This window comes from Myxocyprinus asiaticus, chromosome 19 (assembly GCF_019703515.2).
Source record: "Myxocyprinus asiaticus isolate MX2 ecotype Aquarium Trade chromosome 19, UBuf_Myxa_2, whole genome shotgun sequence".
Lineage (NCBI taxonomy): Eukaryota > Metazoa > Chordata > Actinopteri > Cypriniformes > Catostomidae > Myxocyprinus > Myxocyprinus asiaticus.
The window spans coordinates 35,568,382-35,640,470 of NC_059362.1; the positions used below are offsets into that span (position 1 = coordinate 35,568,382).

At 40.0% G+C, this 72,089-nt stretch overlaps 1 protein-coding gene across 1 annotated transcript; it reads right to left on the minus strand.

The window, feature by feature from the left end:
* Window positions 1-2,336: 2,336 nt before the first annotated feature.
* On the minus strand, window positions 2,337-42,420 carry LOC127456758 (patched domain-containing protein 1-like). Its single transcript, XM_051725329.1, has 3 exons — window positions 41,780-42,420; window positions 39,347-39,827; window positions 2,337-4,000 (listed from the first exon to the last, which is right to left on the minus strand). The coding sequence occupies exons 1-3, from the start codon at window positions 42,215-42,217 to the stop codon at window positions 2,337-2,339; spliced, it is 2,583 nt and encodes an 860-aa protein (XP_051581289.1). The 5' UTR covers window positions 42,218-42,420.
* Window positions 42,421-72,089: the final 29,669 nt, after the last annotated feature.

Consider the following 72,089-nt stretch of genomic DNA (forward strand, 5'->3'; position numbering starts at 1 on the left):
TGTAAAGCCTATGTTAACATCATTTTAGTGTGATAAAATCACTTACTAATCTTATCTGTGTAAAGTTATATCCAATACTGAAATTACAAGGTTTTGTTGTCTTGACAACGAAGTTGTAATACTGGATATAATTTTATACATATAAGGTTAGTAAGCTATTTTATCACACCAAAATAATGTTAACACATATAATGTTTACATCTTGTAGCTTTACTTTAGAAACAAAGTGTATTTTAGCATTTATGGACTAGCCCCATTTATTTCCATTACTTCCATGTGCCTTACTGTAATAGAAATATATATTAGTTGAATTTTTTTGTTTTGTTGTTGTAATCAACATTATGCCACACATGCTGTCAATTGAGCTTAACTTATAGTGAATCCTTTAAAAGTATAGTTCACACAAAGATGAAAATTCTGTCTTCATTTCACTTTATAACTCATTTAGCTGTGCAAGTTTATTCAAGACATTTTCAACATTACCTTTTGAGTTCTGTTTCTTTAGAGAACTGGTTTTGAGTGGTGCTATATGTCCAATTGCTGCATTAACAGAGCTACTTTTCAGAATATTTATGACGTAAAATAACCCATACAGTATATCAGCACTGCGTACATTGGCTATTATGCTAAAACACAACATTACGTATTGTGATGTCATGACACTTGGCATTAAAATGCTCTTCATCTTTAGACAGTATCTGCATAGTCTTTAGTTATCCACTCCAATCACTGAAAATATTTATTAATGCAAGGTGTAAAGGTAGCCTATTATGCCTGTGAATGCTTCTAACATTTTCATACAGACTCTTTCCACCAGATTGTACCTTGACAGTAACACCTTTATACTGATTTGTGCAAAATATTTCTTCATCATGAACACAGTGTATATCATCTGCATTACTTATCCCTGCAAACACACACAAATATAGACAAAACACATGCTACATTAAAAAAAAAAACAACAAAAAAAAAACAATACCTACTCATATAATTTTATACCTATATTTTTAGACATCAGCCTTCAGTGAATCTGCATTTTTCCTTACTGTGCAAAATAACAAAACAATCATATGAAAAGTGACACTTTTTAATTTCTTTGTTATTTAGTTGTTTTCCCCCCTAACTACATAACCAGGTTTGATTTTGTAACAAACAAACATACAAGCAAGTGAACAAACAAACTAAAAACAAAAACCATACCAACGCAGCGTTAAAACATGCTACAAGTCTCTTTTCTCATGAATGTGAAGCTTGGGTATTTTAGAAAATCTTTTAAAATGGTATATCCTGTTTAATATTGTATACAAAACATCTTTATTATTTTCATATCAGTGGTCTCTACACAAAAAGCACCTCTTTTCAGCTCAACACTATTAGTTTTCCCTGAAGAGAAAAATAAAAATTACAGTCTCAATATTAGCAGAATGTCAGATTTCAATAAACATTTAAAGGAGAAAAATGGCCTTTCAAATTCGTAATAACTCCATTAATGATTTGCTTGTTGGAGAATATGTTCCAGGTATAAGGTTTTTAATTTTAGTCAGTTAATCTATTTTTCAGTAATTGCTACTAGAGAAATTCCAAACATACTATTAGATTTGATACAGGACATTTGTATTCAATGCATCCCAGCTGTTATTTGTTGGAGAGTGTTGCATAATTTGATGGACACTAAAAATTGCTACTTCCATTTGATACTATTCTTCCAATAGTAATTTTTAAACAGAATTGATCTTGATTAATTATGTAAGCACAGGGCTTGGAGAACGTGAGGTGCATAACACTTAGAAAAAAACACGAACTGAACAAAAGGAGTCGTGTTGGTGCTGAACGAGAGCACAAGTATTTCTGGTTGTGATATTCTGCTCTTACAAAATATATAGTATGAAAACCCTTGGGAATACCGCTAGAGATATGCATATCACACTTGCATATCAAAAACGCATCTAGATCTAGAAATAAGAATTTCTTGATTCATGTGGCAAACAACCTGCTTAGAGTCATGCTAAAGTTAATGTTTTTGGAGGGAAAAATCTTAACATAGGTCTTCATTTTAGGTATTTTTAAGTATTTTAATATGTAGACAACCTTCTGAGGAAAGGTTAAGGTAGCAGCTGCAGATGTTATACACTGTTCTGGATGAAGGGTGCACAAGAGACAAGTGAGAAGGTTTGTTACTCTGGACAGCACTGCTGTTGATTACTGGGGCTGAGAGTGTCGTCCCAGTGGAGAGAGTGCCTCATCTTAGACACTTCTGGACCTGTGAAGTGCTGCATCAGTTGTCCCCTAGTGGACAGGACCTGCTTTCTTACCACCTCCGTGCACACACATGCCTTTCAAACATTGGTCACGTGATCAGGGTTTTCCCTGACTTCGATGCACTCGATTTCCTCTCTCTCCCTCTCCCGTTCCCTCTCCCTTTCCCGCTCTTTCCGCTTGGCCCGTTTCTTTTTCTTGTGCCGCTTTTTAGAGGGTGGGAAGAAAGTCAAAAACACTGGTAGGATGACAAAACAGTGTAGCACTGTGCAGCCGGCGGTGAGAAGAGAGCACTTGAACAGTGTATAGGTCAAGTTTGAAGGCACAAAGAGAAGGGGCATTATTCCAATCACAAAACATGAGGTGTTCTGCAGAATGGCGGCCCCATGATCCTCCAATGAGATCTTGATGCACTGAGTCCGCGTGTGCTCAGTGGCCAGTACAAAAGTGTAGAGGTGGGGGGCACAGTGATCCATGGCAAAGTTGAGAGTATAAATAAGGCACAGGATAGAGATGCTGTCCATGTCTACATTCCAGAGCGTCATGAGACCCAGGACGCCCAGCTCCACGGAGGTGACGGTCAAAATCAACCAGAAGTTCCCCAGTGGTTTAATGACGAGAAAGAAGGTGAGGATGAGAATTGTCAATATGCTAAAGCCTGATGTCAGGATAGGGGAGATGATGGAGGAACTGTAGCGATCCATGAACACAAAAGTTGGGTTGAAAACAATGAACTTGATACTGTTGATGAGGGAGAGAGGTCGAAGTCTTTCTAGCAGCTCTACAACTTCCTCCCTGGTTTTCTCAGTTGTTCTGGCTACCAAGTACATCTTGGATGCGATAATGTCATACTCATCTCCATTCTTGGAGAAAATAATGTCGTCGACAAAGTGTTGGTACTCTGGGCTCCTAAGAAAAGAAGTCTTTAGAATGTTAATAAAATCACTTTTTGTTGACGCGCTGATATTCACGACCCTCAAATAGTGAAAGTAATTATCAATCCATGAAATCTTATTAAAGCCCTGCCCTAGCGTCTTGAGGTGCTCCTGAACTGTCGAGTTCCAATATTCGATGGGTTCGTAGATGTAAAACCCAATCACTGGACTGTAGTTGCTGAAGTACTTCTGTTGGGTCAGGGCGAATGACACACTGGGCGAATTACTAGCTAGCAGATTAATTATATTTGAGCCGTCTCTGATTTGTAAACATCCCATGAAAGAAAAGGAGGCATAAATCAGGTAGAGGATCACCACAAAAGGCTTGACATAGGTGTTGGTAATCCATTCGGTGTAATGCTCCCTCAGAAAGTGCTGAATGAAGTGGTTCTGGTATGGAGCACTATCGTGGTGCGTAGAGAGGTCATGGCCATCGCTCATCATGGTCTTAAACCAAGTGGGCTGGCGGTCGAGATACTCCACTGAGGGTATCTTGCAGCAGAAGACGCTGTGATAGCGGTTTTGCTCTAGCTGCCCAGCAAACACCAGACAGGAGCCGTAGAATGAGAACACATAGAAGTAGTTCACCAGGATTGCTACACACATACTCTGGCAAAAGACCTTCACTGATTCAATGTTGGTGAAAGGGCTGGCGCCCATGCCGAAAGTGATGATATAGAGGGAGCTGGTCATGGTGTAGCACACCATCACATCGGCAAATGCATCTGCTACTCGTTCTTTGAAGGGTAAACTCTCTCTGGTTCTTCTCCAGCCTGCCAGAAGCTCGAACACACCCTTTGTTCCATGCCCTGAAAAGATAGATTACACAGCATGAACAATCTCAGCATGAATACAATCTAGTATAATTCACGGTAAAAAGTGAGAATGTGCAGTTGTTACTTTATGGAGCTATTTCACAGCATCATCATAGAAATACATCATCATTGTCATTTGCAGGGTCTACAAACAGTTGTTGATGTATTTTACACAGAGTTGTCAACTATATAAGAAAGTTCAGACTGTCTTGATTTCATGTGAACGTTTTTACGTGGGAGGTGTAAATAGTAATTTAAAGATAGATACATCTGTGTAAAAATATCATAAAAGGAAGCAAGTAAAACGTGATATAATACACATACAACTACCATATTTGGTACATACCTGTCTATTGATGATACATTAATATGATTGCTCTGACTTATATAAATCATGCTCACAGGACAAATAAACAAATAAGTGTATCAATTGTGACCAATGGAAAACACAGAGTCTCATTTTTGAACAGGCTATTGGTTGACACCCATTATAAAATTGCAGATTTCAAAGTATTGTTACAAAAAATGAAACAAAGTAAAATTCAAAAGAAATATGCAATTATTCTTGGTATATAATTTCCATCCCCCCCAACCCACACACAACTGCAACTTAGTAAACAATATAAAATTATGTTATTTTATTGTTTGCAATTTCCTATTGGGTCTTATTAAGAAAAGTGCAAAATTTGACTTGGTAGTTTCCCACCAGTTATAACTGTGACTAAGAAAAAAATCAAGTGTAGCTCAAAGCGCTTCACACACAAATAAAAGTATTAAAAATATACTAAATTAAAAATACTGTATAAATTGAATGAAAAATTAAAACAACAGCAATAAAGAGTAAAACTTCACACAAACATTTAAGTGTAAAAAAGTGCATTCAATTTAAGAAATTTTGTGTAAATCACATCAGCCATCATTTAATTGTTTTATACTACCTGTATATCAACATTATATTGCCACTCTGCTTACTATACATTGGTATTGAAAAACTTGAAAAGAAAACTTATGAGCTGATCATTAAGCATTAGTTAACAGTTGTAATCTAAACTGCAATTCAGATTAGTCTTCTACCATCCACCTAATGCATATTCTGAGCACTCAAGCTGATACAACAGATCCAGTCTGTGTGCACACTTTTGACTTTGAACATATTAATACATTTTACATTCATCCATCTACTAAATATTTTACTCGGCATCAAGGACATCATCATGGCTCATCTCTACACACCCTCTCCCGCTGTCAAGAATGTCACAAAAGCTACTCCCTTACCTCTTTCTACAAAATCATACATTTACATTGACCTGACAGAGACGGAGAAAAACCTAATTAAACACAAAGGATTACACCAATGTAATGAGTTAGATGGACTGGCTTTCCCTGATTTTAGCTTTATGAAGAGGCAGAACAAGTCCATTAGCGTGTGTGAATTCATCTGCAAGATGAAGATGGTACGTGGCTTTAAGTTTAACCTGCTAATACAAAGAATATAAAGCTCAATCCCAAATACTTAGCAGAGAGGTACTGACATCACAATTTTGCTTTTTTATCATCAAGTACACTAAGCTAGGCACTTAGTCCCAGGTTGCTCTGAAAGGGCTGTTCTTGATATTACATGAAGCTGACCTGAATAAACATCAGCAGCTAAATGGCAATTAAAACCAAAATGACAATTTACAAAGTTTGGTACAAACAAAATTTTCAGGAAAATTGCACAAAGCGCGAACATGGGTCACTACTTTCGAATTAATAGATCACCATAAAATGTCACTAAACAATTACATTTGTGATAAGTAACTGACCCTGCAATCTCACGAATAACACTCTCACTCCTTGAGCAATTCTTAAATCCATAATGTGAGTGCCATTTATTGTTTGCACCATCTGCACAGAATTTTAAGAGTGCTTCTGTTGTAATGACACAGAAAAACTCTGCCCATTAATTTTTCCTTCTCTCACAATGAATTATGGGGAAGATATAAAAGTGAGGTGGGAACCTGTGAAGGGAGGAGTGGTAGTATGGAGTGAAAGCTGCGCGACAGGTGTGTGAAAGTCAGGACCCGGCACCCAGAGTAGAGGCCACGAAAGGTATGGTAATCAAAGTTTCACTTTATTTAATCTGCACTGGCTAAATGGACATGGAATCACACAGTGTATTCACTCCAAGCAATATTTACTCAGACAGAAGCCAATTAATCTAATTGACCATCAGATTGTCCAGAGGTGCAGCTAATGCCTCAAGATCCTTTTGGGCTCAGTTTCAAAGATCTCATCCATTGAGGGCTGGTGCACATTACCTCGTGCAATGAATTGCTGAATTACCACAACCAGCCAAGACTGTAATATTATCCTATTAGGCTTGTTCATAACATTCTTCATAAAGTAAATTATTTGGTAAATATTTGATGATAGTTTTATTTAATTGCTCAACTTTTGTCTCTTTGAGCATTGCATTTGGCTGTTTTTTGATGTTATCACCTTCCAGGTGCTAATATAAAACTAAAGTGTGCATTTTTGCTCAATGTTAAAACACGTTTTCCTAATCAGTTTATTATGCAGAGACAACTATAATTATAAGCTATTTGTATTTTTATTTTGTGTTCCCTGAAAAATGTAAACACTTTGGCTCTATCAAAGCATCCGTACTAGCACGACATAAAAACATTGGCTCCATGTGGTGGGACAATCTTTTTGTCCAACCAATGGCAGACAGGGGGAATTGTTCATCATTATTATTTTAATGAATCAGAATTTACACACTTCATCTTTAACATAGCATTCATTAAACTATGATAGAAGAGGTATTACCTTGTTTTGGAGAGATGAGAGATACTGGAATGGTAGTTTTGAATTGAATATACTTAACTTACATCCTTTTCAGAATGACATGCCAATTTCTTCAGTGTGGGCAGAGAATAAATCACTACTATAACACGTCAGAGTGCTGGTCAAGGGCACAAGAAAATGTGCTCAATTCTAAAGTTCTCTAATGAAACAGGACTGAGAGAGGAGACATTAATAAACTACTGCACGACAAGCTAACTTATATATATATATATATATATATATATATATATATATATATATATATATATATACACACAGGTGGCCAAATGTTTAGAATAATGTACAGATTTTGCTCTTATGGAAAGAAATTGGTACTTTTATTCACCAAAGTGGCATTCAACTGATCACAGAGTATAGTCAGGACATTAATAACATCATGGTTACAGATGGAGGGAACGAGACGTTGTGTCGATGTAGTGACACTAGGGGTCACTCTTGGGAGCCCTAAACACCTCTGCTTTTTTGAAAAAAGGCCAATGGGAATTGGGGAGTGGAATTTGCATGCCACTCCCCCGGATATATGGGTATAAAAGGAGCTGGTATGCAACCACTCATTCAGGTTTTGTGCTGAGGAGCCAAGACCAGGTCCCGGCCATTTCAGCGGGTAGTTCAGCATTGTGGCAAGAGAGACACAGTGTCTTGTTCCCTCCATCAGGGAACGGAGGTTACAAAAGTAACCATGACATTTTCTATCTGTCACTCACTCGATGTTGTGTCAATGTAGTAACACTAGGGGTCCCTATACAAATCGCCACAACTATCTGAACTGTGTTACGTGAACTGCCGGTGTGTGACGGCCAGACCGCTGTGTGCCTCGTAGCCAGTGCACCAGGCCACCACGTAACCTCCCCCAATGCTCTTATGAGCGTCGAACGGTCCTTCAGGAACAAGTCGACTGCCCAACAATAGGGACAGTCTAGCCAAGCCGAGGTCCTCTTTCCTCTTTTTTTCTCCCCAAAAAGAGTGGAATTTGTTAACCGACTGGGAGCCATAAGTGTCTACCGCGGAGACCACACCCCACCCAAAGGGGGGGGTATTTTGAGTGGAATACGTCACATGGTCTTACCGAGTCTTGTCGGAAGTATGTCATGTGGAGAGGTCCCATGGTAGGTCCTACCCGAAGGGGGAGGAGTTTCTACAAAGCATGGTGACCGGGGCAGAGGGGCCTCTGCCCAAGGAAGACGCAGTTCACTGACAGGGAAATGATTTTGCGGAAGATATCACATGGGGCCACCTTCAGGGAACCAGCACATGTGGAGCACCTACCTCAGTACAGGGCCTCATTAGCACACATACTGTGCCGGCAGTGAGTTTCTCCGCAAACTCAATTGCCAGAGGGCTAAGGAGGAAAGTCATCCAGGGATCACAGTCTGTGAACATGACTGGGAGTCAAGAGCGCACGTCTTCACCTCAAGGGAAGGGAAAGGCGCTATGCGCAAGTGGTACACCCGGCTAGCTGTCCCGGAACTTACCTGCTCGTGCCTGCCATTACACAGGACGAGACCTGCTCAACCCGGAGATTGTAGAACCTTGAAAATGTGTTGGGTGCTGCCCAGCCCACTGCTCGGCAGATTTCTGCCAAAGAGGCGCCACTGGCCAGGGCCCAGGAGGCTGCCACACTCCTGGTAGAGTGGGCTTGTAACCCCGCAGAGGGTAGCACATCCTGAGCCTGATATGCTATCATGATGGCGTCAATGACCCAGTGGGCGATCCTCTGTTTGGAGATAGCGCTTCCTTTCCACTGTCCACCAAAGCAGACAAAGAGCTGCTCAGAACTTCTAAAGCTCTGCGTGCGATCCAAATAGATGCGTAAAGCTCGCGCCGGACACAGCAACACCAAGGCTGGGTCTGCCTCCTCCTGGGGCAGCGCTTGCAGGTTCACCACCTGATCCCTATAAGGGGTCGTGGGAACCTTGGGCACATAGCCCGGTCGGGGTCTCAGGATCACTTGAGAGTAACCCGGACCAAAATCCAGGCACGATTCACTGACAGAGAACGCCTGCAGGTCCTCTACCCTCTTGATGGAAGTGAGCGCAGTCAGGAGGGTAGTCTTTCTGAGCTGGGCGCACAGGGGCAGGGGGTCCACTGCTGGAGCACCATACCTGCAAAAATGGGACGGTGGAAGGTGGTCATGACGATGGCCATGCACACCGGACATGTGACTCATGAAACGAGAAAACCACTCTTTTGAGGGAGAGGGAGGACATGACCCATCCATGAACGATGTCTCTGTGTGGGCAGCGCCCAGACACGTAAGACAGTGATCGTGGCTGTCTGAAGCGGAGAGATAAAGACCACAACCAGGAATAACACACAAAAGGAAAGGCATCTTTAAAAAGGCGTTCCGTGTGAGCCGCTCTTATTGTGAATGAAAATATACTCTTTTAGACTATACTCTCTTTTTTTTTCCGCTCTGCCGAAGCGCCCAGGGGCGTTCTCTGCACTCCACAGGTGCAGAGGGGGAGAAGACGCTGAAATACACCGTAAATCCAGTAGTTTTGAGGTGCGTCTTTGGAGGAAATTGAATTCAGGGCACTGAATACAACCGCTCGGCTCCGAAGAGAAAATCTGAATGAGTGGTTGCATACCAGCTCCTTTTATACCCGTATGTCATCGAGTGAGTGACAGATAGGGAATGACTATTACAATTTGAAAAAAATTAAAAATTAAACTACTTCAAAGAGTTTTCGTCAAAAAATCCTCCACGTTCAGCAATGACAGCTTTGCAGATCCTTGGCATTCTAGCTACCAGTTTGTCCAGATACCCAGGTGACATTTCACGCCACACTTCCTGTAGCACTTGCTATAGATGTGGCTGTCTTGTCGGGCACTTCTCACGTACCTTACAGTCTTGCTTTTCCCACAAAAGCTCAATGGGATTAAGATCCATAACACTCTTTTCTATTTATCTATTGTCCAATGTCTGTGTTTCTTTTCCCACTCTAACCTTTTCTTTTTGTTTTTCTGTTTCAAAAGTGGCTTTTTCTTTGCAATTCTTCCCATAAGGCCTTCACCCCTGAGTCTTTTCTTTACTGTTGTACATAAAACTGGTGTTGAGTGGGTAGAATTCAATGAAGCTGTCAGCTGAGGACATGTGAGGCGTCTATTTCTCAAACTAGAGACTCTGATGTACTTATCCTCTTGTTTAGTTGTACATCTGGCCTTTCACATCTCTTTCTGTCCTTGTTAGAGCCAGTTGTCCTTTGTCTTTGAAGACTGTAGTGTATACCTTTGTATGAAATCTTCAGTTTTTCAGCAATTTCAAGCATTGTATAGCCTTCATTCCTCAAAACAATGATTGACTGATGAGTTTCTAGAGAAAGCAGTTTCTTTTTTGCCATTTTTGACCTAATATTGACCTTAAGACATGCCAGCCTATTGCATACTGTGGCAACTCAAAAACAAACACAAAGACAATGTTAATCTTCATTTAACACACCAAATAGCTTTCAGCAGTGTTTGATATAATGGCAAGTGATTTTCTAGTACCAAATTAGCAATTTAGCATGATTACTCAAGGATAAGGTGTTGGAGTGATGGCTGCTGGAAATGAGGCCTCAAAAATGACTTTTTTCAAATAGTGATGGTGCTGTTTTTTTACATCAGTAATGTCCTGACTATACTTTGGTGAATTAAAGTAACAATTTCCTTCCGAAACAGCAAAAATCTGTACATTACTCCAAGTTTTTGGCTGCCAGTGTATGTGTATATATACTGTATATATGTTTACAGTATATATAAACTCACTGAGAACTTTATTAGGAACACCTGTACACCTACTTATTCATGCGATTCTCTAATCAGCCTGTAAAAAGAGGATAATTTTCTGTCCGTTCCAGAGTGGAACTTCAATAAATTGCCCTTGAAGGTCTCTGCATTGTTCTGTCTTTTCTGAGCGCTGAAGTAAAGCAATTATTGTTAATTCACACATTTGATTCCGTTATTCACTTTATCTGACTCCAATTTTATATTAACCTGACTCCAATTTTAAGTTGACCTCTAATTTATATTTAAGCTCTAATTAATTTCTGATCATTCTTTTAATTTAACATTTTTAGGTTATTGATTACTCTAAATCCTCTTCTATTCATTGTCCTTTCGATCTTTGGAGACTTACACCAGCCGTTATTAAATTACGTAAACCTCCCGAAAATGGATCGCCAGTTCCGTTCTTAGTCAGCGGTTGTAGGGTTAACTAATATCGTCTGGTTTGGCTTGTCTCATAACCAGACGATATTGCTGCTTAGTCACGTACATACAACTTGCTAAGACGGGCGGTGAGCAGTGACTGAGAGTCTTTAAATGGCTTTCTCCTACCCGGTTGTCCTGAGTGGTTTCTCCTATATTAAAGCTCCAGTATGGTCTACCCTGGTCTAATGAAATTCAAATCCTACCCGGCTGTCCTAGGTGGTTGTCCTACCTGGTTGTCCTGAGTGGTTCAAATTCAAACTAAGAGTCTTTAGATGGCTTCCTCCTATATTAAAGCTCCAGTAATGATTTCAGAGGAATTCAGAATAAATCCAATAATAACAATTTATTTGTCAGGTAGGATATAAAACATTGTTGCAGAAATTCAAATCAAAGCCAATTTCACATGATCAGAATAAACAAGCATTACTAAAAATAAAAGACAAGTCAAAGAAACATACCTGACAAAACTACATGCAGCAGTACAGCATGGAAGATCTGCTTACAGATCCCCAGCGCTTCCTGCCAACTTTCCTTAAATATCTAGACAGAATAAACACTGTGTACCAAATGGTATTATCCTTTAAACAATGAGAATTTGGGGGTGAATGGGTTCTTGACGTCCTGGGGTTTAACCTTGTTAACATATAGGAGATCATTTCAATTGTAGGTCAAGGAGGGGGATAGACCTCCAGAATTATGCAGTATTTGGCAAAGATCTTATAACTTTGTTACCATAAGTTTTATCAACATGGGAAAGAGACCACTATACCAGTCGCACAGAGACCTCTTAAATGCTATCAAACACATACAGTTGCATTCTTTGTTTTCATGGTATTTGTTATATTTTTACATATAAATCTTGTGTCTTTGTGTTGGTTCAGAGCTGTTGAAGGGGAGATGGGGGAGAGAGAAGGGGGGGCAGCAAGGTGATTTGCAATTTATCACACTGTGGTGATATTCAGGTGAAGATTTCAGCAAAAGGCGATTTGCAATTTATCACACGTGGTGATATTCAGGTGTAGATTTCAGCTTTTGTGAGAGAGTTCTTTGACGTTGATTCTCGCAGAGTTCTTTGACTTTTACCGTAAATGGCGCCTTTTGGTTGTAGACATTCTGGTGCCAGCCTTACAAGCCAATCATGTTGCAGCAGTGCAATACATTAAATCATGTAGATAGAGATCAAGAGCTACAGTTAATCTTCACATCAACCATCAGAAAGGGGAAAAATGAGATCTCAGTGATTTTGACCGTGGCATGATTGTTGGTGCCAGACGGGCTGGATTGAGTATTTCTGTAACTGCTGATCTCGTGGGATTTTCACGCACAACAGTCTCTAGAGTTTACTCAGAATGGTGGCAAAAACAAAACAAATACAATTCAGTGAATGGCAATTCTGCGGACAGAAATGCCTTGTTGATGAAAGTAGTGAACTGACAATTTCCATGATGGTTCGAGCTGACAGAAAGGTTACGATAACTCAGATAACCACTATGTACAACTGTAGTGAGCATAATAGCATATCAGAATGCACAACATGTCGAACCTTAAGCCGGATGGGCTACAACAGCAGAGGACCACGTCGGGTACTTTATTATGACCATAGTGTTCCTAATAAATTGCTCAGTGAGTGCATATATAAATACACTACCAGAAGCCAGTTCCTTAATGACATCATCCTGCAGGAAGTGTCATCATTTTTGATGGGAAAACAACATCAGTGAGTGTTAGCAATGGATTTTATGAATTATGTTTTGTAGTATTACTTTTCTCACTCTAAAATATTACATCCTGTTAGATAAAATTACAGATTTTGTTAAGATGATATCAACATTTCAAAAGATGTTTAAAGGAATAGATCATGTACAAGGTTTCTGTTTTGACTGTTAAAATGTCCTAATGTCGGACAAATTCAAACATGGTCCGACACAATGTCCAGTAAAAATATTTACATGAAGCATCAGCAAACCCTTTAGTTGATGCCACAAATGCACAGCCTGACACCATCCCAATGATTTGAGTGCTTCGCTGCCACGGAGGTTTAAACTTTCCTGACGTGGCATATACCACAGTATAGTAATGAAAAAAAATAATTTAAAAAATGATTTATATATTAAATAACCATATTGTAAAGCCTATTTTTGGATAATCCAGGAAGTGAATTAAATACTTCCTCTTATATAATTTTCTCTTTATTTGGAACTCGACAATAGTCAAAGAAAAAAAAAAAAAAACTCAACATGGTAATAAATCATTACCATAATGCAAAATTTTACATTATGCCACATTTCAGTCTGGACCTCGTTTCCCAAAAGCATCGTAAATCTAAGTAGATTGTAGAATCCAATTTACGATTAATCTTAGTTTTGCACCCAGTTTCCCAAAAGCATTGTAACTTAAGTAGCTCTTGAAAATGCTGGTAGATTTCCAAGTGCTCTGGAGTAATCGTACAGTGCTAAGAGCATCGTTAGCACATACAGCAGACTTATGCAGACACCTGCAGGACAGTCGGGAAATTACACTTCATACAATTTAAATACCAATAGGTACACTTTATGCTGAGACTTTAATATCAGGATATATGTGTTTTATTTATTTTTATTTGAACAGACAAGTCTAATAATAATAATAATAATAATAATAATAATAATAATAATAATGATAATAATGAAATGCATAAAATAGATATTAATTAGTAAACAAATAAAGTTACTTGTGTGGACTAGTTGGTAACAACAAAGTGGTGGCATGATTGATGCAGACAACTATATAAATTAATATTAGAGAGCGAAGAAAAAAGTAATTAACTTGCTACCGTGCATGAAAATTGTCCGTATATATTGGCTCATCATCCTTGATTTACATTTATTCATTTGGCAGATACTTTCATCCTCATCTCCTCTTCCTTTATGACACCAAAGGCTCTCTAGCCAGCACTACAAGTTGTGTAGCACCACACCTGCAGCATTGTTGTCACCATTATCACTTTTGGGAGCAAAAAGCAGACCTCCAATTTATTGGTGAATGTCCCTAAGCGCATCTCCCAAACATCTCCTTTTTTGCGCTCCGCGATAACACATTGAACCTCATAATATTAAATGAATGCTTGTAATAAGAAGGATCATACACAGGGCCTCCACTGTCTTCACTAATCCTGTAAGCTTTTATTCAGACAGGAATGTGTGAAAACGAAATATTACAAATCCACACCTGATTATGGAAGCAGATTGTGTAAAATAAATTGATTGTTCTGCACAAAATTATTGTAAAACAATATGTAAACATGTAGTTAATTAGGTCAAATATTTACGAAAATATTTTTAACTTCATGGTGACGCCATGTGAGTGACTAGCTCTGCGCACTTTGCTAGTTTTTTTTTTATATTTTCATGTCATAATCCGGTGAGATTTACCAGTTACATATTTGCTCTTTGAGGTAAACATGGCAAAGAAGTAAAAATCCTCAGACTCTGGAGACATTAAAAGACACTTATGTGTTCAAGCTGAGGCCTTTGATGGGACTGTGAGCTGGGGACTCGATTTGGAAGGCACGTCAGGAGAAGAAATTCAGCGTCAACTGTCCAACATCTCGGTGATGCTGACGAAGGTTGTTGCTGACTTGGAGGATCTTGCTGTAATATGTCGATCGATTACGGTGATGGAAACAAAATTCTCTGAGTTAGTCACAAGAGTGGCAGATGTTGAGAAATGGATCGATTATCTGGAGTCATTGGAAAGGGAATTATCCGCTAATCCGCCCGCATCCAAAACAGACTTGGAATGCATTTTGGAAAAACTGGAATATTTCAAAAATATGAGCTAAAGGAATAACATACGGATTGTTGGAATTCCTGAACATGAAGAGGGCAGAGATATGGTGAAATTCCTTGATGAGCTCTTCTCGAGTCTGCTCGACATAACAGGCCATAAACTGGAAATCAAGCGAGCTCACAGAGTCCCTGCTTGCAGATCTGCTGAGAGAGCAGATCAATTCTGGCCAAATTTCTGAGACCATCCAATAAAGATCTTGTGTTGCGCCAGGCGAGGAGCAAAGGAAAGCTTTCTTGGAGGAGTCACAATATTTTCTTGTTCCCGGACTTTGTGAGTTCGAAGAGAGAAACGCGATCGGTTCAAGGAATGTAAGAAACTCTTACATCAACGGAAGATCGCTTTTGCAATGATGTTTCCGGCCAAACTGAGAATACACACCAGGGACGACAGCAAAGTATTTACATGTCCCAAACAGGCACTCGCCTTCCTAAATACATTGTGAATAAGCCATTTGATGTTTCTTATATTAGTGGACTGACTCATTGTTCAGTGACTCGATTGTCTGAGGAAGCTTGGCGCCATTTTTGTTTCTTTTTGTGTTGGCTCCGCCTAGCGGCTGAAGTTTGTTTTGTGGAATGACACTTCCTTCAAGAAACTTTTGCATTGACAGACGATAGTTTTTACACTGAAATTCCCAGCCAGATTGAGAATGGACACTATCGATGACCACAAAATATCTACATGCTTACATAATGACGTCTTTGTGTTGACAGGCTGAGTAAGTCGTGATTTGTTTTGTTTTTTTTCGCGGCCTCCGAGTGAATTTGGCTCTTGATCATCCGAGGAACTGGGATGCCTGTTTTGTTTCTTTTTGTGCTGGTTCCTCCCAGCATCTGGAGCTTGTTTTGTGGAATAACATTGCTTCAGGACAATTGTGGATGAATCTGTTCATTCTTAGTGCTTATGCCTCCTGTTGGCCGGAGTTTTGGCCGAGACATTGGAATGATTTTGTCATCTGCTGCACTCATAAAAGCCGGCTCACTGAACAATTGTCTGTCTGAGGAAACTGAACGGCTTTATATCAGCTGGAGTTTGTTTTGTGGAGGAACACACCTTCGAGTTCTGTGAATGAATCTACATGTTCTTTTGTTTATTCTGCCTGTTGGCTGGGGTCTGTTTTACAAAGTATTTTCTGTTATGTAATTGTGCTACACAAAATTTGTGCAGAAGCACCGGACTTGAGCAATCTGATGGCAAAGTTGTCGCAGGGGTTCTCGTAGGCGTAAATGGACCTTTTGAGTTTAGAGGGATTGACGCCGGTTGGAGCTGTCGTGCGCTGGGTTAATGCGCACGTTTTTCTTTTTTCTGTTTGTTTTGTTTGGGGGGAAGTTTGGGGTTTTATTGATGCTCTATTGGGGAATGTGGTCTTTATAATCTTGTTTTTGAAACACAATTTATTTTTTCTATTATATCAATATGTCAATTGTTAATATGAGTGGATTATCTCTCTCCACATGGAATGTGAATGGGTTGGGGCACCCCATAAAAAGAAGGAAGGTTATTTCTTTTCTTAAGTGTAAGAAATATGATATAGTGTTTCTTCAAGAAACACATCTTTCCCCACAAGAAGCTGAAAAATTTAGGAAGATATGGGGTGGACATGTTTTCTTTAGTGCTGGCTCAAGTAAGAGTAGAGGAATCATTATACTGATAAATAAACACCTACAATTCAAATGTCTCAAACAGAGTAAAGATAAATTAGGAAGAGTCATTATTGTTTTAGGAGAAATTCAGGGGCAAAGGTTGATTTTGGCTAATATTTATGCACCTAACGCTGATGATCAAAGCTTATTTATAGATCATGAAGGGATGTTGCAAGCTGCTGGCACCCCTCATGATATAATATTGGGAGGAGACTTTAATCTTTTGATGGATTCAGTCCTTGATCATAGTGAAGCAAAAGTGTGTAAGCCCCCTAGAGCAACATTGACGCTTCACAGGATGTGTAAAAATCTTGGTCTTACAGATATTTGGAGACTTTTGAACGCATCTGGTAGGGACTATACATTTTTTTCATCAGTCCATAAGATTTATTCTAGAATAGATTTTTTTTATTTTTTATATCTAAGTCCCTCATTTCATCTGTTGTTGACTGCTCAACTGGAAATATGTTAGTCTCAGATCACGCCCTTGTAAGTTTAGAAGTGTTGCCAAATACGGAGAAAAAGAAATCATATAGTTGGCTCTTCAGTGTATCTCTTTTGCAAAATCCTGATTTTCAACAAATGTTAAAGACTGAAATCAATGTTTATATGGAGACCAACTGGTCCTCAGTATCCTCTGTGGGCGTGGCTTGGGAGGCACTTAAGATGGTTCTTAGGGGTTGGATCATGCAGTATGCCTCATTCAACAAAAAATCCAAAGCAAGAGAACTCGTGGAGTTGGAAGGGAATATTAAAAGTACAGAGGCAGAGCTGAAGCGCCAAATGTCGTCTGATGGCCTCAGAGAACTGACCCGTTTGAAATACAGATATAATACTATTTTGTTGCGGAAAGTGGAGTTTTGGTTATTCAGGGCAAGACAGTCATACTTTGAGTTGGGGGACAAAGCAGGGAAGCTTTTGGCTAGATATATAAAGCAGAGAGAGTCTTTTTCAACCATTCCCTCAGTGAAATCTGGTGGTGGTGAAATATTTACCTCGGCCATTGATATTAATAATGCTTTTAAAGAATTCTGTCTTGATCTTTATAGTTCCACGTCTTCGTCTACTGATGAAGGAATTAGAAATTAGAAACTCTCTAAACTGACGACTAAGCAAAAAAATTCTCTTGATTCTGAGATTACCTTGGAGGAGCTTGGCGAGGTAATTAATGCCCTGCCTACTGGCAAGGCTCCGGGGCCAGATGGCTTTGCCGCTGAATTTTTTAGATCTTATACTACAGGAATCATTAAAGAATGGAAAGCTTCCGCCAACCATGACACAAGCCCGGATCAGTCTGATTCTTAAAAAGGACAAAGATCCAAGCGAGTGTAAAAGTTACTGTCCAATTTCCCTGATCCAGCTAGATGTAAACATTTTGGCAAAAATTCTGGCTAACCGATTAAGTAAAGTTATGACATCTCTTATACATATAGATCAGGTGGGGTTTATTAGGGGCCGCAGCTCTTCTGACAACATTAGGTGTTTCATTAATATCATGTGGTCAGTGGCGAATGATCAGGCTCCATCAGGCTGCCATCTCACTTGATGCCAAAAAGGCATTTGATGTGGTAAAATGGGATTATCTTTTTAAGATTTTGGAAATATATGGGTTCGAAAATACTTTTATTGGATGGATTAAGTTACTTTATAGACACCCTGTAGTGGCGGTACAAACAAATGGATTAATTTAAGATTATTTTACTCTGGATAGGGGCACTTGGCAGGGTTGCCCTCTTTCCCCATTATTGTTCTGTCTTGCCCTGGAACCTTTAGCAGCCATGATAGAAAGGAGGATGATTTTCCAGTGGTGATGGCGGGAGGTGTGGAGCATAAGCTTTTACTTTACGCAGATGATATTTTATTATTTGTTTCCAACCCCACTAGATCTAAGCCTAGCCTCCACAGGATTATCAACTCCTTTTCTAAATTTTCAGGATACAGAGTTAATTGGTCTGAATCCGAAGCTTTAACTCTGACTGCGTACTGCCCAGTAACGGCTTTTCAACCAGGCGCCTTTCAATGGCCCAAACAGGGCATTAAGTATTTGGGCATTTTATTCCCAGCAAATGTATTTGATTTAGTCAGAGTTAATTTTGGTCCTTTAATAAAATGGTTTTCGAGCGATGTGGGTAGGTGGGCTTCATTACATTTATCGATAATTTGGAAGGTTAATGTTATTAAAGTGAATTGTATTCCAAAATTAATCTACCTACTACCATCTCTCCCTGTAGATGTCCCCCTCTCTTACTTAAAGCGAAGTCCTTCATTTTGAATGGAAAACGTCCCAGGTTACATTTCAACAAGTTACATAGGCCGATTGACAAAGGTGGGCTAGGCCTACCTAAGATTTTGTTTTATTATTATGCATTCGGTCTCAGACATTTGGCTCATTGGTCGCTTCCACCTGAGAGAGCCCTGGTTTTGTATTGAAAAGGACGTTCTTGACCCTATCTCGCCACTGCAAAGCCCTTCTATCAAACTACTTGGAGAAGTTAAGTCACACTCCGTTATTCACATTTACACTCGATATGGACAAAGGTGTCCAGAGTGTTTAACTCGGATATTTATTTAAATGTAGCCTCAAGCATATGGCTGAATCCTAAACTATGTATTAATAAGTCCCCTTTCTGTTGGTCAGATTGGATTGTGAGGGGGGTTAATACACTTGGTGACCTATATGAGAGTGGAGTATTAAAATCTTTTGAAAATTTGATTCAACATTTTGGGATTCCCAGATCTCAATTTTATAAGTATTTACAGCTGCACCACCTGCTCTACACTGTTTTTGGGAGTAGCACGCACCCCCCTAGAGTGGCAGATACTCTGGGAGTTGTGATTGCTGCTTTTGGGAAGGGTGATGAGGCATCAGTGTATTACTCCTTGTTAATTCAGAGTCTGGGGGACGGAGCTTTAAATTCTCTCAAAAGATTATGGGAGGAAGATTTAAATTTGTTATTGGAGGAGGGAGTGTGGACTAGGATTCTAAAAAATGTCAAGTCTGCATCTAGAGATGCAAGAGTTCGCCTTCTTTGTGTTAATTTATGAATCAATAAAAATGTTAATAACAAAAGAAAATATTGTTTATTTTTTTTAGCAAGTTAAATTACAAATGATTGTAAAACTCCGCACAAATATAATGAAGCTACAATGACGAATAGCACTATATGGTCACATTTCAGCACTTCACATTGGACAGCAACTATCTTAAGCAGCACTTAAAGTGCATCCTCGCACGTTCATGTTAAGTGCAGTTTTGGGAAACACATGTAAAAAATAATGAACGTTTGTAAAATTTGCTCGTAGAAAATGCTCTTAACCGCTAAAATTGATCGTTATTGGGAAACGGGGCCCAGATATGTTGATGACCATTATTATTTTTATTATTATAATAATTTTAATAATTATTATTAAAGAAATTCAAGATCTTCCCAAAGCAATGGAACATAGAAAATAATAAGCAACATTAGTTTATCCTATAAAAAAACTAAATTAAACTCTTCTTGCAGAAAATAAATATCAAATAATTATAAACCCTTCTTGCAAAAACATATATGACCGAAATCATGCAGAGTGCATCTTTTGGCCTTTTATTCTTTTGCATGCTTCATTTGATGTCAAGATGTCAAACATGTTTTAATAGCAAGCTCTGCTTTCCTGTAAATTTGGGGAAGCCTGCTGGAATCACCCACACTTGCATGCTCCAGAGAAAGCGCACCCAACACTCACATGAAACACAGATGTGTGTGTCAGATAAGAAGCATATTATTCATATCGCATAGACCTAGACATAACCTAACGATTTTTGTTATTTTAATATTTCTTTGTAAACGGAAGGACATGTGGCAAATTTAGCTTAGTTTTTTTTGCTTTGCCTACTTTTGTTCCCTGTTGAATGTTTTTGTTTTTTTAATTAGATGCTAATTCAACATCAGCCGTTTTTTTAAATTAGACTCTAATTCCATGACAGCTGTTTTTCTTTTCTTTTTTAAATAACGTTTACCGTTCATTTTGTGTCATTATTATATCACATTATTATGCATAGTCCATTGCATTACAGTGCAAAATAAACACCGAAATGAGATGACCAGATTTTTTTCCAATTTGTCCTGCAAACTTTGTAATTCCCAGACACATTTGCCAGTACCAAAATTTCTTAGCGGAAACTCTGGTACACGTGCCAAGGAGACATCAAGATTTATAGTGTAAAAGGAGATCATTTTTGGTCTGTTTCTCTCCCAAAACTGAACATATGGCTTCAGAAGACATGAATTAAACCACTCGAGTCATAAGGTTTACCTTTATGCTAAGTTTGAAAGTTTTGGACCCCATTGACTAGCACTGTATGGTTAAACACATCATACTGTGAAAATATGTTTGTTTCTGTTCTGCAGAAGAATGAAAGTCATACGAGTTTGAGACAGCATAAGGTGAGAAAATAATAAGATAATTATCATATTTGGGTGAACTTTTCCTTTAAAAAAAATAAAAAATACATTTGTTGACACCCTCATGTTAGCTAACTTTTAATCCCTCACTGAGCAATGGCTCACTTTAGCTCTATTTCCATCCTGTTTGGTTCCATCTTGTTAGGCATTCTGTTCATTTTCTTGTCCTTGTGTAAATAATCAAGTGATGATTAATAAAGTTTAAGTGCCTGAGCTTATTCAGAGCATATTTCTATAAAACATAACCATTTTCATGTTTTAAAAGCTTGAAAGGAGTTTGTAAGGTACTGTATAAAAGGAATGATAATATTATAAATTCTTCATAATTCTATTTATTAATATTCTCTATTATTTGTATTTTCTTTCTGTTACCCCTTTGAAGAATATTTTAATTCCCCATTTTTGTGACAAGATTTATTTTTGCAAATCCTAAAGAAAGCTTTATCTTAAAATGGTATGTACAGTATGATTGTTTTTCAAACATGCTCTGTCAAAAGGGTTCCATCCATTCAAGGGTGTAAATTAAAATGGGACCATTGGGGGAGTGCATGTTTTTATTAATGCAAGAAAACTGACATCTTGAAACAAGATGTCATGTTCTGCAGCAGCAGTGGGAAATGTTAAGGAGTTCAGCAGCAAACAGAGTGCATTTAAACTGAAAGCACAAAGCTGAGAGCTGGCACAAGGGAGGCCTCCTCCTGGCAGTTATAAATCAAAGGCTATGACAGAGATTATTGAGGCATTAAAAATAAAACCTCTTCAACAACATCTAAGATAATTTTACTGGACCAGACGCTTGTTTAATGGGGCCACAGGGACCATGAATGCACAGAGAGGTTGACCCATGGCCGACCCATGACCCATACTAAAGGGGGAGGACAAAAATCTAGTGTATACATTATCAGAATGAATTATAACTGAGAACATCTAGAGTATGTTTCTGAATTTTCTTTGGTTAAGTGAATGCAATCAAATTGTCCCATTCAGACAACAGCTTACTGGAGCAGCTCGAACAATGTCTGTTGAACGAATAAATGAAGTCAAGCCCCTTTTCTATTTCTGTAATATCCATAAATAATGATATTGACAGTGAGGAAAGTAAATAATAAAAAAAGAAATTAAATAACAAAGATGCCACCTTCAATAATACCAGAAAGTCACATTTGACACAATGTTATGTAATAAACAAGTCCAATCAAGGTGCATACTGTACTTATTCATCAAATCTTAATTAACTGGCAGTGGCTTCAATATAATTTTTTTTAGTATCATAGTATCATAGAGTGCAGCATTTGGGTCAGGCCAGGACCACAAAACTGATTGGAGCAGCTAAAATGTAAAACTTGTTTAATTTTTTTCTATTTTTCTTACCCCATAGGCAAATATTATTTTAATTTTATTATATTATTTATTTTTTATTTTTTTGATTTCTCTGAAAACAACATTTAATACATTATGTCCTTTCACTTCTTAAAGGGATAGTTCACCCAAAAATGATCATTCTCTCATTATTTACTCACCCTTATGCTTTCTTTTGAAGAACACAAAGAGTTTTTGAGAGATGTACAGTATGATGTGTTTCTGTCTGTGCAATGTAAGTTAATGGGGTCCAAAACTTTCAAGCTCCAAAAAGGAAATAAAAGCAGCATAAAAGTAATCCATACGGCTCAAGTGGTTTAATACATGTCTTCTGAAGCAATACGATCGCTTTTAATATGATACAATCACCAAACTGTAAGTCCTTTTTCCCTATGAATCTTGACATCTGGCCTGACTGGAATAATCGTATGCAAAAGTGCAGGCTTCAAGACGGTGATGTTTGGCACTGCACGTGATAGCCAGATCCTCAGTCCCAGTATTATTACACATCAATAACATACGTCCTTGAAAATATCAGCGTTTGAGTTCTGCAGAAGAAAGTCATAGTAGTTTGAGACAGCATGAGGGTGAGTAAATAATGAAAATTATAATTTTTAAGTGAACTATCCCTTTAAATGTGTCTTGTTATAAGAATGTTCACAGAAAAATAAAACAAAATACTAATTAAGAGAAAGATGCAATGTAGCACTCTTAAACAGGACTGACATTTGTATTCTACAGCTGTGTGAATGTAGCCTTTGAAGGAACTCTCCCAGGGAAATGAACAGCAGTGTTTCCTGCAAGTCTCTCAAGAGGCTAAGGCGGCAAATAAAGGGCAGTACCTAATGTCTCTGAGAGCTGACGGACAGGTACAGCACTCCAGATAGCTTAAGAGGGCAGTTTGTCACAGGCCTCCCATGGACAGTTCCAGCCGGCACAGGCTGGAGGAAAGCTACTGTGAGGCCATGGCTTCAGTATAGAGCGCTGCATCACCTCTCTCGCTGCAGTGCAGTGAGTCATTAAACAATATTACTGCTTTAAAACTTCAGTAGCATGCAGCTGCAAACCCATCCATCACCTACAGGAAAACACCCTGTGGACGGACCCTGCGTACACCTCTCATAAAGCATGTCCAGTTGTGACAGAAGATCGGAAAATATTACCTACATTTCCATGTTGTGTAAGTCTTTCTGTGCTGCTTTGATAAGACGTATACAAAATACATCCTCTGAACTATTTTTTATTTAATTAGGGATTTTTGCCTTTAGTGATTTTGATTTTACATGGCAAAAGTACCATGGTATTACCATGACAATATCATGGGTTTTAGACATGTACCATGCTAATACCATGGTATACTTTGAAATACATTTTTAACTTAACTTATATAGCACCTTTTAGCAATATAGCACAAAGTGCTCCACAAAATATAAAATCAAAACACACTTTTTTTTTTTTTTAAAAGGTAACACTTTACAATAAAGTTCCATTTGTTAACATTAGTAAATGCATTAGTTACACTATATGGCCAGAGGTTTGTGGACACCATATGTGCTTGATGAACCTTCATGAAGCTTGATGAACCCCCTTTGGTGCAATAACAACTTCAACTCTTCTAGGAAGGCTTTCCACTATACTGTATGTGACATGGCTGCAGGGATTTGCTCCCATTCAGACACAAGTGCATCACTGAGGTCCGGCACTGATATTGGGCAATGGGGCCTGGCTTTCAGTTGACCATTATTATAATTATCATTATTATTATTATTATTATTATAAACTTTGCTCAAGAAACTTTAGATCTTCTCAAAACAATGCCACAAAGAAAATAAAACATATGTAAAAAAAAAAATGTAAATAAAAAACAACATAAATAAACACATCTTGAAGAAAATAAATATCAAATAAATATCACTTCTTGCCAAATAAATAAATGACCGAATTAATGCGGCGTTCTTCATTTTGAGGAGGTGAAACAGATTACTTGAATTAAGAGTGATTATTGTTGTGCGAACCACAGATGTTGCACCTGTTTTAATAACAAGCTCCTCTTCTATTTCTTGACCTGTTTGGGAGTCGTCCCATTCTGTGGAGATTTCGTTCTCCATTTGAGGTTTTCCTAGGTCAAAAATGATTGAGTAGCTCTGAGCTCACCTGTCTCTGGAGCACAAATATTGGTAAGCCTGCTGGATTCGCATGCACTTCAGAACTCCAGAGACAGCGCCCACCACAGTCACATGAAACATTCGCATGTCAGATGAGAAGAATATTTTGTGCTTTTAAAGCACCAAACACATGATGAAGGTCATTAAATTTGCTTGCGTGGCAGCAAAAAAAATTTCAATGCCGAAAAACCCTGTCTATATAAAATTCTCTCAGTCTCTTGTGAAGCCCTGCCCACTGAGAGAAAAGCCCATGCTGTGCACATGGATATTTACATATTGCGATATACACGATAGAGCAAAATCTTATCGGTTGACACTTTATATTGTCGCCACGATATATATATTGTCATACTGCCCAGCCCTAGCACCAACCCATGTAATGCCTTATATGTAATTAATAAAATCTTAAAATCAACCCTAAAATGAATTGGTAAACAATGCAAAGAAGCTAAAACTGGAGTAATATGATTAATAGACCTAGTTCATGTCAAAAGTCTAGCAGCAGCATTTTGCACTGATTGTAGACATGCTAAAGTGCATTGAATTAAAGTTGAAAACAGTGCATTACAATAATCTAGGTGAGACAAAATAAAAGCATGAATAAGCATCCCTAAATTCTCAGAACATGTCTCACCTTGGAAATGTTCCTTAAATGATAAAAACAAGACTGAACTAACTTCCTGATGTGATATTCAAAATTTAAATTTGTGTCAAAATAGACACCCAAATTTATCACCACCTGCTGAATAATCGGGACCACCTGATTAAGAGCTGACTCAATCTGATTCTTTTTAAAACCATGACCGATTATGACAACCTCTGTTTTATCTGAATTTAACTGTAGAAAATATGTGCCATCCATTTTTTTTATATCTACTATACTCTCTTGAAGAACATTTAAATTAGTTAGATCATTGGGATTCAATGACTAATATAACTGTAGGCCATCTGCATAGCAATGCAAATTAATGTTGATTTTTCGAATCACAGAACCAAGAGGTAACATATATAGAGAAAATAAAATTGGCCTTAACAAATATCCTTGCGGAACACCACAATTTATAGTTGAAGAGGAGGACATGTCATCTCCAACAGACAATACAAATTTCCTATTTGACAAATAGCAAACAAACCAGTCTAAAGCCACCCCAGATATTCCCACCCATCTCTTTAATGTATCAATTAAAACTGACTAATCAAACGCTGCAGTTAAATCAAGCAACACTAAAATGAAGCACTCTCCAGCATCCTCTGCCATCAGTAAGTCATTGGTAACCCTAAGAAGGGCAATTTCTGTACTGTGAAATACATGAATATCATTCAGCAGGGGGTCTGTGGTGATATTGCAGGGTGTCTGCCCATTATTGTTTGATCTTAAACAAATTTGTGTGAAAAAAATGTAAGTATCAGTATTATTATTATTTCAATGTAGTAATAGTTCAACAAAAAGTTTCATTATCCTTCCCAAATTAAAATGTATTAAGTACAATAAAACATTTAATGTACAAGTATATGACTTCACATTCATTATGTAAATAATTATTTTAATGGCTTTGCAATGTAAGCATATGGAAAATGCATGTTTTTATAGGCCAGGTTTAAAATGCATCACTCAAGTTTTATACAGTATGTAACAGGGGTCTCTGCTCCGTCTCTCTATCCACCAAGGGGTCCTTGACTCACAAAAGGTTGAAGATGCTATGGTAATTGAGTACAGTAATCTTTTAGTACCATCATATGGTATTTTCATCTGATACCATCGCTGTAACCTGGCAACACTACAATTATTATTATTTTTTTATTTTATTTTTTGTAAAGGCAATAATGATGACAATTTGCTTCTGAATATTTCCATTTTGCATTTATACATAATCGTTTAAGAAACCACACATTTCAGAATAGTGCATTTTTTAACATATGCCATCATTTTGTTGCATGACATTATAAGCATAAAGTGAGGCAGGACTGCTCATTTAGAGAGAGAGAGAGAGAGAGAGAGAGAGAGAGAGAGAGAGAGAGAGAGAGAAAAGTCACTGCTGTTACAAAAGTGCCTAAATGTAGCATCTTCTTTTACAGTGAACATACCCTTATCATAACACGGCACACATCACAACACACCATTAATCCCACTGCAAAGGATTAGGCATGCAATGTGCATAAAACCCTGCACAACACATATGTGCATATGCAGAAAGCTGAATGCTTTACAGACCCAGTCAAATTATGGGTGTCAGAAGATGGAGAGAGGTGTGACACTTCTGGTGTAGTGCGAATCTCCGTATTGAATGGCTGCTGCTTCATGTGGCACCTCACATCTGCAAGTGTTATTGAAAAAGCTCCTGCAAAAGCACCGAATGTAAATCTAGTCTCAGTAGAGGCTTTGAGTTACTCGCAAGTAATTTCATTGGAGTAGACCTCATCAATCCAGCTGGTGACTCTACAACAATTCTAGAGAGGTGTTTGGTGTAAAATGTGAAAGTTTTCAACCCATTTATCGAGGCTGATCACATTTGACCATAGAGGAGTCATGTTTACACGCACATCGTTTTCTATTTAAGGTCTATATTCTGGTTAAGCCTCTATTCTGAAAAAGAAGTTTACATGCTCCACAGCTATTAAAATATTCCTGAATACATGTAATATTTGCATAAAGTATTACATGTATACAGGACACTGTAAAAAAAAAAAAAATGTAACCTAAAAATGTGCCTCATGTGGTAACATAAATTAACTTGTTTGATTCAATTTCAACCTGAATACATTAGGTTAGACCAACAAAACAAATTGTAAAAGTTAGATCAAGCAGAAATAGCTTCACGAAGTAACAACTGCACGTTACCACTTTTTTTTCTTTTTTTTTTACAATGTAATCTGAATAAACAAGATTTGGACATTCATTTCCTGATATTCTCAACTGGGAATATTGAAGATGCTGGCTCTGGCTATTTATTATGGTGCATTTTTAATAATGCTGCACAGTAATTTTATCAACTTGATGATTCCCCTTCATGCTATTGACAACAACACTCACTGGAATGCAATAAATAGCTAAATGTAGAACATGAGACTGTTACAGTGCATTCGTATTTTTGTATATTGATTTATCTTCATTGTTTAGAGTCTGAGAAATCTGTCTCCCCTTCACTTACTAAATGTTTTTTCTTCTATTGCTTAATTTTTTTTTGCCAACTGCCTGTACCAAATAGCACCCAGAATTACTTTAATTTGGACATACAGAAATAGAAACAAATATTCCATTAGAGTGGATATTCCAAATAAAACTGTATTCTTGACAGAGGTTTAGATTATTTTAGATTTTCTCCCCTTTTCTACCCAATTTGGCATGCCCAATTCCCAATGTGCTCTATGTCCTTGTGGTGGTGTAGTGACTCGCCTCAATCTGGGTGGTGGAGGACGAATCTCAGCTGCCTCTGCGTCTAAGACAGTCAATCTGCACATTTTATCATGTGGCTTGTTGAGCGTGTTACCGTGGAGACCTAACGCATGTGGAGGCTTCACGCTATTCTCCGCAGCATCCATGCACAACCCACCACGTGCCCCACCGAGAGTGAGAACCGCATTATAGAGACCATGAGGAGGTTACCCCAATGTGACTCTACCCAACCTAGCAACCGGGCCAATTGGTTGCTTAGGAAGCCTGACTGGAGTCACTCAGCACACCCTAGATTCGAAATTGTGACTCCAAAAAAGGAACAAAACAACAACAGCAACAACAACAACAACAACAACAACAACAACAACAAAAAACAAAAAACAAAAAACAAAAAACAAAACAAAAAACAAAAACATTCTGTTAACTATTAGTGAGCTGTCTTCTACAAATTTCAAGAAACTTAATTAAGGCAATATTCTAATGCATGTAATCACAGACAGTGAAAAATTTATATATTTTGTTAATTATAAGGGAACTTTATATTTATGCCAGCTGTCTTAAATTTCAAGAAATTTAATTATGGCAATCAGGTTAATGTGTTTTAAGACACATACATAATCAGAAGATGACCAAATTCCGATTAATATAGGTATATTCTTATGGATGTAAAAAAAAAAATAGCACATTCTGTTAATTATAAAAGACATTTACATTTATAATATTATAACTATTATTATAGTTCATTCTTTTCAACAAATGATAGGACATAATCAAAAGACCTATAATCAAAAGACCTATGAATAGACTGAAGAAACTGTCTTAAATGTATTAAGATCTTCTCTTATCCTTGGGTGTTTTTAAAGCTGATTCAACATAAAGAACAAATCTAAAAAATAGCCATGAGGAAGTAAAAACTATTCACAAATGAAAAAAGTAGTCCATTAAAGTAGACTAAGAAAGAGCCTACGCTTTCAATCTGTCTCAAATGAATAGTTAAAACTTTCAGATCTTTCTTTTGACCTACTTTTCTGAGATGCTAAAAATGGATTGAACAAAATATCCTGCATTCACTGTGCCATGGGTCACATGGTTAAGTCTGTAAACACCACTCTGCACTTTCAAGACTTCCAGACCTCAAACCCACTTGGAGTACAATTTTTCTGTTTATTATCAGTTTTGCTGCAGAATGAAGAGGCTATTTTGATAAATTCAGCACATGAATTTATAATTCAATATGTAATCTTATATCAAGGTAACAATAAGGTAACAGTATATCAGGATAAAATGGAAACAGCATGTCAGAAGTGGTTGAATATCTCTTGATCACCCTTTTCTGTCAATCATTTTCTATATGCTGTGGCTTCAGTCACATAAACACATGGGAGAATATACCTTACAACCAATTACAGAGTTTCATGTCAGTGTAAAACATGCCACTGTCAGCATATGACAGTGACTTCAAGGCCTTCACTGGAAGATCTATTTCTCCTAACAATTGGACTGCTGCCAAACTAAAAAACGGCACTTTTCCTTTTTGTGGTCTAGAAGAATTTTTTTTTTCATATAGACATCAGAGTAAAGTTCAAAGAGCCTTAATTCAAATGCAAAAAGTGTTCCACTTAAAGCAAACCATTAAATGATAATTTCCAACCTTGCATCATTTTCAATAAAAAAAATAAAGAAAACCCTGAGAAAAAACAATCACAAAATTGAAGGACAAAAGGTCTGGAAAATGTAATAACTAAGAGAGAAAGAATGAAGAATGGCTGTATGTCTGTTGCTATTTCTATCCATTCAAGCACCGTTTCAGTGCTCTCTCACCATGCCTAACCAATCTATGCAAATGAAATGTATCCCTTGTCTTATGACGTCCAACACACCGCTTAAAACCTTTCTCTCCCTGATTCTTCCTCCTGACAATGGCAAATTGTCCAGCTACAGGCTTAATGGCATGTAATATGTGATGCTCGAAGACATTTGTGATGAGTAGTTCATTGGTAAGACCCCTAATCTCTTTCTCTGGACTTCATTTTGCCTTCTAGCACAGAGGAAAATCAATGCATTCAACATGCCCAGTTTTCAATCTCCAATCACCCCATCATCTACAGTATATTTTCAGGTGGGACACAGCTAAGGTTGTTGAGTCTACTGTAAATGCTGATGTGTTTGTTTGTGGAATGGTGATTGAGACAGGATCTGGCTTCCCAGGCACTGCAAATGTGCTAGCCATGACTAGGCACAGTCATGCTTGCTTGGAGAGAATTGCAATCCGGATCCCAAGGCACATGCTGTCCACAGTCTGTGGCCCTAAATGAGCACGATCAATAGAACTGATATGCTGGGTGAGTGACTGCGCCACTGCGCACACATATACACTTATACTATGGCTCACAACAGATATCAACGATACAAAGATATTTATTAGCTCGTGGGTCCAAGTGGTTTCTTGGAATGAATCACTGCCCTTACAATTTAGACATTGTTTTAATATAGCTACTAACATATTATTAAAGGAATATTCCAGGTTCAATACAAGGTAAGCTCAATCGACAGCAAGTGTAGCACAATACTGATTACCACATAAAGTTATTTTTACTTGCCCCTTCTTTTCTTTAAAAAAAGCTAAAATCTGGGTTACATTGAGGCACTTACAATGGAAGTGAATGGGGCCAATCTGTAAACTTTAGCCACAAGACACAAACAATATGCATGATAACATGATTTTACTAACCTTTTCTGTGTAAACTTATAGCCAATTTTACAACTTTGTTGCCATGATGATGTACTGTCAACAAACCCTAAAACGACTGTAAAAATGACAATTTAAACAACATTACAGTTCAAATAACGCAATCATGCAAGTGCTATTATAAAATTACAAGCTTAACATTTCTGCCTTTAAACCCTCCATATATTGGTCCCATTCACTAATTAATAATCATATAAATAATTAAATAATTTCAATAGACATATAACTATTATTACACATATTATGCAACTAAAATAGATTATATCTGGCATTTGTACAATTATTTTAGTGTGTGCCTTCCCTTACAAAAAATCTAAACTAGCTGCAAACTTGCCGCCAATTCAGCACTGATAATTTTCACAAGCAAATGAGCTTTGCGGCAAACTTGTGGCAAATTGTCCACTACAGGCAAAGAGCTGCAAACTTCTCGCAAAAATTTGTGGTGAATCAAAAGCTCATTTGCATGTGAAAATAACAAGCTGCCAATTTGCGGCAAGTGTGCAGCTAGTTTAGATTTTTTGTAAGGGTTACCAGAGGAGGGTGGGCTCTCCCAGCTGAGTCTAGTCCCTCTCAGGATTTTTCTCCCTCCAATACTCAAACATCTTAGTGAGTTTTATTATGTCATATTTTGCTTGCTAACTTGAGGCATAACATCATTTAGTTTTCTGTAAAGCTGCCTGGAAACAGTACACATACAAATATCATTTGATTTGACTTCTTGGTCTAGTTTCTCCTCATGGACAATGAGGGGGCAAATTCACTAAGAATTAATTGTAGCCACTGATGTTTTGCTGTTATGCAAATCATGTAACGGCGCAAACACACTACAAAAATTAGTTGAATGCAATTTGCACAGCGCAATTCCCATTCTTGCAGGTCATTTATGTGTGCTACTGTAAAGTACGCTGTGAAGAATGCAGCAGACTACCATGATCTTTGCTTTACTGGGACATCATTCCATCACTGTGATACAAGTAGCTGAATGGTTTCTTTAAAATGCCAAAAGTGTGCTCGACTACACCACAGGGCTAGATATACATACTCAATTTTAATGTTATTTTCATTTGATGATTACTGATTTCATGATCACTAGAAAATTTACACAAACATGTCTTTAAAGGTGCAATATGTAAAAAAAAATTTGCCAATGTGTGAACGGCTTGTAACGCAACTTAAAAAATGAGCCCTTCCCGGACTTCCTAGGTTGCCTATTAAAGCCTGTAGTCTGATTTTCATGCGAAGGGAGTGGGTCGGGAAAATCCAAAGGATGTGACGTTTATGCGTGCTCCCGAGAGCCTTGCCTCAGACAGTAGCTTCTCTTCCACTATTCAACAGCGACAACAAACTGCAACACTAGGTAACGTTATCTTAGAGATGGAATCCAGCAAACGTCCGGCTCCCAGCACAACACCGACTCCTACACAAACTCAGAGTAAGCCAAAAAAAAACAAAAAACATTTATCTACTGAATCCCATCTGGCTAAGCAGGAACGTGATCATGGTCGAGCGAAAACTAGAGTGAACATCGGCAGGACATTTGATTCCTGGAGGGACCTTCGTTCGGTTTTGGGGATCAAAACCGACCCTGAATTGGCGTTCTTCTTATTGGACAGGTAAGCTTACATAACTGCAAAGTATGTGAAATATAGGGCCATAAGGATTGATCTGTGTAATTTTAACTAACTTGATCTTGCCTGCTAACACTGACGAATTGCAAGCTACCTTGCTTAGTAACTTTCAAATAATTTCAACGACCTTCTCTTTATACTAAAAGTCAGGTTAATGTCAATGTTAATCTGTAATTATTCAGCAAGGTAAACTACAATAATACATTAAATGAATGCTAGACATTGTTCAAGATAAGTAACTTGGTTATACAGAAAATATATACATTCTATTATTATAAAACAATAGCGCATCGATATATCAAAATGACAGTTATGATAGAATCACATCAATACTGAATTGTGTCAACATATTTATAATGTACAGTCTATTTTATAAACAGCTACTGTTATCATCCACCAAATTTAGCTAACAGCTATTGATAAAGCTGGCTAGCTAGCTAATGCCGACATAGGCTATCGTATAAATGCAGTCAATGTATCATGCAAAGAAAAGTGATTACTTCAAACTGCAGTCTTGCATAGTCAGACCTATATCCACACTTTGTTTTAGCCCTGTTCCAGCACTGGAGAGTCAAATATAATATGCAGTCTCAAAGTTTGTAGTAAAACAATCATAACTGTGTAATTTTAATTATGCTACCTCATCTGTCAGCATGCTGTCGGTGAATCACGTTCAGCCTCTTTGTACATTACGTAATTGTTTTGGTTGATGCTTGCTTGCGTCCCTATGGAGTGTGTGCATGAGCACGGGCAACAGGTAGCTGGCTGCAGTTCACTTAACGGCCACAGGTGTCATTAATAACAAGGGTTTCTGAATCTTACATACTGCACCTTTAAATAAAATGATGTTTACCGACTGCTGTGTATCTATTACAAGCCTAATTTACAAAAAACTTGTGATTTGTGAGAAATAAAAGCAATTGTTGTTGCAGCACATCTAGTGTTAATTTCACCTCGAAACTGCCACGAACAAGCCATGTAAAAAACATTTTGCAACAATTTAGGTATATATGGGACCAAGTTGGATACATTTTTGGTGTTTTTTCTTGTCCTTTTAGGAGCTTGAAAGACATGGTCTTGACAGACTATGAACTGTTATTGTATGAAAAAGAGCTGTGTGAAGATTCTTTAAAATCTCTACTTTTGTATTCCACAGAAAAATAACAGCATAAGGGTATGGTACGACACGTGGCTGTGTAAATAATGATAAATATTTTCATTTTGTAATAAACTATTCCATTAACATTAAAATGGTAACACTTTACAATAAGTTTCCATTTGTTAACATTAGTTAACAACATTAGTTAACTTGAACTAACAATGAACATTACTTTCAAATCAAAAGTTGTGTTTGTTAACATTAGTTAATGCACTATGAACTAACAATGAACAATTGCATTTGTATTAACTAACAATAACAAAGATTAATGAATGCTGTAAAAATATATTGTTCATTGTTAGTTCATGATACCTAATGCATTAACAAATGTTAAAGAATGTAACCTTATTGTAAAGTGTTACCATTAAAATATAAATTGTCTAAAACAACTGTGATAGAATGAGTGTTAGCCTTATAATTTCCATAGTTTTTATGATCAGTGCTCATCATAAGTAAATAGTGACCAAAACAGCTTTATGTACACTGGGATCTGGAGGTGAGTGGGTAATCTGACAATGATTTCTTATCCTATCATTTGTCCCAGAAGTACAAAACATTCGCTGTTATGCTGCTAAGATGTGCTGCAGGAATCAAGTCTTTCTATAAATAGGCCATGTGCTTTAAGCGTCAGAATAAAAATAACCTCAAAACTTTAATTGAATGTATAGCCCGCTCTCCATTCATTGCCTCAGACAAGTGTGCCAAGTCTGTTAACAAGGCCAGGATCAGTCATTATTTTCTGCAGAAATCTACAGTACTTAATATTCACACAGTCTATCTGATATACAGTCTAAGTATTTGAACACCTAAGCCACACAAGAGATTATTTAGCACTTCTATTAAAATGAATGGTTGAAATTGGAACGGTCAATGGATGTAGAAAGAAAGTCCCGCCTTACAGGTAAAAGAGCCAATCACCTTTTAGATACAGACATCACCTGTCAATCAACTCAACAAAGTGCATGTGCATTAGCTATACAAGCCGGGAAAATTGCTTTTTTTTGTGTAATCTGAGGTAAAGGAGCCCAATTCATGATTCCAGTGTTGTCAGATTTTACTGGAGATGGGGTGGAGGTGGGTTTCAGAGGAACAATCGAAGCTCGCTGCAGTGAAACTGCCTTTCCTGCAAAACTGAGCAATTTAAATGTTAAACAAAGAGAAAGACTCAAATTGATTAGCTACCAGATTACATGTCAAACGACCTATCAGTTTACACCATGCGAGCCGATTGTCTTAACATGTTACATGTGAGCGAGCCAGTTGGATAGTAGATATAAGCTTGCGCCACATAGAGTTTCCTGGCTGAACTTTGTTCATTTTATCAAATTAACTATGTTCCACTAAGTTTAACAACCAGAAAGTGTTCAAATACATTTTAATTTTGAACAGCAAACATAATTCACACTAAATTTAATACCTAACATACTTCTTCCTTTGAAATGATTTGCTTGAAAACTGTATTGTCTTTCTTGAAAAGTAAATGCCACTTGGATTGGTATTTCATTATCTAATTCAATGGAACTCATACAGTCCATTTTAAAGTGTAGCTTACAGTAGGTGTCCAAATACTTTTTGGGGTCACTGTGCAAATACATCTTTAGTGTTGGTTGAATAACTTAATCACTTCCGAGTGTTTATGCTAATTCCATCAATCCATGTTCACTTTTACAAAAAGCCTTTTGCGGTTCTCCAGTAACTTGATGTCAATTCGCCAAACTAACAAAACCACCCTGTGTCCCCAGGGCCACCTCAGCACATTGTGATATGCAGTGTAGAGTGTCACCATTCATCTTCACTGGTGGGACAAAATCTATTTCTCCAGATTGTCCTTCCTGTGCAGTTCAAATGCAAAGCACAGTAAATCACACATCCTCTGGTTCTACTAAGGGCTCAAAATCCACTGGTCAGAGAGCAATTAATCTTTCACGCTGGGCTAGCCGTGCAATAAGACTGAGCATCTGTAGGGTTCAGATCATTAGGGACACTATAAATGACTGTCTGAAGCTTAAGAGGTGACTATACCAAGGCAAGTATTATTACCTTTGATCCACAGGCTCCACAAGGACATTCATGACCATAAAATCCTACAGTAACGTCACTATCTTCTCTTTACTGACAATATTACTGTCCTCTTAAATTGGGAAGCTATATGGAATTATTGGCTGATTGTTCTATTGCACTGCTGGCACAAACTGAAATTATACAACAAAATAATTTTGACATATAGTAATCTTTTAAATTGATATTCAGTAGTTGTGGTAAAACCTATTTCTAACACATTTTAGTTAACAATTTTTTTTTAATGTAATATTTATACTGTATATTTATCTCATTGTGTATGCAACCTTGTTACCAAATGATACAAAAAATTTAACATTCCTTAAAATTGTGACAACCAAGAAGTAACAATTTTAATACCCTTTCAATAGCATGGTAGACAGATAAGTAAATTATCTCATTCCATTTTTTCTTTTTTTACACAAATTGTTGTATTGATAGCATTCATCAAGCTTAACCATTCAACCCTGTTACCCAAGTTACTGTGAGAAAAAAAGAAGAAAAAATTGATAAAACTACATTTTCTTTTATTTATGGGAAGATTTTCAAAAACCACAAACCAACATTTATTCCCAAACTACAGTATCTAACTCCTAGTATTTATAAAACGTACAAATTATGGTTTTAACCAATATTTCGATATTTATTAAATTAATTTTACAAAATTAACATTGTTGCAAAAAAATTTGCAAACCTCATGTAAAATATGTTTACATAACAGCCATTATAATAAAACAGCTCAAATAATATTCACTTTTTCCTGAGATTGACAATGAACATTTTCTGTTTTTATGAGTTTAAAGCCTGTTTTGTACCCTGCATTGAAAGTGCCTGCTTCAATAGCCAATCTTAGGAACACTGCAGTGACTAACTTAGAATAAGACTACTTTGTGCAGTTTCTAACTGCAGGTTGTAATTGTGTTTTTGCACCCTGTAAATCCTTATTTCGAGAAAATCATGAATATACCTCCACAGGAGCAAACAAATCTGCGTGCTTTAAATTTGAAGCTAATTAGTTTCACTCAGTTAAAGGTTGTGACAGTTGTCACCTAAGGGCTTCTAATGCAACCTAGAGAGGTGTAAAATCTAAGGGTGTTTTTCACACCTGCGAGATGTGCTAAATCAGATTTAGTTAAATTTCAGAGTTTGTTTTAGCTTGCAAGATTCTGTATACCCAGGGGTCCACAAAAACAAGCTAGAAAGAACACAGCACTGTCAGAAATTAATGACTGTTCCTCATTATTCCCCCAAAATGCATGCACAATAGAAAGAAAGTGAACTAATTCTTACAAAAAGACCAAATGAATAGTCTAAAATAGTCCATCACATTGTGTGTCAGTTTCACACTATAATTACTGGTGCAATGACAGGAGTTTGCTATTTAAAATTACTCTTTGGTTTCCACATAACATGTTAGTTTGGATCGAGTTGAGAAACAGAACAGAGACAAGACTCCAGTCAACTAGACACTACTATTGAAGAAACAAGAGCACTTAACTCTGTGTTAGATTTACTTTTATGACAGGTTGTTGGTGGACATCTGCTACATCGTGAAAAATTTTACACACATTTACCCACTATACCACAATAGTATTCTATGTAAAAGCCAAAGGCCCAAGAAGTTACTCAGGCAGTCATTTAATGCCGTAAAGTAATCTTCCCAGTTCATTACAAGTTAAGCTCAATCGACAGCATTTGTGGCATAATGTTGACTACCCCCCCCCCCCCCCCCCAAAAAAGATTTGACTTTGAGAAGAATCTGGGTTACAGTGAGACGCAAGGGAAGTGAATAGAACCAATCCGTAAATGTTAAAATGCTCACAGTATAGCCACAAGATGTAAAAGAAAATGCAGTATGTGTGTTGCGTGTTAACATGATTTTAGTGTAATAAAATTACTTGCTACCCTTTCAGTGTAAAGTTACAACCAAATTTTACAACTTTGCTTACATGAAGACATAACACCGTAAACCCTGTAATTCCACAAAAACAGATAAAATAACACACAAGTTTTAACAGAGGAATTAATGTAAGTGCTTCTATAAAATTATAAGCTTCACATTTTTGCCTTTAATCCCTCCTGCAATTGGTCCCATTCACTTCTATTGTAAAGCCGCCTTTTCACTGTCTCCAACATTTGCTTACGACTGTTGTATTTCTCCCCCTAATGGCAGTCATGATGAATTGTCATTTTGCTCGCAATGGATTTTGTTGATTGAAGGAGAAGCTACCAAAGGTTTCCCTCAGAATGACGTTACTGACTGTGTGTGATTTTGTTGAGCAGATGAATGAATTCAATAAAATTCAGGGTTAATATTCACTCAGTATTTATTATTAACAGTATTATTTATCATTATTACTGTTTTTATAGTTAATCTTGAGATAATAAACAGCAACAACAACCCTAATTCAATAAATATGAATCATGAATTCATGGATGTGATTTTAAATATGTAGGTTTTGCGTGTGCAGAAATAAATGACACATGTACACATTTAATCACAAGTTTACTGTAATTCCAAAAGCTTTTTGTGATATTTGCAATGTAAGCAATAATTTCTGACTTCTAAATTTTTAATTGTCCAAAATACAGAAGTAGCAGGTGTTTAGAAAAAAGTTAGGACAAAATTTATTGATGTTTCTCACTTCACGCTGATAGTTTTGCACTTCCAGTCGGGTGGTCATGTATGGTCTAATCGCACGAGTTTAAATATTTTCAGGGTTGGGAGAGTTACTTTTGAAATGTATTCCACTACAGATTACAGAATACATGCTGTAAAATTTAATTTGTAACATATTTCGTTAGATTACTCAAAGTCAGTAACGTATTCTAAATACTTTGGATTACTTCTTCAGCACTGGTAGATTTTTTTTCACAGATTAAAAAATATGATCATGCCTGGTAACATGTGCATGTAAAATGGCTAGAAATAGCATTTTAACTTAGTGTAAAGCTGAAGGTTTATTTCTATTTCTTCTGCTCCAAACTTACTTCAAACTTACTTCTCTGTCTGCTCGTATGAATGTAACTCATCATAAGAAAGTGTTTCACCGCTGTTCAGATGCACTTTGGATCGCATCATTTATATGTATACATTTTTCCATCTGAAAGGACTAAATATTAAATGAAACAAATGACAATATAATGCAAAGTAATCTCTTTAGTAATCAAAATACTTTTTGAATGTAACTGTATTCTAAATATCAATGATTTAAATTGTAACTGTAGTGGAATACAGTTAATTATATTTTGTATTTTAAATACATATTCCCATTACTTGTATTTCGTTACTCCCCAACCCTGAATATTTTAATGCAGGCGAGGCTCAAATCGGATCCGAACGTGTCGCATCCGGGGACAGTTGGAAACTCACGCAGCTCCCGTGCGACTCTCCATTGAAAATGAATGACTCCTGGTCTATCGTTTGTCAGATGCAGTGAAAACGTGGCTTAATTGCCTCACTGTAACCTCATTTTTAAAGAAAAGGAAGAATGAGTCTAAATTACTTTTGTTGGATTATGCCAATAAATGCTGTCGACTGAGCTTGACTTGTATTGAACTCGGAATATTCCTTTAATTGTATGCCATCAATCAGATCTGCAGATCATGTTTATGCTACAGCAATTTATATATTTTTCATATATTTTTGTATTGTATTACAAAAATGTTTGCCTCTAATTAACTTCCATTTCTATTTGTAGTCTCACAGATTCTTTTGTAATGATGAAACCCATTGTCACACAAGAACTGACCTTGATGACTGCCACAGAAAACAATTACCCCACCCACCCCTTTTAAGGAGTAACACAGCAATTATCGTTATCCTCCATACAATCACCCACAGTCTCCCTGTGAACAAAGCAGCACTTACCCATGGCGAAAAAGGGGATCCCAAGCAGTGTAGAGTTGAACTTCCCATCAGAGATGAAAAAAATCCCAGCTGCCGTCACGTTGGCCATGCAGATGGTGAGGACGCCCAACAGGCCCAGGAAGGGTTTTCCTCGTAAGCAGTCCCGCATGGAGCTGGAGATAGTGGCTGCCAGGAGCACCAGCACCAAGCTGACCAGCACTTCACTCTTGGCCAGCAGGCCAGTCTTGTGGAAGTCCCGCCATAAGCTGAAGGATGTAAGCAACTGAATTTCCAGCTCTTGGCTGTCTGTGGCCAGCTGGTGCACCATCTTACAGAATTCACTCTCCCACTTCTCAGCAATGATGTCCTGCACCACTGGGCCAAGGTTACGGAGGTAGTAGGTGATTTGGATGGCGCGGGCAAACTTGACATGTTGATCGCGGCTATTTGCCAAGAAGACCACGCCACCCAGCTGATGGCCAATAAAGGACACACGACCATCCTAGAGGAAAAACAGACTAGTTACTTATTTTCTCCTTTCATACAGCAAACTGTTATGATTGAAATTGTAATCTGACAAGTGTACTTTGCAAACAGGGAAAATCAACTGCCATCTGAAAATATGTTAAATAATTGGTACATTTAGAACATCTGAAAAATATTAAAGTTGATTAACAAATTAGTGGGAATCTGTGTCACATGCTGCTGGTGACAATAGAATTGGCTGTTGAAATAGATGTCTGTCTATAACAACTATGTACCAATGAACAGTTTAAAACAAATAGCTCAAACTTCTGCCCTATTATAGCTATAAAATCATCAATCTTATAAAATCAAGTATTTGTACATTAAATACTCAAATGCACAGGCTTCAATACAGGCCTTCTGTATGTTTCTACTCTATACATTTTTAAACTGCACCATTTGGAGATTTGTTAGTGGGAAACTAATACAATGCTCCAATGTTGTGGATTCCTGACTGCATTTTAATATTAATACCAAATTATAATAATGTGTGACTTGCAGAGTCAGCAAACCAGTAATTAAGCAACTTTGTTGGTGCGGATTTGTTTTGGTATTTGAATGGATTTAGCACTATTCAACAATGCATTAAAATGGTCATCCATAACAACAACAACAACAACAACAACAAAAGGCTACTCAGCCAATAGGCTAAATTTGAGGATGCCAGGTAAGGAAGCGGTGTGTACTTAGTGTCATTAAACTAAATGTCAGACAAGCAAAACACACAAGAAAAGAACAGAAGCTGATATCAAACCACAGCATGAAGCTTTAAAAATGTGTTAGGGCAATCTCCACAGTCAAATGACACTGGTTTTGCACCAAAACAATGCACAATGAATACAATCCAGAGAAGACACATTGGGTGATACTGTATCTTTTATTTTAGCTTATTTTATTTTATTTATTTTTTCAGAAATGGAGGTGTCTCAATATTGCAGGGGCATCCAATAATGATCTGGACCGTGCATCGCGGATCTGTGAGGGAGCGATGCAGCCTTGAATGCAGCAATACAGCCCCAAGATGTTCTGAAAATGGACTGGCACAATATGAATGAGCTCTGACTGATTTTGTAGAGGCCACACTGAGTGCCTCACTCACACACATCTCCCTCCTTATTGACTGGTGTAGGCTTGGTTTATTGCTGTGTTATATTTAGTATTTTCTGTTTGTAAGTATTGCGGCATTTTGATAAAGATTGTGTTATAGGTCTCATACAAGATACTGTATATGCAGAGACAGTCAGTCCTTTTTTGTGTAGCAGACACTTGAAGTTCAACAATTATGCAATAGCCCACACACAAGGTACAGTGTGTCCTCAGAATCATTTATAAGTGATAGTGGTAGTGGTAATCAGATTCTGTAAATGTCTTCTATTGAATAGGTTCACATTGCATCACCAGTAGTATATGCAGCTGATTCAAAACCTGCACATACCTGCTATACAAAATACAGCAGAGCTGAAGTCTATTAATAATTATGAGGGCTTACCCGGTACGGGCGACAAACGCCGCGATGCGAGCGTCACAGCTATTGACGGGGGATTGTCGTAATATACTTAGATCCTTTTCCAGTTTCATCGTTGCAACGTTCTCTTTAAGGCTCCACCACACACAATGGGTCTCATTCGAACGCCTATGATGGCCCAAAAATGCTGTCTTGTTAGGCAGCTTGCTAGGTTTCGAGAAACAGCCGCTGTGCTCCAGCAGCAGCCACTGTATATAAAGGCAACATATGTGCATAATAATGCCTCTTACCTTTAATGTTGTATTCGGATAGCTGACAGGGACCTTGGAAAAGGTGCTATTAGAGAGAACAGCTAACCGAATGTCTTCAAATATTGTGATGATATCATCCAGAAGGCACCTCTTGTCTCGGTGGCTCAGGACACAGAGATGCGCGAAAGTGTAATTGAAGCCTTTATAATTGACACGCATGTCCAAGACCTTCTTGTGCACCTGCAGCACCTGCTCGGCCAGTTCCAGGATGTTTCCCCCGGATTTGGCCAGCAGAATGAGCCTGCCATATCTGCTGGGGGTGTGCAGGTCCGAGTACAGCTTATGTTTGGACTGGTCGATGGGGAAGAGGCTATTGGCAAGACTCCGCTCGATCTTCGCGAGGCTGTGCGTCGGCGCGACTAAGATCTCCAGGTCTGTTTCGGGCTTAAACCTGCTCAGCACCGTGGATCCGAAAATGATGGTGAGGACCGCGGGGACGGTAAGGAAGAAAACCGGATGCCTGCTCACGAACAAACCCAGCCAGTAGAAAGAACCTTTCAGCCCTCTGTGTATCACTTGCCGCAGCATCCTCCTCCAGATCCAGCTTGCAGCAGATGATGCCCCGTTCTTCCTACGAAGCACATGTGACATGTGGCTCCCGTTCAGTCAATCCGTATGAGAATAGTCGAGTCTACTACACCTGTGTGAAGCACTGCAGCGATTTGCAACAAGACAGTGAGACATTGATCACTATACAACCTTTTTGGTTTAATCTCGAGCCGTCCATCCCTCCTCCCTTTTAAAGCACTGATCTGTGACTGTTTCGCTCGCGTCTTCTGCTGCAACAGCAGCCAGCCCCGGTCTGATGTGCATGTGTACTTAATTCTGACTATTCGATCGGAGGCGCCTGATTTATGGGCTTAAGTGTAACCATGTGCTGCTGTGTGGATGGAAAGAGGCACGATGTGGAAATGCTGGGTGGGTGGGGGCTCGTTTGAAGAACACGCGCGATTTTGCGCTTCCAAACACTTATGGGCAGTTTACGCCGAACGCGTTATTGCGTAAATATGTAAATGTAAATATGTTTTTAGTGCACGATTGCCGCGTTTTTTAGACGCTGTGTCAAGTTAAATATAACTTTAGCTGTTAAAGACGCGTCTCAAAACCACCTCGCGTCGAGTTTTTTTAAACCCAAGGACGTGTTCGGCGTGAACGGCCCCTTGCCGTTCGTGGACTCACTGTTGAAGTAGCCACTCGATTACTAATGAACGAGATGTTCCCATAAAGCTAAGAGCGCAGCCCAGAGACGGCCAAATGCATTTTCAACGCAACCACGTTAGAAATAACGTTCATTTCCAGGTGCAACTCGCTGCTTAGAGGAGAGAAATAAGAGGCTCATCTAAATCTTGAAAGTTTGCTAATGAATTGATTTGAGTTTGCACCCCTGGAGGACAGAGTGCTGCTAATTGAAGTGGGAGCGGTGAGTGTTTCACCAGATCCTGTCCATCCACCTCTCAATTCTGAAATGTATCTATCCATTTAAATTTTCCAAATGGAAGTTTACTTATTCCATTTGAGTTGGGACTACATGAATACATTTTGTGGCGTTAATATAGCACTGGGCAGGGGATTTCTATTTCACAGCATGCTTTCTATGGGACTTGATGTGGAGAGTAAGTGTTGTTTTATGTGTATTTGTACAAGATGTATATAAAGAGGGTTATTTGTTAGTGTTTAATGTTTTGTTATGTTGAGATTTAGAAGAGTTTCTGTTGTTGGAGTTTTGGGGGTTACCATTGTGTTGAAGAGTGGAGCTTGAGCTAACGATGTTGATATGGACAGGTGAATTTTGCAAATGAAAGTGATTGCTCGCTTCATTGAACAAAGGATTTGCTATCCGTAGCATAGTTGCTAAACCACACTCTAGTACTTCCAACCACCGTATATTTAGCATGCTAGCATTCTCTTTCACTATTTAGTACATAAACAAATAAAAGAGATTTATTTGAGTAACATTGACATGTCCAGTTTTGTTGGGTTTACCCAATTCAACTAGGTTCTTTCTACACAAAGTATTTGTGTTGAGAATAGTAAATTTAAGTTAAGAAAACTCATTTTAAACATGTAGAACCACTGTCCATTTTTGAATCAAGTTCAGCCAAAGAGCTATTTTTTTTTTAAGTGTACATAACATGAGTAGATGATGTAATATTTACAAAAATATCAGTATGTTGGTGTCGGCCTCTAACCTATATTTATTATGCTTCAATTTGATCCAGTTCTTTATTTGCTAATGATTCAAAGAGAACGCTAACTCTTAATAAAGCTTCATCTAAAGTTTAAAATAATTTCAAACTGCCTGCCATTAAAAGGCACAGTATCAGGTTTCTCTTTGTGGAGCCGAAATGTTATGAATGCGACTCTTTCATAGGCTCCTTGTTGAGCACAGTCTTGTACTCTTGCAAAGAATACATACAAAACCAAAAATAAAGACAGTACCATCTGAAAAAAATTCTTATTGGTATTACCTACTCTTTTCACTGTCAAGGTTATTCTGTTAGATGTACTGTACAGGTCAAGTTCAAAAATCCTGTTGTAATCAGAGGTTATGCTTATTTTGGGATTTAGATTCATGAGTATGGAAATGAGAAATTGTGGTTCTGAGACATCTCTGACTTGCGTAATTTAATATTATTTAGAATATAATTTCCAGAGTCAAGCTTGAAATACAACCTGTAGGAAAACTCGACACAAGGCCATAAGACTTACTCTCTTCTCATTGCTATTATGGTAGCATATTTTGCATTTTGTGCATTGCTTTGACAGAAGCCCCTCATAAAATAATTTTCTGCACCGCTGATCATGTGAGACTACATTGATGACCTGTTCGGTTACATCCTTCTTAATTACTTATTTAAGGTGATATGTTTACAACCAGTGAGTGGACATTAACATCAACACACAACATAATGACTCTCTTGTTGCTTTTTTGATGCCTTAAAAATACCAAGGACTGTACCTTTGAGCATAACAGAAACATAACAGATTTGTCACAAATGCTAATATTTTACAAGAAAATAAAATGTATGTATATGTTTTATATGCTCTATATCAAGCAGATTACTGCACAATGGTACACTCATTGATGGAACACATTTAGAAATATGAATGGTGCAGACCACGCCTCCCTGTTCCCTCCCTACTGTATGTATGTAAAGGCTTCATGGCAGAAAACAGCATGCTGCCCCATAATGAGAATACAGTGACTGATTAATATGACTTGTCTTAGTTTATTCCCCAGACCATTACCAAACGAGTGCTCTCCTTTTCTTGGTAAAAGCCTTAATTGAGAGTCATTAATTCACAATCTGCTCAGTTTCCTTTTCTAACACATGAGATTGTCTATGCACTGCAGTTATCAAAAATAAATTAGTGCATACATTAGCACTCTTTACAGGTACACTATATGTCCAGAAGTATGTGGACACATATGTTCTTGTTTGTTGAGCATTTAATTACAAAAACTATGGGCATTACAGGATTATTTCTGGTTTCATTCAACAGCATTTGTAGTATAATAGTGATAACCACAAAAAAATAAAAAAATATATTTTTCTTTAAAAAAATAAAAATAAAAAGGCAGAAAATTAGGTTACAGTGAGGCACTTACAATGGAAGTGAATGGAGGATTTAAAAACAGAAATGTGAAGCTTATAATTTATACAAGCACTTACATTCATTGTATAAATCATAGTTTTTACATCGTTATGTCATCATGGCAACAAAGTTTAAAGTTGGTTATAACTTTGCACAGAAAGGTTTAGTAAGTGATTTTATCACACTAAAATAATGTGGCTATAATTTTGAAACAGTGAGAATATTAACATGTACGGATTAGCCCCATTCACTTCCATTGTAAGTGCCTAAATGTAAACCAGATTTTTTTTTCTTTCTTTTCTTTTTTTTTTTTTTTTTTTAAGAAAAGGATTTTAAATAAATTTTTGTGGTAATAAAAATTATGCCACAAATTCTGTCAGTTGAGCTTAGCTTGTATTTAACATTGAATATTCATTTAATTAGTCCTCCCTAAAATTTTCCACTAATCTTGGAAGATTGTCCACTAAATATTGGAACATGAGGCTTTAATAGTGTTCAGGTCTGGGATTTGTGCAGGCCTTTCAAGTTGTTCCACACAAGACTCAATAAATCATTGCTTGATTATGTACCTTGCTTTGTGGCAATAGGCATTGTCATAAAAAAAAGTGCCCTTCCCAGACTGTTGCTACAAAGTTGGAGGAACTCAGTCCTCTAGAATAGCATTGAATGCATAGAATTAAGAATTGCCTTCACTGGAATTAAGGACCCTAGCTTTTGGCCATGTAGTGTATCAGCATAAGCTGCAATGTCAGTTCTCAACACTTCCATTCTATTTTAGCACTGAAGAACATGAATTTAGGCTCTGCCAATACAGAATAAGGAGAATGGAAAGGCTAAAGAAATGATAAGAGAGAACGAAAGCTGGAGTTGGAAAAGAAACGGGAAGAAAGTCTGACAGGGTGTGGTTTAGAGGAATTTTTGCAGTCTCAGTTGGATATGAGCTTGCTGTCAAAGCTTAATGTGAACTTCCTTCCAGCCGCAGTTGCCAGGTGGTGGGCTCGTGAAAGAGTAGTAGGCATCCACACACATGTCGGTCAAACCTAAACAGAGATCTGTAAAATAAATCAACCTATGGTATTGACCCTAATTTATGTTGTACCATGGCCTTAATTTGAACATTTACATTTAGCAGTTAGATCGGTCATGACATATACCTGTAGGTTACTCTATTTTTTGATTATTCTGTGACATATTTTGCATAATTCAGCCCTATGAACTCATCTTCTATTACTGCTAGTTGACATGAAATGAGCTGAACAGACACATTTCCATTTGATGTCTGTGTTTCTTCCAAGGGTTATGACCAGCAAAATAGAGCCAATAAAATAAGCTCATTACTATTCCTATGTGTTTGGCTCACAGCTTTCTTTCATTTACAAATATCCTCTCTGCAAAGCTCTGACAATTGACCAGAGCAGCCACTAATGTTTATAAGTTGACACAGGGCTCACGTTAGCATCCAAAAGAAAATAAATGGCCCATCTTAATTAAAACTGCCTTTTCCTTGCCATTAGACAGAGGAGCCCTTATGTTATTGACTGCCATCAATACATCCAATTCATGAGAATAAGTAATCCTATGCATTATAAATAGCTCACTGGCTTAATGCAGTTTTAAAAAAGCCCAGAGGGCCTTGCTAGATTGGTAGAGCTAACAATGCTAAGTTCAAGGGTTCAATTTCCAGGGAACACACAGACTGATAAAATGGACACCTTGAATGCACTGTAAGTTGCTTTTGGATAAAATGCTTACCCCGCTGGGGGGTGGGGGGGGGGGGGCATCTTAAACCAGCCTAAAGTGATTTCTGGTCTTAGCTGGTCTCCAAGCCTGACAAGTACCAGCAAACCAAACCAGGCTGGGAGACCAGCTAAGTACAACAAGAAAACATTTCAGCAAAGATATCATATGTTACTCAGTAATAAACAAGTCACAACTGTGTCTGACATCATGTTTACATCTACAATGTTAGTTGCTAAAAGAATCTAATTCATGTCCTTAGCTAAAGATTTCCTTCATATCCTGTGATAACACAGATCTGATTAACACTAGACCATCTACAAACCGATAATACCAGTATCATACTGCTGCTGACATCACAGAGTGTGAAGTCCCTTTCTGGCACTGCTGTTCAAGTCTGCTCTGATAAATTAATCAAGTCTTGAATGATTGCTGAAAGAAACAGGGCTTCTCTCTAAGGTGACAGTGTGCTTTTCTATTTTTGTCAGTATTATGAATGGCCCACATATGGTCCTGCTGCAGAATGCGCCTCATGCCCAGCAGAGTCCGTGCAACCTTGAGTCATGAATTGCTCTGGGTTCCACTCAGGAAAACAGGAAGCACCACCTGCTGTCAAATCTGATGTTAATTTCCCTGAGTAAGACTTCACTGAGGAGGAGAGGTGGTAACTGTCTCTAATAGTGAAAGACAGTATGGGTGTCCTCTATGTCACTGCTGTTCTGTGTTATATGCAGGATTACCACTGCATTAAAATCTCACACACAGAATAAAAAAGGACTATTTAAGTGGGGAGAAAAGAACTTATGGAGTTAAGAGAGTAAATTGTACTATACTATACTACACTGTAATATTTTTTACTATACTATATTGTACTATACAAATTCTATGCTATACTATACCATACCATGCCATACTATCTTAAGAGTATTTTTAACTCTGCTCTACACTGCTATATCATACCCATATTATACAATACTGTACTATGCTATACTGTACTGTATTATACTATGCAACAAGATGCTATCCTATACACAGTACTATACTATACTATACTGTACTATGCTATACTATACTGTATCATACTATACTGTACTGTGATGCTCTATACCATTCAATGCCATACAATACTATACCATACCATGCTATACTGCACTATGCTATGCTATTCTATACCATGCCATACTACACTATACTGTACTATGCTATGCTATCCCATGCCATGCTACACTATGCTGTGATATGCTATGCTATATTGTACCATTCCATGCCATACTATACTGTACTATGCTGTGCTGTGCTGCACTATACCACATCATACCATAACATACCATCCCATACTATACTATACTATACTATACTATACTATACTATACTATACTATAGCATTATGTTATGCTATATTATACCATTCCATGTCATACTATACTACACTGTATTATACCATACCATCCTATCCTGTCCTACAGTATGCTATACTATACTATACTATACTATACTATACTATACTATACAATTCCATTTCATATCATACTATACTATGCTCTACTATGCCATACTGTAATATACTATGCTATACTACACCATACCATGCCATGCTACACTATAATGTATGATGCTATGCTGTATTAAATCATTCCATGCCATACTACACTATACTTTACTATGTTATGCTATATTATACCATTCCATACTATACTATACTATACTATACTATACTATATTATACTATACTATACTATACTATACATATTAAACTGTACTATGCTATACTATACCATACCATGCCATACTACACTGTACTGTAAGTAAATGTTATTTATATAGTACCTTTCAAGAACAGATGTCACAATGTGCTTCACAATAAAAGACTAAAAAGCAAATAAGAAACAGAGTAACAGACATAAATGCAGACAACCAGATAAAAACATGAGGCAAGACAAAAACACAAACTAAAAATAAACAAATTTAAACAAAAGCAAGTCTAAACAAGTGGGTCTTAAGCTGCTTTTTAAAAGTGTCCACAGTGTCCACAGATCTTAAGTCCAATGAGAGAGAGTTCCAAAGTTTAGGAGCTACAACCTCAAAGGCATAGTCTCCTTTTGTATTGAGCCTGATCAGAGGACCTCAGATTCCAACTGGTATTATATGGCTGCAATAGCTCTTTAATATAGGCTGGTATCTGACCATGCAAGGCTCTAAACGTAATGCTCTGTACTATGTTATGCTATAATATACCATTCCGTGCCATACTATACTATACTTTACTGTACTATGCTATGCTATGCTATACCATACTATACTGTATTATTCTATCTATACTATACCACACCATACTGCACTATACTGTACTATGCTATGCTGTACTATACAGTTCCATGCCATACTATACTACAGTATATTGTACTGTTATGCAATACTATACAATTCAATGCCATACTACATTATACTATGCCACACTATACCATATCATACTATACTGTACTATGATATGCTTCAATATACTATACCATCAACCAAATTTAATTGCATGCTAATGTGAATATGAAAATACAATACATTTTTATTTTTTAGTATTAAGTAAATTTACACCAAAGCACCCTTATCAAAAATATTACTCCTCATTAAATATCTTCAAAGCAGCAGACCTTCAAAGCTCATTAATCATTTCACTTGTCGTAGCATGTTTGCCACCATGCTGGTATTGCTTTTCTGGTAATATATTAACTCCAGCCAAAAGACTTCAACCACAGCTCCTCCCCGCCTCACAACACTTCCTCATGTGAGGCTGAATGTAATTCATTGGCAAGGATTTCTTATTTTATTGCCCCATAAATAACGTTAGCGAGCACCACCAGTTAAAGGTTGGTGCACTTAGCCCATCCCTATAAGTGAGTTCTCCTGTTCGATGGTGACTCATCTGACTGGCCCAGTTTTGTAATACTGCTGAAACAATCGTTTTAGATGAAGGTCACACAGAGCCTTAAGGGCATGTGTTTCAGCCTTTAACGATCTAGAAGAGTCCACAGCGGAAGATCTTCACACATCAGTGTGACAGATTGCCTTTTGAACTCAAGGGGAAAATCTGGTGCAGATAAAGTTGTGTGAAAATTGGAAAATGTTACTCTTGCAGAAAAATAGTCTATGTAAGCAAAAATTTGATGGAGAGACAAAGCTGAATTTTATAAACTAGTTTTATAAACTATAAGCTTATAATCATTGTTGTCAATATTGGAAAAACCACAATAATCAACATTTAAAGACCTAATAAAATTCAAATTGGTGTTTTGTGGCTTTAAGTCCATGTCTGTTGGCTTTGAGACCATTATATGCTAGTGTACTCCTAACAGTCTTTATCTTTCGAGAAAACAGAAAAATTTTGATGACTCACGCAACACAGTACTATGCTTTCTAAAATGAGAATTTCCCTTCCCCATATTATTACCCACCTCTGACAAAAAATAGCAAGTGGCAAGAAATGGCTCATGGCTGCCTGTGGAATAAGCAAAAGACCTGTGTGTCCTGTCCCAACTTCTTGTTTTAGAAGGAAATACATCACCACAGGAAAGAAAACTGTTCGTCAAGCCATTTAATGGATCTTTAAGAAAAACAGTAAATAATGATGACAGTTTACTAAACATTCCCCAGAATATAATACATGTCCAGTCAAAAAATAGCTAACACCAAATTATTTAAACTGTTGTCATCCATGTCATGTCTTATTTAAAGCCGCAAGATTTCAGTGTTATGGTCATTATGTCAATCATTGATGAAAACCGAATGATAATTTAATGGATTCACTCTGGCATTTAAATGTGGCATTCAGATTTATTTTTAAAATTATTATTATTTTTTTTTATATAATGCTGCAATTGTACAGAGTGGTTATCTGAGTAATCGTAGCCTCTCTGTCAGCTCAAATCAGTCTGGCCATTCTCCGTTGACCTCTCTCATCAACAAAGCGTTTCCATCCGAAGAACTGCCCCTCACTGGATGTTTTTTTGTTTTGTTTTTGGAACATTCTGAGTAAACTCTAGAGACTGTTGTGAAAAACTCAGGAGATCAGCAGTTACAGAAATATTCAAACAAACCTGTCTGGCACCAACAATCATGCCATGGTCAAAATCACTGAGATCACATTTTTCTCCATTCTGAGGGTACATATTGGTACCTTAAAGTGAAAGGATACATATATACATATATATATTAGTATATATACACAGTATATACTGTCAGAAAAAATTTGCAAAATTGAAAATTGACAGTGTATATAGCACTGAGAAGAGAAAATTATTGACTAACATTTCACCACTCACTTAAAGAATAAAAAAACAAGTAGACCAAATCTAATTACAAGGAGAACAAGAAGGATGTTAATACCATTTCATTTGTTTATAGCTGCCATTGCCCCGTGATCCGTTAGCACTGAAAAAAACGTCATGGTTACTTGTGTAACCTCCGTTCCCTGATGCAGGGAACGAGACATTGTGTCGATGTAGTGACACTAGGGGTCACTCTTGGGAGCCTGAGACACCTCTGGTCTTTGATAAAAGGCCAATGAAAATGTGGTATTTGCATGCCACTCCCCCAGACATACGGGTATAAAAGGAGCTGGTATGCAACCACTCATTCAGGTTTTATGCTGAGGAGCCGATATAAGGTCCAGCCATTTCAGCGGGTAGTTCAGCGTTGTGGCAGGAGGGACACAATGTCTCATTCCCTCCATCAGGGAACGGAGGTTACACAAGTAACCATGACGTTCCCTGTCTGTCACTCACTCGACGTTGTGTCGATGTAGTTACACTAGGGGTCCCTATACGAAACGCCACAATTGGCTGAACTGTGTTAAGTGAACTGACAGTGTGTGGTGGGCAGACTACTGTGTGCCTCATAGCCAGCACACCATGTCGACACGTAACCTCCCCCAACATAGTTATGAGTGTCGAACGGCCCTTTGGGGACAAGTCGACTACCCAAAAGATAGAGACAGGCTAACCCAGTCGTGGCCTCTTTTCCCCTTCTTTTTTTCCACTCCCTAAAAAAGAAGGGGGATTATCTGACTGGGCCGCCATGTCTAGTCGGGGGATGTCCCTCCCAAGGGGAAGACACCGCGGAGACCACACCTCGCCCAAAGAGAAGGGGGGATATTTAAGTGGAAACATATGTCACATGGTCTTTCCAACCATGTGGACAGTCTTCAAGGTAGATCCTACCCAACGGGGGAGGAGTTACTACAAACATGGAGACTGGGGCAGAGGGGCTCTGCCCAAGGAAGACGCAGTTTGCCAACAGGGAAACTAATTAGTGGAAGATATATATCGCATGGGGTTAGCCTTACAGGGAACCACCACATGCGGAGCACCTACCCCAGAACAGGACTCTTAGTTAGCACGTGTACTGGGCCGGCAGCGAGTCTCTCCGAAAACTCGACTGCCACAGGGCTCGGAGGAAGTCAACCAGGGAACAAAGTTTGTGAACACAACTGGGAATTAATGGCGCACATCATCAGCTCAAAAGGAGGTGGAAGGCGCTATGTGCAAGCGATACACCCAGCCGGCTATCCCGGGCTTATCCGCTTGTATTGTGTGACACTACCTGGGATGAATCCGGTTCCACCCGGAGGTTGTAGAACCTGGCAAAGGTGTTGGGTGTTGCCCAGCCTGCTGCTCTGCAAATGTCTGTTAGAGAGGCACCCCTGGCCAGGGCCCAGGAGGCCGCTACACCCCTGGTAGAATGGGCTCGTAGCCCAACCGGGGGTGGCATGTCCTGGGCGTGATATGCCATAGTTATGGCGTCAATGAGCCAGTGGGCGATCCTCTGCTTGGAGACAGTGCTTCCTTTCTGCTGTGCACCAAAGCAGACAAAGAGCTGCTCAGAGATCCTAAAGCTCTGCATGCGATTCAAATAGATGCGTAAAACGTGCACCGGACACAGCAACACCAAGGCTGGGTCTGCCTCCTCCTGGGGCAGCGCTTGCAGGTTCACCACCTGGTCCCTAAAAGGGGTCATGGGAACCTTGGGCACATAGCCCAGTCGGGGTCTCAGGATCACGTGAGAGTAGCCCGGACCGAACTCCAGGCATGTTTCGCTGGCAGAGAACGCTTGAAGGTCTCCTACCCTCTTGATGGAAGTGAGTGCCTTAAGCTCGGCTGACTGCAAAGGCTCAAAGGGGGCTCTCTGTAGACCCTGAAGAACTACAGAGAGGTCCGATGAGGGAACGAGGCACGGTCTGGGGGGATTCAGCCTCATGGTGCCTCTTAGGAACCTGATGATCAGGTCGTGCTTCCCTAAGGACTTACCTTCGACTGCGTTGTGGTGTGCTGCTATGGCGGCAAAGTACACCTTCAAGGTGGAAGGGGACAGCCTCCCTTCCAACCTCTCCCGCAGGAAGGAAGCACTGATCCGACTGCGCATCTCTGGAGGTCTTTCTGTCGGGAAGAACACCACTTAGCGAACAGACGCCACTTAAAGGCATACAGGCGACTCGTAGAGGTAGCCCTAGCCTGAGTGATTGTGTCTACCACCGCAAGTGGTAGACCGCTTAGGTCTTCCACGTCCCGTCCAGGGGCCAGACATGGAGATTCCAGAGGTCTGGTTGCGGGTGCCAGATGGTGCCCCGTCCCTGAGAAAGAAGGTCCTTCCTCAGGGCTGTCGCGAGGAGCATGAGGTCCGAGAACAACGTCTGGGTGGGCCAGTAGGGTGCTACCAGAACGACCTGCTCCTCATCCTCCCTGACCTTGCACAGGGTCTGTAGCAATTAGGCTCACTGGGGGAAACGCATATTTGCGCATGCCAGGGGGCCAGCTGTGTGCCAGCGCGTTTATGCTGAGGGGAGCCTCGTCAGGGCGTACCAGAGCGGGCAGTGGGGAGGATTCTTGGAAGGCGAACAGGTGCACCTGTGCCTGTCCGAATTGACTCCAAATCAGCTGGATCACCTGAGGGTGGAGTCTCCACTCTCCCCTGAGGGTAACCTGTCGTGACAGCGCATCCGCTGTAGTGTTGAGGTTGCCCGGGATGTGAGTGGCTCGCAGCGACTTGAAGTGCTGCTGACTCCAGAGGAGGAGACGGTGGGCGAGTTGTGACATACAACAAGAGCGCAGACCACCTTGGCGGTTGACATATGCTACTGTTGCCATGTTGTCTTTCTGAACTAACACGTGCTTACCCTGGATCAACGGCCGGAACCTCCGCAGGGCGAGCAGAATTTCCAACAACTCGAGGCAGTTGATGTGCCAATGCAGTCGCGGGCCCGTCCACAAGCCGGTGGCTGCGTGCCCGTTGCAAACAGTGCCCCAGCCCGTTTTGGAGGTGTCCGTCGTGACCATGACGCGCCTGGAGACCAGTTCTAGGGGAACACCTGCCCGTAGAAACGAGAGGTCAGTCCAAGGGCTGAAGAGACGGAGACAGACCGCCTGATGACCACGCGATGTGTCCTGCGTTTCTGACTACATTGGGAGCAATACTTTAAAATGCTGTGTATAGTTAGTAGAGTCCTCCTATTGAAATATCAGAATTTAGTCCACATCTGTGGAATGGGAAATGAATTACCTTTTATCTCTCAAATGAGGCTTCTTCACTAAGGGTTCTAAATAAGGCATCATTTGCCTATCTGCAGTAACCCAAAAATATTGATGGCAAAGTCTCGAGAAAAAGTACTGGGCCTCTTTCATGAATGCCATTTAAAGTTGATAGTGGATGGATGGATGGATGAATTAATTAATGGATGGATGACCCATAGATCCATAAAAAGAAAAGCTGATGGTAAGTGCAATAATAAAACTTTTAAGGTTCAGAGCTATAAATCTCCAAAAACAAAAGGAAAACGGAATGTTAATTTAGGCTTTTTTAACATAAGTCTCAGTCAGTAATACAGAAATGACAGTTGACAATGTAGCCTGCATTAGATAATGCCCTCTTGAGATGGTGCCTCAGACGGTCAAGTTGAGAGGTTATTAGAGAGCAGAGCATCTCTCTGTCTTTTCAGCTGACAATTAGAGAAGATTCACCACAGTGGAGCCGAAGAGTGATACGGCATGACAGATGCTGCAAGGCCTCTTGAGGGAGCATGCAGTTTTTTCTGAAACAGCATCTGCTGTGTAAGATGTGTGTGTGTGTGCGTGCTACTCACTGCTTAATAACATAAAAATAATATACTTTCAGAGAGGAAACAGGTATTATTTGATCATTGTGTTCTCATTTAAAAATGTATAAATGGTAGTTTAGTTGATCACAAAATCAAATTTCAAGGTTGCAACTCAGCATACTGCATTCTGTTTTAACCTGCTGGGGTTTAAGAGTTTGTTATGGTTATCTTTTTTCTTTGCTCTTGTGTGTGCAAAATGAGAGTTTTTTGCTTTTCTTCTTGTCTTCGTGCTTACAGAATAGCTTATGTTTCCCAACTGAATTAGTTTTTTCTGGCACTTACCACGAATAGGGTACAAAATAGGGCCTTTTTGCTTTTTCAACAAATGGTTAGTGAAAGAGGCACTTAACCTTCAGAAAATGTTGATTGACATCCTCAAGAGTTCAAACTTAATATAATAAGAGCTGTTTTATTTTCCATTCATTGTCTATTTGTTTGTTGATTTGCAGTTACTGATAAATTTATATTTCCCATAAAGTAATGAAAAACATTTGTTTAAAAAAAAAAAAAAAAAAATCTTACAATAAATACAGGGTTGAATAGTTGAGCTTGACAAATTTAGTCAACACTACAATATGCGTTAAAAATGGATAAATAAGATGTAATCTGATGATGTACTTGACTTTTCACCCTGTTTCTCGCCATTTTTGTAAGGGTGGGAAAATCATGCAGTAAAAGTATCACACGCAAAATGGGACACAGCTAAATATTGCATTTTTGGTCATTAAAATCCGTTTGCACACTATTCATGGAAAGTGCTTTCTGCATAATTCAGCACCACTCAACAGTTCCTCAGTACTTGCTTCTTAGATTTTCAATATCGGCAACAAGATGCTGTAGAAAACAAATTGTATTAGCAACCAGGTGAATGCAGAGAATTAAGATTTAATGATTTTTCTTTTACAAAATTGGGCCTTGCAGCACATTTACAACACAGCAGAACCTTCTTTGTTTGTTTCCATGATTCACTTTTCAACTGCAGCACAATCCATACATACCACTGATTAGCACACAGTAGTATGGGGCTCCTGATGGCACATTTTCAGTGTGTGGGTTAACTGTTCAGACATATGATGGATCATGTTGCTTGTATCCTCAATTTATCCTGCAAAGTAAATGTTATATTTATGTCTAGGATAATGTGTTTTCTCTCCTGGTTAACTGGAAGTGGCTGTAAAGTATGTTATAGGACAAGTTTTGCATTTTCATATGCCTCATGCCAATTATTTTTCAGCATAGCAATCTCGGCCTTGGTGATAAAGTTTAGTATGCAGTCATTTACAAAGTTTAATTAGCATGGCATAGCATTGAATGTTAAATACTGAGCTGGTGACTATTGGACTGAATTGAATTTTTTCATCTTTTAAAAGGGCACAAGCACTATGTTGGACATTAGTAATGGAGCCTGACCATTAACGGAGGCACAAATAAGCACTTGAGCCTCAAATGCTTCATTAAATCCATTTAAATGCAGCTATTAATGCAGCCAACCTTTCACGTTAATTATTTGATTTACTAAAAATGCTTACCAGATACTCATTAAATAAATACCATCATGTAAATGTGCTGTACTTTCAGAACTATAATATATATTTATAATCTGTGTACACTATATAGCAATGTATGTACTGTTTTGTATTATATAATGTTTGGTATTGTATTTTGTACTTTATTTTATTGTGTACATTGTCTTTTATGGTATTTTTATACTGTATTTTATAGTGTATATTTTATTGTTTTACATAAAGAATTGTACATTTGAACATTTGCATTTTCACACATTATCCTTTGCATAGCTGTACCTACTTAGTAATAAAAAAAAAAATCCCACAGTTTTCTTTTTTTTCCTTTTTTTCTTCTTTTTTTTCTTTTTTGCTGTGTGGCAATAAAAGCTTCTATCATTTTCTATTCTATTCAAAACCACATAAATTAATTTTAATAATATTTAAGGATCTTCATGAAATTGTTTGATATAAAGAACTGCAGTTGAATGAACATGAATAAAGCAAAAGATGTATAAGTCCATAAATACTACTGAAATAACAGGACAGTCCATTATAGCCCTTTAAGCTTGGATAGACCCAACTGGTAAAAAAAATAATTATCAAAATATTATTAACTACAGTCTTGACCAACACAAAATGTGTATTGTTTGAAAGCTTAGAAGCTTTACTTCACAACGCATGCCTAAATGCATTATGACCAAAACAAGAGCTTTGAAATTTGCACAAAAAAAGAAAAAAAAAAGAAAAAAGAATTGTCTCGTTTTGATAATTTTTTAATAATTTTGCATTGTACATATTATTGTAATCAGTCAAAACATCAAACTCATCAAATAGCCATGTGTCATATGTTGTTGGAAAGCTCTCAAAGATTAGGATACAACCAGCATATTTGTTTTACTCACAGACAGAAATATAGCGAGTAATAGCTAAGTATATCTCTTTGACATTTATGTTTCATGTGAACGGGTGTTGCTCAATTGCCACGTTTTCACAAAAAATAAATTGAACATAAAATATCACATACCATTACTTAGAGGAGGCACTTATGTTTCAAACGAGCCCACACACAAGGTAATTGGATGCATAGATCATTAGATAATTGACACAAATTTTTACAGTGCACACAGCATCTGGCCATCTGGTATCTTGCAATCTGGCTGAAAACAAGATAGCTTTCCTGAATCAGGTAATGTCATCGGAAATTATGTAGCGTCCTGGAATGCTATACCAATCGGATTGGGTTCAGATCGAAGTCATCCATATTTGGGCAGTGACATGTGTGATTGGTGACTGTTACATATAGCCACCAGCCAAGTACATGACACAGACTCAATGATGACTCAAATGGCACAGAATGAAGCTCATTTATTTGAAACTCATTTTACTCTTTATTTGTAAAGAGTATGAAATGATGGGTCATAATCACTAAAGCATGTTGAATTATTAATACATTTTCTGTCATTCATTAAATCCCCATTAATTTGATCTAATTATTAATAAGAGAGAGAGACAGACATTGCACTAATTCACATAGATTTATGTACCGTTTCATCTGTGTGGAGCTTTAATTCAATGTGTAAGCCATATTGAGCTCTCAAGACCCGCCCTTCCTTGTGATTTTTAATTAGGTGGTAGATAGTAGTTCGTTTGAGGAAAGACTCCAATAGGAAACACGCTTTCCATGTAATCTCCTTCTGATAAGAATGTTGGGCACATCAAATTGATCTTTTGCCCTTGAGATAAGGAATGTATTTCATTACAGGGAATTGTTATAATTCTTTAAAAGACTGATTCTGTGATATGATGGGGCAATGAAGGATCAGAAGACACAGATAATTTCACAGCCATGAGAAGAATAAAAGCAGATGGCAAGCAGGTCTTAACAAAGTCATGCACAATTGTCAGTACATTTCCAAAATTCTACAGTTAACTTAATTTCTTATCACTTCAGACCCTACCCTATTCATGAAAAATGCCATATCATATATTTTCACTGTTCTGACATACAGGACATAAAATATTTTCTGAGTCGTGCATATGATGTTCTGTTAGACACCACTTATCCAATACTCAAAAGGCTCCCAATCATAAATCATAAGACTTATTCTCTCTGTCAATTGAGCTGGTAATAAAAGAGGTCCATACGAGAAGTCAGTGTGAGTATAACCTATTACTGAATTACTTCTGAATCAAAATACTGCTCAAAAAGACTTAAAGGATGTTCTAGGTTCAATATAATGTTTTTATTTTTTATTTTTTTTAATTAAAAACACTTATATTGAACACTTAAGAACACTCAAGAACACTTAAAATGGAAGTGATTGTGGCCAGTCCATAAACATTAAAATACCCACCTTTTTGTAAAAGTATAGCCACAAGACGTAAACATTATATGTGTTAACATGATTTTATTGTGATAAAATCAGGGTTTTACTGATGTAACATCTTACCAGATTACGGAGTTTACTGGCAGTACATGGTCATGACAACAAAGCTGTAATATTGGCTATAACTTTACACAGATAAAGTTAGTAAGCAGTTTTATCAAACAAAAATCATGGTTACACGTACAATGTTAAAATTTTGAGGCTATACTTTTGAAAGAATTTGTATTTTTTTAACTTTTACGGACTGGCCCCATTCACTTCCATTGTAAGTGGCTTACTGTAACCGTGATTTTTTTTTTGTTTGTTTGTTTGATTTTTTATATATATATAAATTTTTTGTGGTAATGAACATTAAACCACAATTACTGTTGATTTAGCTTAACTTGGATTGAACATGGAACATTCCTTTAAAAAGTCTGGACTGATACTTAATTAGTGTACACAACTATTTACACTATATATAACTATGTAGATACATGTGCATAAAACAATCAGCAAAACTGATGCCCTTTTTTCATACTGTTGCATGCATACTGTAGCAATGAAAGAATATACTGACTGAATATAAGGACTGTAATAAGTAATAACTTCACATGTATTTTTCAAGTACTTCAAGTATTATTTGTAGCAAATTTGAACTCCAAAATAGAGGGTTAATGATTCAGCTCATTTCGGTACAGTTAATAAAATTCAAGACTAATTTAAAAGAGAAGCAATCCAATTAAGTTAAACAGCTTTATTCAACATTATTCAACAGGTAAAAATATAAAAATTGCCCACGTGTTTGCAATTTTCTGCAATTATTACGTCCTTTTTGGCACGTGGTATTAATAAAGAAAGTCAGGAAACCTAATGTTATCGTTAAGAAGACATTGTTTTATTTTACAATATACTACAGGCTATTTTGGAAAATAAATGCAGAGTTTTTACTAATTGCATTCTGTTAAATGCACTTTGGTTAATATTTGGTGTGATCTGGCACTTGTCTAAAAAAAGATGCATGCTGGGAGGGAGCAGATTAGTAAGGGTAATGTAGCTTGTAAAATGCCAGATATATTGATGGCCTCTTCAGACCTGGCAAGGTAGAACTGGCCAATGAGATGCGCAAAGACTTTTTGAGTCAGAGCTTCATCCATTTAAAAAAAGACACTGAACAGAGAGAACGTCCATGCCACAAAACTGGACAAGGGATGGAATGATTAACCGGCAGCAGGGTGTAAATCATGCAATAATTCATGGTAGGAAATTAAACCAATTTCATGGTTTGTGAACAGTTGAATAAACTGGATCTTATTGAGGGTCACTTGGGACAAAGGCTTGTCAAAGTTGATCAGTATCATAATGACAATGAAAGGTCATTTTAAAGCATTCCACAGAGGCAGAATGGGTGGATATTCTGAAATATTAAATGTAAAAAAGAATGGTTACCATTTCATTTGTGTAAAGATCCAATTTCTTGTTGTTTAGTATAAATCACCACCTGCTGGAATTGTGTGTAATTTCTGCACCACTAAATTAAAAACTACTTTCAAACAGGTTTACTGAACACTCCCCAATTTCCATTGGTCGAACAAACAGGTAGTTCACCCCAAAACTCACCATTGGTTGAGCAGAGCCAATGTTGCTGTGTTGGGATGCTATGAACAAATAAAGCAATGATTTAACAGCACTACAGAGTCACTGTGTTTAAAATTTTAAGGAAAATAACCTATGAATGGCTTACTTACAGTTGTCTGTGCTTGCATATGGGAAAGTATTTCAACATCCAAACAAACTAAACACTTCACCTTTTAATATTTATTGGGGCAGTAATGCCATAAATATTTGCATCACAAACTGTCAAACTAATGGTTTTGGCCACATGGTCAAGCAAGCCACTAGATTCTTAAACATACTTACATTCAGATTAACTCTTGGAAAATGCCTGGTAAGAATAGGAAAATTGAGGTCACTGCCAAATAATGACTGTGCTTATAGTTGGCAAAGGAATAAGATGTCAGAGTTGTTTTGCTGTTGTATCATTGAAAGTGATGGAAAAAAACTGGTCCACTTTCAGTACAGGAATATCTCTGCACTCTGAACAAAAATAGCACCCTTTCAAACAGGGATCTGCATTCAGCCCTTTGAGAGCAAACTCTACCTTGTGCATAAAAGGGATATTTGTTTGCTTTATAGAAGAAAAATGGAAAGAAGAAAGAGTTGAGTTGTCCTACCACTCAAATCAAATTATTACAGAAAAACAAGAAAGCACTTTTCAATGTTGACTTGATCTCTTGCTTTGTCTCAAATATTTGCCGTTCAACATCACTGCCTTTTGTCCTCGGTCTTGGTTGTTTTGTGTTTATAATTTCTGAAGAACTAAGCCTAACATGTCTGTTCAAAAACTTTAAAGGGATAGTTCATTCAAAAATGCAAATTCTGTCATCATTTACTCACTCTCATCTCATTACAAACTCTTTCTTTCTTCCTTAAAACACAAAAGGCAATATAAGGCAGAATGGTAGGGACTGTTTCATTGTTCCACACAATTAAATTAAATGGTTACTGAGGCTGTATTCTGCCTAACATCTAATTTTGTGCTCCACAGAAGAAAGAAAGTCGTATGGGTTTGGAACAACAAAATTTCCATTTTTGGGTGAACTATCTCTCTAAATTAAAGCAAGATTATCCCATATTTCATGGGTGTTTTGCTCACAAGAACCACTATTTTCCTAGTAGACTTTGATAGGGCTTAAACAAGGCTTAGGCAGTACTTCATTGCTAATGAGCACTTTGAAACCTGCTGACTTCCTTGAACTAAAAGGGCATGATTTGGATCATAGGTGGCATGGTTTTATTGGATTCACCTGGTCAGCTGACATATTTAGGTTTATACAATTGTATAGGGCTTTTGCAGACAGACTGAAATTAATAACAAAATGTCACATTCAGGACTAAGTGTACAAGCCATCCTGCATGCTTGGGTCACTAATGTTAATTTCAAATATTAAGTAAATGCAAAACATCCTGGTTACTTGGATAATCTCCGTTACCAGATGGAGGGAACGAGACATTGTGTCGATGTAGTGACACTAGGGGTCACTCTTGGGAGCCCGAAACACCTCTGGTCTTTGATAAAAGGCCAATGAAAATGTCCTTCCCAAGGGGAAGACATCGCAGAGACCACACCCTGCCCAGAGGGGGGGCGGGTGGGGGGATTTTGAGTGGAAATACGTCACATGGTCTTGCCGAACATTGTCGGAAGTATGTCATGTGGAGAAGTCCCATGGTCGGTCCTACCCTATGGGGGAGGAGTTTCTACAAACATGGTGACTGGGGCAGAGGGGCCTCTGCCCAAGGAAGACACAGTTTACCAACAGGGAAATGAATTAGTGGAAGATATACGTCTCATGGTGTTACCTATGGGGAACCACCACATGCGGAGCACCTACCCCAGTACAGGGCTTAGTTAGCACATGTACTGAGCCGGCAGCGATTTTCTCCGCGATCTCGTCTGCCACAGGGCTCGGAGAAAATCATCCAGGGAACACAGTTTGTGAACACTACTGGGAGTCAACAGCGCACGTCTTCAGCTCAGGGGAGATGAAAGGCGCTATCCGCAAGTGATACACCCGGCCAGCTGTCCCGGACTTACCTGCTTGAGCATGCCACTACACGGGACGAAACCGGTTCCACCTGGAAATTGTAGAACCTTGCAGGTTCTGAGTGATCGTGTCTACTTAAGTGTTCCACGTCCCGTCCAGGGGCCAGACATTGAGATTCCAGTGGTCTGGTCGCGGGTGCCAGATGGCGCCCCATCCCTGAGAAAGAAGGTCCTTCCTCAGGGGAATTGTCGGGGGGGGGGCTGTCACGAGGAGCGTGAGGTCCAAGAATCATGTCTGGGTGGGCCAGTAGGGTGCTACCAGGACGACCTGCTTCTCGTCCTCCCTGACCTTGCACAGGGTCTGTTCAAGTAGGCTCACTGGGATAAATGCATATTTGCGAAGTCCAGGGGGCCTGCTGTGTGCCAGCATGTCTATACCGTGAGGTGCCTGGTCAGGGCGTACCAGAGCGGGCAGTGGGAGGATTCTAAGGAGGCGAACAGGTCTACCTGTGCCTGCCCGAGTCGACTCCAAATCAGCTGGACCACCTGAGGATAGAGTCTCCACTCTCCCCTGAGGGTAACCTGCCGTGACAGCACGTCCGCTGCAGTGTTGAGGTCGACCAGGATGTGAGTGGCTCGCAGCGACTTGAGGTGCTGCTGACTCCAAAGGAGAAGAAGGCGGGCGAGTTGTGACATACAACGGGAGCACAGACCATCTTGACAGTTTACATATGCTACCATTGCCGTATTGTCTGTCCGAACTAACACATGCTTGCCCTGGATCAATGGCCAAAACCTCTGCAGGGCGAGCAGAATTGCCAGCAACTCGAGGCAGTTGATGTGCCAACGTAGCTGTGGGTCCGTCCATGAGCCGTTTTGGAGGCATCTGTCGTAACCACGACACGCCTGGAGACCTGCTCTAGGGGAACGCCTGCCCGTAGAAACGTGAGGTCTGTCCAAGGGCTGAAGAGGCGGTGACAGATCGGCGTGATGGCCACGCGATGTGTCCCGTGGCACCATGCCCATCTCGGGACTCAAGTCTGAAGCCAGTGCTGAAGTGGTCTCATATGCATCAACCCGAGTGGAGTGGCCACCGCTGAGGATGCCATATGCCCCAGGAGCCTCTGAAAAAGTTTCAGTGGAACCGCTGTCTTCTGTTCAAACAGGTCAGCACCGAATGTGCACACTCGTTCATGAGGCGCGCCATCAACGAGACTGAGTCCAACTCCAAACCAAGAAAAGAGATGCTCTGAACCGGAAGGAGCTTGCTCTTTTCCCAGTTGACCCTAAGCCCTAGTTGGCTGAGGTGTGAGAGTACTAGGTCCCTGTGTGCACACAACACATCCCAGGAGTGAGCTAGGATTAACCAATCATCGACATAGTTGAGGATGCGAATGCCCACTTCCCTTAGCGGGGCAAGGGCTGCCTCTGTGACCTTCGTGAAGATGCAAGGGGACAAGGACAGGCCGAAAGGGAGGACCTTGTACAGATACGCCCGAGAAAGCAAACCGCAGGAAGGGTCTGAGTCGAGGTAGAATTGAGACGTGAAAGTACGCGTCCTTCAGGTCTACTGCCACAAACCAATCTTGATGCCAGACGCTCGCTAGAATATGCTTTTGCGTCAGCATCTTGAACGGGAGTCTGTGTAAAGCCCGGTTCAGTACTCGTAGGTCCAAGATTGGCCGCAACCCACCGCCTTTCTTCGGTACAATGAAGAAGGGGCTGTAAAACCCCCTCTTCATCTCGGCCGGAGGGACAGGCTCTATCGCATCCTTCCGTAGGAGGGTAGCGATCTCTGCGCGCAAGGTAGCAGCGTTTTTGCCCTTCACCAAGGTGAAGTGGACGCCGCTGAACCTGGGCGGACACCTGGCAAACAGAATCGTGTAGCCGAGTCGGACGGTCCGGACCAGCCATCGCTATGGGTTGGAAAGTGCAAGCCACGCGTCCAAGCTCCGGGCGAGGGGGACCAAGGGGACAATCTTGTCGGACGTACCGGCAGGTGGGACCTCGCACCGGGGCAGAGCCTGAGGTGCCACACCGTGTCATGGCAATGCTGAGTTCGGAAACATCGAAGCACTTACCTGGCTCCTTGTGACCACCCCCAAAACAGCCTGAGATGGGGGAGGAAGAGGCCTGTCCTCGTGACCTGTGGAGACTGTCACATCGGGGGTGGATTTGTGCCACAGCTGGGCACGCAGGGGCGGGCGAACCTGAAAAAATGTAATGGTGGAAGGTGGTCGTGATGACGGCCGTGCACACCGGGTATGTGACCCAGGGAACAAGGAAACCGCTCTTGCTGAACTCTTGGGTACCTCTTAGGCATGCGGTGCAATTAAATGCAAAGGTAACAAAAGATTCTCCTCCAGAGCAGCAGATTTAATCGGCCCTGGGTCGCCCATCTCAGGGGTGCTTCGAAGCCTTTCGCAGGTTCTTGGCGGCCGACCGTGAGACGGGTGGCGTCTGCTTTCTGCGGTGGGCTCCACGCCGGGGCCGGGCCGCAGGGGCGTGCTGCAGGGGAACACCCTTGGCGACGAGTAGATGGGGTGCGGGATCTTGAGCCGCGCCGGGGCAGGATGTGCCGGATAGCCTCCATCTGCTGCTTCACCGCTGAGAACTGCTGGGCAAAGTCCACGACGGTGTCGCCGAACAGGCCAACCTGGGAAATGGGGGCAGGAAGGAACTGTGCCTTATTGGCCTCTCCCATCTCGACAAGGTTGAGCCAAAGGTGGCGCTCCTGGACGACCAAGGTGGACATCGCCCGCCCAAGAGACTGCGCCGTGACCTTCGTCGCCGAGCGCAGCTCCTGCATCAATCCCGGGGCAGAACTACCCTCATGCAGTTCCTTTAGCGCCTTGGCTTGGTGGACTTGCAGGAGAGCCATGGCGTGCAGGGTGGAGGTGGCTTGTCCAGCGGCACCATAGGCTTTGGCCATCAGGGATGACGTAAACCTACAGGCCTTGGACGGGAGCTTTGGGCGCCTGTGCCAGGTGGCTGCATTCTGCGGGCATAGGTGCACCGCGAGCGCCTTATCTATCGGGGGGATTGCCGAATAGCCCTTGGCCGCCCCAATATCAAGGGTAGTGAGGGCGGGGGAGCTGAAAGATCGGGACTGGGCAGTAAAAGGTGCCTCCCACGACCTTGTCAGCTCCTCGTGCACTTCTAGGAAGAAAGGAACTAGGGCGGGGCGTGGCTGTGAGCAGTGCCGCGAGCCCAGGAATCAATCATCGAGCCGCGAAGGTTCAGGGGAGAGCAGAGGGTTCCACTCTAGCCCGACGCTTGCAGCTGCCTGGGAAAGCATATCCGTCATCTCCGCGTCAGCCTGTCACTGGGCGACTGCACCCGAAGGGAGGAGCCCAGCTGAGGCTTCCGCGTCCGACTGGATACTGTGCTCAAGAGCTCATCACCTTCGCGGGCTCCGAATAAGTGGTCAAACTCGCCATGAGACGAGCCGTCGGACTCATCCGGAAGCCCGATCGGGGCAGACGAGCGTGCTGGGGAATGGGAGGTCCATGGGGGATACCCGGCGGAGGTGGTCCCATTGGGGTCCCCAAATCGCCCCCAGTGCTAGCCGCGCTGGCCTCATACCCGTGGGTAGAAGGACCGAGGCGGGGAGCCTCTGGGGTGACTTGCTTCCTTACAAAGGCAAGCCGCGACCACATCGTTGCCATGGACATGTTCTGGCAAAGTACATGACCCATCCACGAACGCTGTCTCTGTGTGGGCAGTGCGCAGACATGAAAGACAGTGATCGTGGCCGTCTGAAGGCGAGAGATAACGACCGCAACCAGGAATAACACACAAATGGAAAGACATCTTTAAAAAGATGCATCTTTAAAAAGATGTTCCGTGCGTGCTGCTCTTTTAGAGAAATATACTCTTTTAGAGAAATATACTCTTTTATTTCTGCCGAAGCGCCCAGGGGCGTTCTCTGCAGTACACCAGTGCAGAGGGGGGAGAAGCCGCTGAAATGCGCCATCAGATCCAGTAGAAGTGAATGAACAGCCGTTGGAATTCAGCTCAGTGAGCATCGACCGTTCGGCTCCGAAGCGATAATCTGAATGAGTGGTTGCATACCAGCTCCTTTTATACCCGTATGTCCGGGGGAGTGGTATGCAAATACCACTCACCAATTTTCATTGCCTTTTATCAAAGACCAGAGGTTTTTCGGGCTCCCAAGAGTGACCCCTAGTGTCACTACATCAACACAATGTCGAGTGAGTGACAGATTGGGAACCAACATCACTGCCCCAAAAAGCTACATTAAGATAAAATTACTATGTTCAGAGCAAAACATTTCAGACCTGACAGATCTCATGGAATCAAAATTGGAGTTTTGTTGCTTTTTGTCCATGTCTGTTAGCTTTGAGGCTATCTATATGCTAGCATATGCCTAAAAGTTCACAAAAATAACTTTTAGCAGATATATGCATTTAAAATCTACAGTCTTACTCTTCTTTCTCATCTGGCTATTTAGAAAAAGTGATGAGCCCTTTTTATGTCCCTCACAAAACCCACACAACAGAAGATAAGTCAAAACAGGAATGAAAGGTTTGCTAATATAGCCGTTTAATGGTGTGTTCAACACTATAAAGTGTGGAAAATGTAATATACAGCTCTTTAATAGTTATTACAGAAGTCTGATGTTCTTGACTATTGGTTTGTATCCAAATTAGTAGCTTTGGACCAACTTTATATTAACTATATATTAACTACTATGTACTTAGGCATTTGATGCAATTAACTTATTATGTACTTACATGTTGTTGCTTATACTTACAATTAAAGTACCTGCATTTACTTATATCTAATCCTAATCCTAATCTAAATCCTAACCCTACCCGTACCTCACCCTCAGTAGCAACAAATGTGAATATTGTGAGAATTTTTCAGAACAACATGTAATTACATAGTAGTAGGACCATAGTTTTTAAGTGCAATAAGAACTGCAATATATCAAGAATATGTACTGTATATTCTCTTCTTTTGGGCATTAATTATGAACGATATTTGTTAAGAGCTAGAAAGCTATTTTTGTTTTATTTAAATAGCCATACAGTATATATAAGTCATTTTCTTTCAGACAAGAATGGCTAGCATGAAAAAAAAAAAAAATCTTCCTTGGGTGATCAAGACAGACTGCCAACTCTAAAACTGTCATAAGTAATAAAAAATTAAAATAAAATAATAATAATAATAATAACAATAATCACAGAGGCCATGCTTAAAGTTGATGCTAATCCACATGCACATGATCTAATATGCATTTCCCAAATCACTCACATAATTAATATACAAAACAAACTGAGAGAGAGGATTATATCAAGACACAATAGCTCTGCCGGATTAACTCTCAAAATCATTCATGAGGAAAACAAGCCACGCAAGCCATTTTACAGTATTCAGTGTCACTATAGACTGAAATCCGGTCAGGGAAAACAGTCTTATAACTCGCAATATGACGACTGATTTAATCACAGAGGCCTGCAGTGATAAAATGATCCTTACAGCATGAGGTAAGCAATGATGATGTATACATTTAATTTGGCATTGGCTATCCCATCACTCCTTGACAATTTTTAAAGTGCTGAGTTTAAAAGCACAGCACCTTTCCTTGAGGTATTTGTAACATTCAATCCCCTAACATAGCATTGATCTCTTAATTTCCGTACAGAGTCCCCTCATTATGTTTTTCAGTTAAATGACATTTGGCAAGTGCAAGGCTATATCCATGAACACCAAAAGCACTGTGGAAAGTGATTGACTGCTCCCAAGCAGTGAAGAAGGAAACAAAACAAAATGTTCTGGAACGGCAGGAAATAATATCATCCCCAGGTGAAGTGATATTACATCCTGCTACTAATACAAACATATGAACTTTTTTTAAAAGGCCACTGAGAATTGGCGAGTGGAATTTGCATGCCACTCCCCCGGACATACGGGTATAAAAGGAGCTGGTATGAAAACACTCATTCAGGTTTTGTGCTGAGGAGCCGAGATAAGGTCCCGGCCATTTCAGCAGGTAGTTCAGCGTTGTGGCAAGAGGGACACAGTGTCTCATTCCCTCCATCAGGGCGTTCCCTATCTGTCACTCACTTGATGTTGTGTCGATGTAGTGACACTAGGGGTCCCTAAACAAAATGCCACAACTAACTGAACTGTGTTACGTGAAGTGGCGGTGTGTGACAGGCAGACTGCTGTGTGCCTCTTAGCAGTGCACCAGGCCGTCACGTAACCTCCCCCAACGTTCTTTATGAGCGTCGAAAAGAGTGGAATTTGTTAACTGACTGGGAGCCCTAAGTGTCTACGTCGGGGGGGTGTCACTCCCAAGGGGAAGACACCGCGAAGACCACGCCCCGCCAACAAAAGGGGGGAGGGATTTTGAGTGGAAATACGTCACATGGTCTTTACCGAGCCTTGTCGGAAGGGGGAGGAGTTTCTACAAAGAATGGCGACCGGGGGCAGAGGGGCCCCTGCCCAAGGAAGACGCAGTTTACCAACAGGGAAACGATTTTGCGGAAGTATCACATGGGGTTGCCTTCAGGGAACCAGCATATGCAGAGCACCTATCTCAGTACAGGGCCTCATTAGCGCACTTACTGAGCCAGCAGCGAGTTTCTCCGCAAACTCGACTGCCACAGGGCTAAGGAGGAAAGTCATCCATGGATCACAGTCTGTGAACACTACTGGGAGTCTAGAGCGCACGTCTTCCCCTCAAGGGAGGGAAAAGGTGCTATGCGCAAGCGGTACACCCGGCCAGCTGTCCTGGAACTTACCTGCTCGTGCCTGCCACTACTCGGGATAAAACCGGCTCATCCCAGAGATTGTAGAACCTCGCAAAGGTGTTGGGTGCTGCCCAGCCCGCTGCTCTGCAGATGTCTGCCAAAGAGGCGCCACTGGCCAGGGCCCAGGAGGCCGCCACACTCCTGGTAGAGTGGGCTCATAACCCCGCAGGGGGTGGCACGTCCTGAGCCTGATATGCCATCGTGATGGCGTCAATGACCCAGTGGGCGATCCTCTGTTTCGAGACAGCGCTTCCTTTCCGTTGTCCACCAAAGCAGACAAAGAGCTGCTCAGAGCTTCTAAAGCTCTGCGTGCAATCCAAATAGATGCGTAAAGCTCACAACGGACACAGCAACGCCAAGGCTAGGTCTGCCTCCTCCTGGGGCAGCACTTGCAGGTTCACCACCTGATCCCTAAAAGGGGTCTTGGGAACCTTGGGCACATAGCCCGGTCAGGGTCTCAGGATCATGTGAGAGTAACCCAGACTGAACTCCAGGCACGATTCGCTGACAGAGAACGCCTGCAGGTCCCCTACCCTTTTGATGGAAGTGAGCGCAGTCAGGAGGTCAGTCTTCAAAGAGAGTGCCTTAAGTTCAGCTGACTACAAGGGCTCAAAGGGAGCTCCCCGTAGACCCTGAAGGACTACAGAGAGATCCCATGGGGGGACGAGGCACGGTCTAGAGGGGTTCAACCTCCTAGCGCATCTCAGGAACCTGATGATCAAGTCGTGCTTCCCCAAGTACTTACTATCTACCACATCGTGATGAGCCGAAATAGCGGCTACATACACCTTCAAGGTGGAGGGGGACAGCCACCCCTCCAACCTCTACTACAGGAAGGAAAGCACCGATCCGACTGCGCATCTCTGGGGGTCTTCGCGTTGGGAAGAACACCACTTAGCGAACAGATGCCACTTAAAGGCATACAGGTGCCTCGTAGAGGGAGCCCTAGCCTGAGTGATCGTGTCTACCACCACGGGCGGTAGGCCACTTAAGTCCTCCACGTCCCGTCCAAGGGCCAGACGTGGAGATTCCAGAGGTCTGGTCGCAGGTGCCAGATGGTGCCCCATCCCTGAGAAAGAAGGTCCTTCCTCAGGGGAATTCGCCGGGGGGGCTGGGCTGTCGCGAGGAGCGTGAGGTCCGAGAACCATGTCTGGGTGGGCCAGTAGGGTGCTACTAGGATTACTTGCTCCCCATCCTCCCTGACCTTGCACAAGGTCTGTTCAAGTAGGCTTACTGGGGGAAACGCATACTTGCGTAGCCCAGTGGGCCAGCTGTGTGCCAACATGTCTATACCGAGAGATGCCTCGGTCAGGGCATACCAAAGCGGACAGTGGAGGATTCCCAGGAAGCAAACATGTCTACCTGTGCTCGACCGAATTGATTCCAAATCAGCAGGACCACCTGAGGGTGGAATCTCCAATCTCCCCTGAGGGTAACCTGATGTGACAGCGTGTCCGCTGCGGTGTTGAGGTCGCCCGGGATGTGAGTGGCTCGTAGCGACTTGAGGCGCTGCTGACTCCAGAGGAGGAGATGGCAGGCGAGTTGTGACATGCAATGGGAGCATAGACCGCCTTGGCGGTTGATGTATGCTACCGTCGCTGTGTTGTCCATCCAGACCAACACGTGCTTGCCCTGGATCAATGGCTGGAACCTCCACAGGGCGAGCAGTACTGCCAACAACTCTAGGCAGTTGATGTGCCAACGCAGCCATGGGCCAGTCAAGGAGCCGGCGGCTGTGTGCCCATTGCATAAGGTGCCCCAGCCCGTCTTGGAGGCATCTGTTGTAACCACGACGTGCCAGGAGACCTGCTCTAGGAGAACTCCTGCCTGTAGAAATGCCAGGTCGATCCAAGGGCTGAAGAGGCAGCGACAGACTGGCGTGATGACCACGTGATGTGTCCCACGGTGCCATGCCCATCTCAGGACTCGAGTCCGAAGCCAGTGCTGAAGCGGTCTCATATGCATCCACCCGAGCGGTTTGGCCGCCGCTGAGGATGTCATATGTCCCAGGAGCCTCTGAAAGTGTTTCAGTGGAACCGCTGTTCTCCATCTGAACGCCTTCAGACAGTTCAGCACTGACTGTGTGCGCTCATTCGTGAGGCGCGCCATCATCGAGACTGAGTCCAACTCCAAACTGAGAAAAGAGATGCTCTGAACCGGGGGGAGCTTGCTCTTTTCCTAGTTGACCTGAAGCCCCAGTCGGCTGAGGTGCCAAAGCACGCGATCCCTGTGTGCACACAGTAACTTTCGAGAGTGAGCTAGGATCAGCCAGTCATCAAGATAGTTGAGGATGCAGATGCCCACTTCCCTTAGCGGGGCAAGGGCTGCCTCTGCAACCTTTGTGAAGACATGAGGGTACAGGTACATGCCCGAAGGGGAAGACCTTGTACTGGTACGCCTGGCCTTTGAAGGCAAACTGCAGGAAGGGTCTGTGTCGAGGTAAGACCGAGAACCAATCTTGATGCCGGACGCTTGCTAGAATGCGCTTTTGTGTCAGCATCTTGAACGGGAGTCTGTGCAAAGCCTGGTTCAGTACTCGCAGGTCCAGGATTGGTCGCAACCCACCACCTTTCTTTGGTACGATGAAGTAAGGGCTGTAGAACCCTTTCTTCATCTCGGCTGGAGGGACAGGCTCTATCGCGCCCTTGCACAGAATGGTAGTGATCTCCGCATGCAAGGTAGCGGCGTTCTCGCCCTTCACCGAGGTGAAGCGGATGCCGCTGTACCTGGGC

What these genes read in the sequence shown, in the direction of transcription:
- LOC127456758 (XM_051725329.1), bottom strand. Translation starts at nt 42,217, where the DNA reads ATGTCACATGTGCTTCGTAGGAAGAACGGGGCATCATCTGCTGCAAGC. An exon ending in AGAAGGTCTTGGACATGCGT is followed by an intron (nt 39,828 to 41,779) that starts GTCAATTATAAA and finishes TTTTTCCTCTAG; the next exon opens with GATGGTCGTGTGTCCTTTAT. An exon ending in GATCCCCTTTTTCGCCATGG is followed by an intron (nt 4,001 to 39,346) that starts GTAAGTGCTGCT and finishes CTATCTTTTCAG; the next exon opens with GGCATGGAACAAAGGGTGTG.